We start from the raw sequence: 72,089 nt of genomic DNA, 5'->3' as shown, positions 1-72,089 counted from the left end.
TGTATTTATTTCTTCCTCTTGTAATTGGGCTTTTTGCCTAAACTCAGGTAATTTTTGAAAAATCTAAGTGGCTATTCTTGTAGTAAGGACTGCATTGCAGTTTCATTCAGACTCCAAGATAATTTCTGGCCATTGAACACAATACAGTAGCAAACAGCAGTAATATCACTTTCTTTCTTTTGTTCCATTTTGCCCTTTTGTTTCCATTTTTCCATTTAAATCTGAGGTTCCCATTAGATCCCTGAGCCACACAATGATATCAGACAACCATTGCACACTGTTTATTGACCACTACCTCCCATTCCCTCCCCAAGCCAATGACAGCCCCACATCCTGCCAGCTCCAGGCACAACTCCACTTCCCAGGGGCACAGTTGGCATTTGGGTGCATTAAAAGTGCTGATTCTTTAAATCATTCACATCACAGAACTCTGTATAACTGCCCTTCCCTCACCTTTATTCACCATTGTCAGCTGCTGCTCCAAACCACAAACCTTGCTAGCAATGAGCCTGTCTTTTCCTTTGTATCATTAATAAATGCATTGTATTGAGCTACACCCTGTGTGTAACTACTCACTGAGTTCTCCTGGTAAGGCAGCTCTTTAAGATATTTTGCATGGTTGAGATGATTCAGTGTGCCATTTATTGTGGGCCTTAATAGATGGTTTAATGGTCATTTAATATCACTGAGCACAATTGCTGTCATCCTCCCACCAAAGTCATTGTTCCAATTCATGCCATCCCCTGGGGGCAGCTACACCAGGATTACTTAGGTGTCCACAGGCATTTTGAGAGATGCACACCTCTCTTTTGGGAGCCCTGAGCTACCCTGCAAACATCAATACAGTTTCAATCTAACACCAAAGAGGGCAAAGGCTCAGTGTGTGTTCCATACACCCCTCCACACTCATCCATAACCGCGTGGGACGTGTGCCTTTGCAGATGTGTGGGTTTGCAATATCCAGCCCTGTCTCTGGGCAGATGTATTGCACCAACACATCACGGGCAGAGCAGCACTCTGATTAGGGCTTGGGGTGATGGATGACCAAATCCTGCCACTGAGACTGTGAACAGCTCACAGTGCTGCAGCAGACCTGTGCAAGACACCCTGTGTTACAAGAGGGATGCTCAGCAGTGGGGCAGGAGGAGCTGAGGAGTCTTCAGCAATCTGCACTTCAGATATGCAGTTAAATCTCCAGCCCTGTCTGCTAGGATTACACTGACAATTTGTCAATATTTGTTAAAATATCCCATATTTGCAGGGTGCATCAGGATCACAATCCATGTGAAGGGTGTGTTTAGTTTCTAAAAGGTCACTCAATGTTATAGATGTGGCTGTTCAGAGCTATGACCTCCAATAACTCTTATTTGGCTTTTCTGTTTCTTTCTGATGCTTGAAAGCCCTTGGTAAGATACAACTCCATTGGCTGCATTGTGGTGCTCTCACCTCAGCTCCCCACCTGAGATTCTGATTTATATTCTGTGGTAACACCCTTCTTGGCAGGGCCAGGTGAAAATTTCAAAAGCCCATTGACGGCTCCACCGCAGGAGGCTCCATGAGTTACAACTTGAAATTTTGTGGACTTTAACAGAGGGTCTCCTCCTAAATAATTTTGATGCTTTGGAAAAGCTGTTATTTCCAGCTGCCTCTGTTTAACAGCAGGATCCCCAGTTTCTGCAGAGGTTCTGCTTTGGTTGCTGCTGTTACAGTGCTGGTGAATATGGTGGGAAGGAATAAACAGTTGATCTGTTGATTTTGATGACTCCACTTGATGCATCTGGGTGGAAAGATACAGAGAATTATTGTCTGATTATGTATTCTTTGGCATTAATCTCAGTAGCTGAAATGAAATATTGGGCTATTATGAACTGTGAATGAGCTTCTAATGTGATTGGGGAGGTTAAGATTTGAGGAGTGGCTTGGTTTTCTCATTCATCTTCAGCAACCCAGATGGTGTGTCACTGGGCTTTTATTGGTTCTTTATCAATTTTATTAGCCATATGATTTGATTGATCTTATTTTGCCCGAGCAAAAAGATCAATTCAAAAGGTATAACTTACAAGAGCAGCTCCCTACCTTAAAGAAATAGGAGAGCCCAACAAGCATTAAAAAACTGTTGAGATCAGTGTGCTTAGAGGGATTCCAAACACAACCACACATGAACAAGAGCAGTTGTCATCAGGAGATGAGGCCACCAGGAGACAGAGGAAGATGGATGTACTTCATCAGATTGCAGCAGACTGATGGCTCCTGGAGAAGAGGCATCAAGGAACAATAATCCTGCAGAAAGAGCAGCACAGAACCTTCACTGCTGTGTGTGACCGTGTTCACAGGGGTCCCAAGATGAGGGAAGAGACGAGGATGTGACTCCATGTTTCAGAAGGCTGATTTATTATTTTATGATATATACTATATTAAAACTATACTAAAAGAATAGAAGAAAGGATTTCATCAGAAGGCTAGCTAAGAATAGCAAAAGGAATGAATAACAAAGGTTTATGTCTCAGACAGAGAGTCCGAGCCAGCTGACTGTGATTGGCCATTAATTAGAAACAACCACATGAGACCAATCACAGATGCACCTGTTGCATTCCACAGCAGCAGATAACCATTGTTTACATTTTGTTCCTGAGGCTTCTCAGCTTCTCAGGAGAAAAAATCCTAAGGAAAGGATTTTTCATAGAAGACATCTGTGACAGCTGTGTGCACTTCATTGCTCAGGTGGGAGGCAGCTGTGGCCATTGGAAGCATCAAGAAGGAAGAAAGAAGCATTTCCAAGCTTGGGATCAGTTCAACAGCATTTCTAGAAGAGGTCTCTTGAGATGAGGAGCCTGGAGAAGGCAATTTTCAAGGTCCCTGCCATCCCTGGGGACAGACATCACAGTAGCTTTGACATCCAGCACTGTCACCTCCAGGCACATCTTGCCAGTGTCTACATGGAGACACCTGCAGATGACCTCACATTATACTCAAAGAGATCCAACCTGTCCAGTTAGTGAAATCTAAGAAGTATTAACCTCATCCTACTTTTATATGGAGCTGAAAAACTGTCTGCTATCTGGTCTCTCCATCAATATCTTCTTCATGGAATAAAATGTGAGCATGTGGCTCACACACAGCCATCTCAATCTGAGAGTCTACTAATCCCTAAATTTAAATCTGCGTCTCACCAGCAGTTTCTGAAATCACAACTAGAATCTTTTTCCAAAGATAAACTATTTACTGGGTAAATCATGGAGACATCCTAAATTAGGGGATACAAACACCATTCACACTGATGGCCATGGCTTTCCTACAGTAGAAAATGGGCCCCAATAGATACAAACACCACTGTGCTGCAACAGCAACGCCAAACATAAAGGCAGCAAGGGGATTTGTAAACCTCATGCAGTGCCAGGAGCAAGGCAGTGCTCAGCAGTGGGGTTTTACACCTCCCACCCTGCCAGAGCACCACTGAGCTGGAGGTTTAGGATGGAGCAGCTTCTTCCACAGCCAAAGAGGCAGAGGAGCTGACAGCACCTGTGAGAACACACATCCTATTCACAGCCATGTGCTCCTCCAGTACCCCGGCCTTTGTGAAACCCCATCTAACAGCTTCCTAAGATAAGAAAATGTTTCACAGTCAAGGTTAAAGCAGAAAATCAAATAAGAGCACTGCCCCTCTCCCCACAGTCCAAATGGAACAGGGAGAGACACAAATAAAACGCCCAGTCAAGAGGAGGGAGGGAGGAAATGCTGATGAAGAGAGTGAGAGTGAACATTATGAATCCCATTACACTTCTATCTCACAGAGCAGATTGCTGCTGGCAGAAATTCCTGACGTACAGCCTAACTCGCTGTACAGTCTTATCACATATAAAACTGCAGTAATCATAATGCCAAGGAATGAGACAATGACAAATGAAAAAGCTTTCAGAAGTTAATGTTCACAACACACTGCCAGCAAAACACACAATCTATTTAATTAGTAAAATGCCATGAGATACTGCTCAATTCTCCATTCAGAGAGAGTGTGAGTAAATATGCAAGAGTGTTATAATCCAAAGAGATGGCTGCATTAAAGATTGAAATGTATGTGGCTGGTGAGATGCAGACACTGCACATTAAAATAAACACACTGCCTCGTAAATTTTACACACTTGACATCATAATGGGCAATGAAAACTATGTCACCTATGAAAACAGCTGCAGAGCCTTTACAACCACTGGCACAGAATGCTGCACATTCACATCAGCTTGCCCAGTCCTGGCTACTCAGGGGTTGTGCCACAAGAACAGCCATGGGTGCAGGAAGAACCAATGGCTCTTTGTTGGGATGGAGGGAATCAATGCTCCCCCCATGCCATGGTGTCAGTTCTCTGCACACAGCTCCTTTCTCCATTTTCCTGGCTCTTCACTTGGCTCTTTGGCTCAGTTTAAGCAGCAAATTCCACACTCTAAATCAGATGCAATCTCACCAGCCTCAGCCTTTTGTAACTGCTTCTTCCTCCTTCCTCCCCTCATGCCTGGGGACTGAAATGTCCCTTGGTCTGTTCACAGTGTACTGGAACTGGTTTCCATCTCCACCATCTGTAGCAGGTCCATAACACTCCAAGCCAGGAATGGGCAGGTATTCTGAGCTCCTATTTGGCCACTGACTCCTTCTATCATTCCCAAAGCCACCCCCATTGACAAAAATATTCTTAAAATGGCATTCACGCTTCCCAGGAAGCTCTGGAAAGCAGCCCCAGCCATCACGAGGTTCTCCAACCACACAGTGTCAAAGGATAACTTATTCTGGGCAAACTCAACATGGAGATCCCAACTCCCTTGGTTGTGCTGGGCCCAACTGGGTGTGGAGGGCTGATATTCCCTGGAAATGGATGCATTAGGATGAGGGAATGAGGAAAAGGACATGATGGCGCTGTCACCAATTCAGGACCCTGTGCATATTTTAGACCATTGTGCTGCACTTTTCACATGCAGCATGGAATATTTAATATTCATGGGACTCCACGTGATCCTCAGGATGTCTGCCCAGCAAAGCATAAATTCTGTTCTCTGAGCAGTAACTTTGATTTAACATTGCTGGTGTCTATTCCTAAATCAGCTTTGATGTCTCCAAGTCCCTGCCACTGTATGTCTTCTTCAGCAAGTGATGCAATGATTCACAGTGAGCAATCTGGTTCATCAAATAATCTATTCCCTCACCTCAGTCATTATTTTTAATTGGTGATTTATGGTTTTATGAGCAAAGCAGATTAAAAACCTAGCACAGCATATTTCAGAGTGTGGTGCATAGTTACAACTTCTAGGATGTGGCTTTGAGTTCATATGTCTCTTTCAAGCCCAGGATTGACTGACACATCACAAAATGTCACTTCATTAGGAGACAAACAGAAATAATCCAAGCAGAACAATTTTTATTGATAAAGTGGAGCAGAGAAATATCAGGGTCACTTATCATTTTGTATGTGAGGAGGAGGCAATGAAATCTTTATCAGGAAATTCTCTCTGACAGGAATGCACTTAATCTTGTCAGAGATAACACAGCCACAGTAATGTAGTGCTTGATATTTATAATAGCTACAGCAGATAACCCTACCCAAACATGCTGCTTCAGCAGTCCACAAGGCTTAAACTACTTTGTGTCAAATGCCTTTGAAGATTTCATTTCTCCCTATTTTTTTGCCAAAAAAATCCAGTATCCAAGCACTTATAATATGTCTATTGCAATTTTTCAGCCTTGATACAGAGCACAAAAGGTGCTATGTGCTCCAGAGCTCACAGGTTTTGCTACAGGACTCTTGGACCTTCAGAAGATGCTTCTGCAGGGCATGCAGAAGGGTGATTTTGATTTTGAGAGGTTCAAAATGGTGGATAGGATACCTTTAACATGCAAAATGCTTACAGAAATGTTCATACACTTGTTTTACAAGCAGCTTAAGCCTTTGAAAACAAAACTCCTTTTGAATTGCTCCAGAAAGACTCTTTTGTTCCTCCTGCCACATTAGTGACTCCTCAGGAAAATGTAAAAACAGTCAATAACCTCCAATAACATGGGGAACATCCCAGTCTGGTGACAGCCTCAATTCCAGGCCAGGAAATGTTTCTGTAAATGAAGCCATAATTTGTGTAGTGCATTATACATTGGTTTTCAATTGCACTACAATAGTCAAGAGACCTTATCTTTCATTTACTGAACTGTGAGGAATCCAAACCAACCTCCTCTGCCAGATATTTGATGACAAATACCTCAAATGCTGACAGCTGTACATCCTTCTCAGTGAATCTCTCTTCAGTGTTTCATTACCAAGTGTTTTGTGATGTCGATTTTAAATCCTCCTTGTTGCAACCAAAATCCATCATTTCTCACCACATTCTGCAGGAACTTGAAAAACAAGTTATTCTTGGTAGCAGTCTTTTGTGTATTTGAAGACTAGAACTATTCCTTCTCAGTCCTTTCATATTTAGGCTGAGCAAATGTTGATCTCAATGTCTTCAGGTTATATTTTCTGCTAATTTACAGTAGAATTCAGCTCCAGAGAATGAACCTCTATGTAGGTGCCTACCTATAGCTCTATACATGGAATCCAGGTGTCTAAGATCCCAATATAGCTAACAGGAATTTAGAGAATTATTTTATTCAGCTTAAAGTATGTATCTCCAATCACTATTTTGCCCTCATCTTCATCAGCTCTAAGATTTTAGATGTCTGCTTTGCCTGCAGATGCTTACACTGCAGCCACAAAATCTTTGGAATCTAAACCAGATATCACACAATCCTCACATAATTTTCATTGTTTTCCACTGAACTGGTGGACTCAAACCTCTGGGGCAGTTTCAAGCCCTCACCACTTGTCTCTCTCCATGACTGCATTCTAAGAGTTTTCCCCCAAATTAGTTATTTACACCATATATATGTATAATAAGTTATTTATAGCTCAGACAAACAATTCAGAAGTCTCCTGTCCTGACCTGAAAACACTAAATTAGCAGGAACTTTTCAGCCAGGGATTTTTTAATGGCAGATATCCCAGGCCTAGGAATTTTAGAAAAGATTAAATCTGGGGCTGGGGAGCAGTTTCACTGCTCCAGCAGCCTGAAAACAATTATAGTGATACTGGCAATCCTCCTGACCTTTCCACAGGGCCAGATGCATCATGACACAAACAGGAGAACCATAGAACTACAGAACTGTGTCCTTATCAGGGGATGTGGGGATGTGCTGCAGCACCTGGTGCTGATCCTGGTGCCTGTAAATCCTACTCCTAGACAAAGTTCTGAGGAATGTCCTAAAAAATGTCCTCTCTCTCCTGTGGAAGGGTTTTATGTGGACACTGCCACCCACACAACCTGAGCAGCCTCCGGAGCGCTGCCATCCTTTTTGTGCTGCAGAAATGCTGAGCCCTGCACAAACACACACTGAGGGCAGACCCTGGGCAGGCACTCACAGGCAAAACAGACACAGCAGCAACAAACAAACAGAAAAAAAAGAGAAAAACCTTGCCAGGTCCAGGGTGCCCAGTTTGGGCTGAGATGGATGTGTAAAAAACATTCCTGCACCTCCTCACTCTCTTGCTCTGCACACACATTACCTTGCAGGCTCCCTGGCCAGTTTGCCCTCTGGGGCTGGTCCCAGCTCCTGGCAGCTGCATCTGTGATGGAAGAGAAGCCAGTGCATGTTAACTGGCAGCACATTTCTGCAAGATGAGATTGAAGTGACTTCAGCAACAGCTGCCAACTGAAGCATCCTTGACTGTAGATAAGGAAATTTCATTTTCATCTGTGCTCCCCTACAGACCAAAGTACTTGACTGATGTTCCTAAAAAGCAGGTCCTGCTACACTCACCTGTGGAACAGGAAAGGGCAAACCACACCTGGCCTCTCCAGGTTCTTCAGAGCAAACATTTCAAACTGTGATTTAGATTCTCAGAGCTGAGGTTCAGCATCCCCTGCTTCAAGCTGAAGCTCCTCTGAAGACCAGGATGAAACCTCCATAATCCAAAGGGAAAAGGGATCTGGTACAGCACTAAAGGCACACACCGCTCTATAGGGCTGGATGGGATACACCCACAGATCCTGAGGGAGCTGCAGGAAGCTCTCACAGAGACACTTCCCATCATTTACAGCAGTCCTGGGTAAATGGGGAAGTCCCAGTTGAGTGGAAGCCAGAAAATGTAATGCTCATCCACAACGAGAATCCAGGGAACTACAGATTCAGTGCCAAGGAATGTCATGGAGATCATCTTGAGTGCTACCACATGGCACACAAGGACAAATAGGAGATGAGCTCATCCAGCAGGGGTTTAGGAAAGGTAAATCCATACCTCCCTCTGTGACAAGGTGACCCGCTCAGAGGAGAGGGACAGGCTGTGGATGTCCACCTAAAGCCCTTGGCACTGTCTCCCACAGCATTCTCCTGGAGAAACTGGCTTCCCGTGGCATGGATGGGTGTTCTCTCTGGATGGACCGGCCCAGGGAGTGGTGGTGAATGGAGTTTATTTGAAACATCCTGAAATGGAAAAATAAGGCAGTTTTCAAGGGTCCCTAAGGATTTTTTAAATAATTTATTGTGGATGCTTTTCTCCTTACTTTTCACCCTGAATGTATTTATTTTGAAATGAAATGCCTGGACATGATGTCTTGTCCTGCCCAGAACAAACTGTTCCCTGGGAAAGGAAGGTCATGGCAATGGTGAAGTTACACAGGCAGCTCTTCCTGACCCTCCAAGTACAAAACCAGACACTTGACCCAACCCTCTGCCTGTGGAACTCTTCCCAGCATCAGCAGCTTCCTGCACAGGCAGACCTGGCTGGGACATCACGTGTGGCAGCTGGAGCTGAAAGAGGAATTGATTTCATCTGTGCTGAAAAGGACTCCATGCTCCACTTGATTTTAGTGCTGCTTTTGTGCAGGAATCTTTGAGACTTGTGCTCCATTATCCCCACACATAAAAATGTATCCTGCCTTGAATTACAAATGCCAATAGTCCAGGTTTAAGAGATAATATTTTTATAGCCAGGTACTGTGATGGTGTTCACAGGGGTCCCAGGAAGAGGGAAGAGACGAGGATCTGACTCCATGTTTAGAAGGCTTGATTTATTATTTTATGATATATATTATATTAAAACTATACTAAAAGAATAGAAGAAAAGATTTCATCAGAAGGCTTGCAAGGAAAGCAGAGAGAATGGAATGATAACAAAATCCTGTGACTGACCAAGAGAGTCTGAGCCAGCTGACTGTGATTGGCCATTAATTAGAAACAACCACATGAGACCAATCACAGATGCACCTGTTGCATTCCACAGCAGCAGATAATCATTGTTTACATTTTGTTCCTGAGGCTTCTCAGCTTCTCAGGAGAAAAAGATCCTAACAAAAGGATTTTTCATAAAATGTGTCTGTGACAAGTTACCAGCTCAGTGTAAAAGTTGTACAAGTATAAATCCACCACACCCAGCTGAGACAATTCATTATTGCTCTGGCTCAACAAACTGGACACTGAGGTATGGGGCAGTCAGGGAGTTTGAGTTTTATGGAAGTACCAATATTCAGAAATAAAACAGCAAAATTCTTGACCAGAGAGGAAAAGAGTTACAAGTTTAGTCTTGACACACATTTAAATTTTTAAAAGCCTGCAATCCCTTCAATCCAAGCAGCACAGCAAAGCAGGAAGGTTTGGGGGCTCAGTGGCTTTGCCACAGAAATCCCTGCATGTTTCCATGGACACAGCTGGCTCACAGTGCACCTCAGTTCTTCCATGCAGGCTGAGCAAAGCAGCACTGCTGGGCTGGTGAGATCCTGCAGGGTTTGTTTCATGAGTATTGAAAGGTTGTCTGAGCATGGGGAAGTGATAGTTCAAGATTCATGGAGCACCAAAACCTTTTTACCAAACCCAGACGTGGGAGCAGGGAGAGGCTCTCATAAGAGAAAACCTACAGAGACTTCACAAACATTTCAAGACAACAGAATTCTTCCTGTGTGAAACCACAGCTCCAGCAAGAAATAATTGGGGTCAAACTGTTGAAGTCAATGAGTGCCATCCCACAGAGAGCAAAGAGCTTTGGGTCAGGCTGTTAAGGAGCAGACCCTGGAGCACAGGAACATCCCATGAGCAGATTTGCTTCTCACTGGAAATCACCTCTTACATACAGCTCTGCTGACTTCAGAATTAAAAATGAGATTTTTTTAAAGCAGAAATTTGCCTTTCCACTAGCAGGAAGTCATTGCAAGGGAAGCTGAAATATTCCTCTGTCAGGGTGCCCAAGTTTTTCTGGAGGTCGGACAGGTAAATGATCTCAACAAAACCCAATTTCTTACACAGAAAACCTATTCTAAGTCTTTAAGTGTTGTCATAAGTTTGGGAAACAATAGTCATGACAGGTTGGTGATATTAAAATTACTGTTTCGAAGAGAAAAAGCAAGGCTGAAATAGCACATATCTTTGTCTAAGAGCTCCCTCTAGCTCATCAAATAGTGTTCAGTACCACAGAACCATCCCTTGCACCACAGAGCAATGCTGCACATATGCAAGTTGGATTTACAGAAAAGTATTGCAGTTTGGAGTATACACAGCATGAAAATCCACTTCTCATCACTCCCACAGGAGTGAGCACAACAATAAATACAAACCAGTAAGATATTAAATTCAGTTTCCCAAGACTTTCATTTTCCTTAATGTTAAATCCAACCAGGCTTTAGAAGAGATTTTGACCCTTCTTGCAACTCTCTCAGAATCTTACAAAATAAAACAATAAAACCCAATAAACAAACAAAAAACGGAATAAATAAAGGAAAAAACCCCACAGCACTCAATATTGTTTTGCCAATCTGTGTAATGCACCTGATTTTGCTCTGCAGGTTCACCAGGAGGAAACAGGAGAACAGAAATTGCTTGATTTCCTTGAAACACTGGAGGTGAAGGGGGAGATCAAAACAATTGATTTTCCAGAGGTAAAGAAGGTCACAGCCCTGGAGATCACAGGGATGGAGCCACACTCCCCACGCCCAGCACTTGCAAAGGTTGGACCACACTGCTGCAAATGCTGGAAGCTCATGCTGGGCTTTAATTCACTGCCAGGGGCCTCAGCACAGCTTATGCAGAAAATAAAGTACAGCTGCCCTGCTCTGCTTTATTGAGCAACAGGGAAACTGGTTTCTCAGTCAGCTGCATCTGTCTGGGGTGATATCTGAACAGAGAGCTGGGTCTGGATATCTGTCAGAGCTGGACAGAGCTGATAACAACTGGGAAGGGTCCAACAAAGGCAGCAGGAAGCCTCTTCCTCCTTCTGCATCATGGAGCACAGGCAGCACCATGATGGCAGTGACTGCAGGTCCCTAATACCACAAATCCACATTTAGACAGGGCCAGGTATTCCAGTCTCTGCCAGTTTTCACCCTTTGTCGAGTTTCCCCAAACAGACACTGTTTCACAGAAATCATTATGGTTCTTCTTCTTGATTTATGAGCCTTGAATGAAGGACTGACAAAGAAAGAAAATGGAAGTAAGGCTTGGAGTAAAAGTCTTGAGACAGATCTGTTCCTGCCTCCTCCCAACCCCCCCATTAGCCTCAGTTCAGTATTCCTCTTCACTAAGCAATGCAATTAGAATCACCATAAAACTTTCATTTTTAGCTTTATACAACTTTCCCTCAGAAATAAGTCCTATCTGAACAGAAGAAAGCCAGAACAGGAAAAGCTGAATTTATTAACCATCCCAAGCTGGATCAATACACTTATTTTAGTTAATAGCTCATCCTGTGTGTGAACATGCACAGTGCTCACACTCCAGCCTTGCCTCCAAACAAAATCCTGGTTAAATACCTACTCCCAGCCAAAGAGAGTACAGAACAGCAGTCAGACTTAGAGATTAACTGCAAAGAAGTTTCCTTCATCTAAACTTAATTAATGTGCATCCTTATCAGGTTTTAGAAAATTGCTGAGAAATCATAAGCTCTGTGCAAAAAAAAAGTTTCTAGAAGTAGAAAGGTCTAGGGTTTCCTTTCTGGTAGAAAAAAGATAAAAAAATTGTGTTCCTATATCATCTGTAATTGTCCAATAAATTGCAACTATCTGATTTTCTGTTAAAGGCCAAAAGGCAAGAATTCAAATGGAAATGTCTTCTATCACTATGTTCTGTACATGAAGTAATGTATCAATGCAATGAGGAAGTTAATTGGTTTCATGTTGCTTAGAGTGCACATGGAAAAAAAATTCAAAGCACCCAATTGCTATCTCTAATTAGAATTTCTGAGGAGCCACATCGTGGAGACAGATTGTCAGCTTCCTCAGGCATTTCCTACTCATGCCAGTCAAATTTATGCACTCCATTTCCAATTAGTACCTTAATTCCCTTTCCATAGCTAACAAACTAGGGCTGGCTGATAGTTTATTTTAATTCACACAGTCACAGAGATCTACCAGTGAGCATCTGGGCAACTGAGTAAACCACTGCGTTGCAGTGATGACAAACACTGCTTCATGGAGTATTTCTATTACAAAATTAAAGCCATTACAATTGTCATCCAGGACAGTACTTTTAGAGGAGAAAAGAAGCAGGTAAAAATAGCAAAAATATTTTGAAAACAATATCGCTGGTGTAAGACATTCAAATAGATGAGAAGGCTTTCATGGTTTTACTCACAGGGTCTTCAGGAAATCTGGGCTGGTTCTGATTATTCAGTACAGTCTCCTTTGACTGCATCAAATCCACACAGGAGGCTCTCAAGTCAAGCACCCCAGAAGGGCAGTGTCATCTATGGAAGATGTTCCTACCCATTGCAGGTGGCTTGGACTAAATGACCTTTAAAAGTGCCAACCCAAACCATTCAGGGATGCTACGGTCAGGTGTCCTTCCTGAGTACCCAACTATGAAAAAGTCAAGCAAGAAATTAGAAACTATCTAACACAAATTCACACTCACTGTTGTTTTTATTTCTTCCCACTCCTTCCCTGCACAGCCCAGCAAAGCAAACAGAAAACTCCAGCCACTCAGCAGCTTTCCCAAATTAATTGTTTTTATTGGAAGCCAGAGGGGATCCCAGAAAGGGCAACACAATTCTGATGGTAATGGAGATCATTTTTGGGTCAGAAAGACTCTTGACCTGGGATCTGGATGCTGATGAGATGTTAGGTAAGCACACCACAGCAGAGAGACTGTTCAACACAGGGGACAGTGTGTTCTGTCTGTGGCAAAACTGACACACTCCAAGGCAGGTTTAATAAGAGCTGTTGGCTGGTAAATGCAGGCAGAACTAAAACATGTTGTTCTACACACGTACTGGGCTATTTCTCCCTGCTCATTTGTTGCTGCTCACTGCAAAATGTCTTGGCCTTGTGTCTTGGTTTGGAAAGACAGGTGTCTGCTAAGAAAGGTAGGAGCCTCCCCTGGAATGGAAAATGTAAACCTCCTCTCTACAAACTTTTATAAATTTGAAATTAAGGGGGGCTCTGAGGCAAAAATATGGGAGCAGGAATAACAGTTCTTTATTAGGGAAGAAAATAAAAAGATAAAATAAACAATGCGGTAAACCAAAACAATACTGACAGAGCCTGACACCCTATGATCAGGTTGTTGGTACCAGTCCCATTGGAATTGTGGCTGCAGCCCTCCTGCAGTGTCAGGGGTGGTTCTCTTGGAGCAGGGATCCTGTAGACGGGTGAAGTGTCTTCCTCTGAAGATCCAGTGAAAGAGACAGCTGCTGTTCCTCTGGGAAATCCAGTGGAGAAGCTGTGCTGGTGTTCCAGAATCTCCAGATTATATCCAGGTAGGAATGCTTGGCTCCTCCCTCTGGGCAGAGCATCTCCCAGTGGGATGCTGTAGTTCTTATCAGTCATGCAGTGACATTCAATAGCTGTTATCAGCAGATGCCTCTGCTGGAAGGAGGATTGGGTATGGAAGAGGTAACGGAAACTGCCCACTTAACAGAAGACAACTGCCATAAAGATAGCAAATAGAAAACAATTTGCTTGGCAATCCAGGACATCTTGGGATGATGAATTTTTCTAAACACAGTTTTCTGGGAAAAAAAGCACAGTACACCACCCTGCTACGTCTAACCATTTACTGAAGGGTTTTTTTCATTAGATGTGTTCTAACCAAAGACTTAAATGTTAATTATAGAAGACAACAGCTCTGCAGTCATTCCTGTGGCTGGGAAAAGATGCAGTGGGCCATGTGCTCTGTGGCATTTCTATACATAGAGCGTTAATGTATATGTGATCTAAATGGGATGTGAACTGTAGCTATGCATCAAACACTGGGTTGTGTTCCAGCTCTTCCTGATTGCACAGGCCAGAGGCTGCTAATTAACACCTGCCAGGTTCAGGATCCTACACAGGCAGAAAAGAGACCACACTGTCCAGACAACCTGCAAGATCCCCTTGGATATTGGAATCCTCCTATCCCACCACTGCTCCTAAACCAGGCTCTTCTGAAGGTGACAGAATTACAAGATGAGGACCAAGCAGCCCTCCCAGACCCAGTTTAAATCACTATTGAACATTATGTTCTGCATTTGATCTCTAATGGGACAGGGAGCACTGGACAGTGACAGGAGGAATCATTACTGAGAGCTGGAGATCCTGCTAGGACTGATGAGCAACATATTTTGACTGTATAAGGGCATTTAAAAATCTGTCCATCAGTTTCCCAATTACTGACATCTCCCGAAAGCTCTGCTCTTCTGATTTCCACTCACTTCTGTAATGGAGACAGCAAACCAAGCCCAGGACTTGGGGCTGCCTCCACACTTCCAACAAGTGTCCCAGTTAAATTTCAGCCAAGATCACTGAGGTGCACGACAGCTTTTTTTACCATCTTCAAAAATCCCTGGAAAAGTGTACCTATTAATACCTGGACATTTCACTCATCTGAGAAGTATTACTAAGGTATCCTTTCAAAATAAATTGTTACAACATATAGGGATTCCTAATTCAACTCAGGCACTGCTATAGCAGAATTAAGCACTATGATACATTTAATAGAAATGACCTTGGAAAAAAATGGTTGGCAATATACCAGAAGCACTTTACTTACACAAAAAACAGAGTAATGAAGGAAATTGCTGTTCAGTATCTATGACTTTTCATCTTGTAGGCTAACTGCAGTGGTGAAATTCCATTTGCTTATACAAATGTTAGGAGAGGAATAATAAATTTGCATCAGTTAAAACTTCATGCAATGAACTGGCCAAAAGCTTGGAATTTTTTTAAATTATTAAGTATAATTACAGGATCCTAATACTTCAAGTAGGATTTAAAGCTGACTAGAAAGCAGGAGACAACAGGTCAATGCAGACTGTTCATGATGGTAGTGGTGGATGGCTGTTGGGAAATTCTTCATACAAACTTTTTTTCATTAAGAGTAGGAAAACCAAATGCTTTCATATTCTTATCCAAGTTAAGCACAACAACAAGTAAATCAGCTTTTTAAAAGCATTTGAACTTTTAGCAACTTCCCTAGAGAAAATTACAGAGCAATAAGCAAACTTTCCCCATCGATCCCACAGAATAAATCAGTCTATCTTCTCCCACATTATGAACCTTCACAGCAGCTCCGGTTCTTGCTGAGGACCACCAGAAGTACTGCAGTGATCAGCAGGACACAAGGCAGTGCTGGGATAAACCTAGCAATCTCCAAAAGAAGGTGGGCACAGAATTGGGCACAGCAGGACCTGTGGAGCAAAGGCATGCAACCAAAACAGCATCAGGTGCCATGGGCTTTAGATTAAATGTCAGTACAACCCTCCTCCCCATGCCTCTGTGCCTTACAACCCTTTGTGCTCAAAAGTCAACTCAATCCAGACAAATGCAACCATTTGGAGTGAATTAACACTGATTTTGACTCCCTGAGAAAGCCCTATAAATAATAAGTCAAGCTGATTATTTAGAACAGCTTGACTAAGAGAATTATGCTGTGCTCCCAAGCAAGAGGATAACCTGAAACACCTTCCCCAGTACAAGTGAGGAACAGGACATCCTGTTTTCAGCCACTATTGTTGCTCTTCTGTTTCTAGGTTGAAGAAAACAAATTGCTTGATCCTGGCTGCTGCCTTCTCTACAGTGCCTGCTTTCCATAGGTGACTCCTTCCCAAACATCCCTTGCTGCCAGAACATTGTCAGGATCCTTCCCAGCCAAGGAGGTAAGAGATGTTTGCCTCTGCATGCAGGCTGGTGTCTCACAAACTTTGCTCTAAAGATGCCAACAAATAAACAAATAAATGAGCATTATTCAGGAGCATTCACCCATGAAATACTGACATGCCATAGCTACTGTGGGACACCATTCAGAAGACACCATTAGAGCATATGGGAATTCCAAGTGATGGACTTCCATTTGTAGAAAATGGTGCTGTCCTGAAAAGCGACACTACAGTCCAAAAGGACCAATAGTTGAACTGCTTATGTTGATTCAGGAAAGGTCAGCTCAGACTGAGCTGCTGCATTTTCCCTGGTGTGTTCACAGGGAAAATTTTCCTGCAAAGAACCTAAAAGCCCTAAAGTGATGCACCCAGCACTCCTAGTCAATGAAGCAGAAAGACAGTGCAGGTAGCCCAGCAAATCACCTGTCTGTAAACAATTTAATTAGAAGGTTATCCTCAGAGTAATGTCCTAGGAAAGTGGCAGCCCAGAGCAAGAGAATATTGACAGCCCTGTGTGTGAGCAGGGAAAATGCTCCAGTCTGGAATTGGAGAGGTTACTTTGATACTTTACCACCCCCACTGACCCTTTGTACTTCCTACAGCAAGTCATTTACTGTCCTCTGCTTTTGCTGCCCCACCTGAGGCCATCAAAGTTTAGTCATCTTGAACAATCCTTGACTTTAAAAATAAAACCCACATCTAAGTGGAAGGTGTCATTCCTGTGACACAGAATTTGTTCTCTGCCCTTTTTAACATTACAGTTCATGATATGGCTTGAAGAGCAGGTAGAATGGCACAAATAATTGTAGGTAACAGCACCTGCCTTTTGCTTCTTTGGAGTCAATCCTAATGGGTTAATTTACCTTTACCAGTCAAATCACATCTTTTTGATGAGGGACTCGGGGTGCACCTCAAAATGTTGAGGCACTTGACACACAGTGTCTGATGTCAAAGGCAATTGCTGCTGTTCACTGCAGAGGAGCAAACCTGGCTGAACAAACAGGACACTTGACAGTAATTTTCAGTGTGCAAGACAAATAGCTGGATACTGTGCAGCTGAATGGCTGGAATGATAGATGGGCTCTGTATAATAACAGCCATCACACAGCAGCTCAGAACAGGGAACAGAAGCACCACATTCAGTTTTAAGCACCAATGAAAACACCACCAAGCTGGACTTGTCCAAATGTCCTGAACAGCAATGCTGGACTGACCACTGAGATGCTTCAGACTGGCTTAAAGGGATTATTTGAACTTCTGGCCAATGGATTGGGAACTCTTTATATGTTTAAACTTTATATGAAGGTGATGCTTGTGACTTCAAAGTTCTTTACTTCTCCTTTTGCTACACCAACAGCAAAGAGATCACACAGGGACTTTAGCCCATACCACAGGAACCACAGCACAGCTTTTTTACCAGAACCCTTGGCACCACATCACCCTTGTGGAAGGACAAGAGAAGGACCACTGAGCTGGGTATTGTCATTCAAAGCCCTGCCAATACTTGTCAGTTCCTCATCAAAACCACAGGCAACCAGAGATGTCCAAAGGAGCAGGCCAGCTGTTCAAAACGCTCCATGCAGCAAAGCCATGGTGTGGCTGTCTTAGGTCAAGAAATTCCCATCAAGATTATCATAAAAACAAAAGATCAGGTTCAAGGTAACAGTATTCCTTTGGCTCCTCCTATCTTAACATCCATTTAGCAAACAAATAATGATGGAACAGGCTCCACTGCCTGCTCTCCTTCCTCCCAAGGAGTGGTCAGGATTCAGTCCCAATCTTCTTTCAATGTGCTCACAGTTAAACACATTGCTCTCCTCCTCCTCATCTGTCTGCTTCTTCTTAGAAGCTCTAATTCATGGTTTGGAAAAGGTTAAAGCAATCCCAACTTATATGACATGAATTCATAAAGCTATTTAGGAGTTTGTTCTTTGCTTTAAGTGGAAAGAAATGCAGACCCAGAAACAGGAATTACAGTCACTGATGAACTAACAGTTGCCTTTAGGATAAAAAGGATGAATCCCTGTGTCTGAACTCCCTATTATTGAAATCCAAAGCTATAATAAATGCCTTGTTTGATGTCCCCAGCCCTCGATAAATCACAGTATAGCAAGTCATTGCTGCCCTGTTTGTTAGAAGGAAGAGATGCTGACAGCTCAGTGAAGATAAGAAGCAAAATAACATTAAAAACAGATTCATGAAACAAAAATATGGAAGGACCCAAGAATAGCTACAGTCCAGGAGTAAAATTATTTCAAAGACATCAAAAGGAGTTCTTTAAACATAAGCAGTACTGGCACAAACAACAACAATGTGAAATGAACCTTCTCAGCTCTGACACTGCACATCAACCCCATGCCTTTGATAAGATGCAATATTCACACTCACACAAATTCCATGGGGCAGCTAAAGTACAGCATCACAAAGTACCACTGAATAATGGAGAAAGGATGCATGGAAAGAATAAACACTCACAGTTTATCTGATCGTGACGGTTACACTCAATTTAGTGCTACCACCAGCTGGTAATTGGTAAATGGATGTCTGAATCAACTCAAAATTCAGGGCAGCATGAAAACATTACCAGAAATTTCATTAGGAAATGCAGTTTCTTTCCCTGCTTCTAGAAGTAAACAGCTTTTCTCAGCCTCTCAGAGATTTTAGTCCTGATCTGACCCTCTCAGGACTCAGGAAAAGCCTGCTGTTTCTGAAGAAGGGTGAGCACATGTCTGTCCTTGTCAGAGACTGGATATACCAGCAGAAGATATACACCCAAGCTTGTGACACAGATTTGAGTTGAAGAAAACTCTTCTCACTCAGTTCCAGCTGCATGTCTTGATCTCACTGCATGGGAAGAACCAGCCAGCGCCATGGAGTCGTTGCTCTGACCTATTTCAGACCTACATGAATTGCACTCAGCAGCAAACACTTCCCTCCTTGGATCACAAAGAGAACCAAAACTGATGAGCTCAGGTTCAGATACCTGAGAATCATAAAGTGAAACAGATGAACTCTGTCCTAGAACACAGCACGTCATCTCAGGATTATAACCCTGTTTTCTCAGCACAAAACACTGAGCCACCTGAATATCCACTCAGGAATCAGGAATATCAAATGTGATGAATACCTTCCTCACAGAAGAGCTGACATCTTCAGGAGGAGGAGAAGTTGTAAATTTTTCATAATACCCCCTGCTTCCAGGAGGATTTGCTCACATCTAGCTCCACTCTGCTGCTTTTCACAGAGCTGAAAACCCCAAAAGAATGGACAACAAGGCCAAGAATCTGAGAGCTCTAGAGCAAAAGATGCTCATGTTGAGCAGCTGTGCCAGGCTGCCATATGTTTGCCTTCCTAGTCAGCACTCACCATTCCCATGATGGTATCAGAGATCATCTGGATTGAAGAAAATTAGTATCTGTTGTTAATTACCACCATGGAGGCCTGGTAGAGTGCTGAGTGCATCTCTGGAAGTACACAATATGGTCAAAACATTAGATTTACTCGAGTTCACAAAACCAAAATAGCACTTTGAGCAAACTTTTGAGAGGATCAAACAAAATGAAAACTTATTTTAAAAAATGAGAAAAAAAAAGAAAAAAAATCCAGAAAGCACTTGCCTGTAGTCCAAAAGGAAAGGAAAATCCCAACCAGAGGCAATCACAGCAGAAGTGCAGTTTAATCATCATTTGATGTGTAATACTTTTATTAGCACCATTTGGAAAAGAACGATTTCAGTTTAGGGACTGAAACGCTTTATTTTCCTCACAAAAAATAATGCCTGTCATTAAAGAGTGTTTTATCAAAACTGGGTTTTGGACTAACCTACTCTGGTTGAGCAGTTCATCATGAATCCTTCCTTTAAACAAAAAATGAAATCAAAACAAAAAACCCAAACCAAATCCAAACGACCCAACCAACCAAAAATAAACAACAAAAATATCAGTACCTAATTTTGGGTGTCTGGTTAGAGTGACAGCTACCTTCAGAAGCTACAGACCATCCCTCAGATGGGGGAGAAATCCCAAACAAGGAACACCAACCCCTCAGGTCAGAAAGATCTGAATGGTCTCAGGGAGCTGCTGCTCTGCCTGATGATTTCTGGTGGTGGCTGGAACAGGTAAAAAGTGCCTGCAAAGAGGCAGCAACTCTTCCATACAATTTATTATTCAAGTGTAAAAGTTTAATGTACCTATTTAAACAATTAAAGTGCACTCTCTGGAGCAAAATTTTCTTTTTGCCTCTGAAAACACAATGCCTCATGAATCACTAAGTGCTACAGCCAGGACCCAAACATGCATTTAATTGCAAGTTGCTTGTTGCTCTGTACGCACCCAGGAGCAAGAAATAGCTTTATTATTACAATAGACACAATTAAAGAAAGATAAAATTAGGAACCTCACACAAAACTCACTGGGCTTCTGTGACAAATCCGCTCACAGCTGGAAGCCTAATATGTTTAAGGGTGGCTGATCTTTAATACAATTTTTATAAGATTTTTAGTGCTGCTATAAAAGCCTGTGGCACAAATCATGATTGGAACAAGCAGACCTTCCCTTCAGAAGGAACTGAGTTGGCTGTGCTGCAGTTTACTTCATTTCATGTTTCAGGTGTTTATATCTTTGCAGTTTAACTGATGGTTGTACTGAGCTGTTCCCCAGTTACATTCAGCACCAGGAGAGGAAAGGGGAATTAATTTCACTCTTACCTTCAGTTATTAAGACTTTGGAGTACTCATGACCCAGGGTCTCTAACTCACTGTATGGATTTCAATTACTATTCTGTGCAAGATTTGCTTTTTTGGTTCTAACTGTGAGCATACAGCCTAACGTGTGAAAAAGAAGGCAATGCTTTGTTGTAGTAATAAGCAGACAGGACTCAGTTTCTTCATGCAGAAAAGCCAGTCTTTAATGTTACAGCCCATTTTTATACATTTTACGAGACCTCATATATAACTCTAATTGGTTCATAACTTTCTTGCCACTCAATTCATTGGTTAGAAAATGCTTGTAGTATCCATGCTAATATTCCCTCTTTCTCCAGGTGTTTACATATTTTCTCTGTGGATTCTCATAGGACAGACTCCTTGTTTTTGCAGGTGCAAACAGTTCTCTTACCAGAATAGGTTGCTGTGCTAACTGCTTCTCATTCCTCTGATTCTTTCTTATAGGAACTTACAGGCTGGCTGGTAATTCAGCAGAGCAAGGCCTGGTTTTGTAAGGCCCTTCTTTTATATTACCTGCATGCCACAATGCTTGGCTTTGAAAACAATGACACCACTAAACTTGTCATCTGCTGATATTAACTGCAGTGGTGTTCGCAGGGGTCGTAGGATGAGGGAAGAGACGAGGATCTGACTCCATGTTTCAGAAGGCTGATTTATTATTTTATGATATATATTACATTAAAACTATACTAAAAGAATAGAAGAAAGGATTTCATCAGAAGGCTAGCTAAGAATAGAAAAGGAATGATCACAAAGGTATCTGTCTGACTGACAGACAGTCTGGACAGCTGGGCTGTGATTGGCCATTAATTAGAAACAACCACATGAGACCAATCACAGATGCACCTGTTGCATTCCACAGCAGCAGATAATCAATGTTTACATTTTGTTCCTGAGGCATCTCAGGACAAAAAAACCTAAGGAAATGATTTTTCAGAAAATATTATGACTACAATTAACAGTTGATTTTTCACTGCTCTTCTGCTACTACACAAACCACAATGGCAACTGCATCTAGCAGTGTTATTTAACTCTGCTTTACTATTTCATTAGTTGGATCCATTTGAGAAGGCACAGGTTCAAAAGACTGCATCTTGCCAAATACTGAGAACTGTATTCCCTGTTTTCAAAAATTACTATTTGTAGCAGAGTTGCCCAAAAAGTCTTCTCCTTTCCACTGAAAAGTCACATTTTGTCACAGCTAATCTTTCTCATTAAATTAATCATTTAATCAAAACATCCATGCCAACTTCTTAGGACCAAGGCAGAAGAAAACTTTGGCAGAGGGAAGAGGGAAAATACCATACAGACACAAAAGGACAAAGGAGAATTTTTACTACAGTTTCAAAGCAGTTTCTGCTTGAAGAGAAAGACAGAAGAGCTTTAATGTTCATGCCATCCACACAGCAGGCTGGCTCCAGCTGCCAGGCCTTATTTGTAGCAATACTGCAGAACAAATTGCTCAATTGATAGTTCTGTAAAGCCATCCAGCGAAATGTGGAAGTCAGGGAGGATGGTTCTTCCTTTCTCGCATGTTCTCATCCGGAGGAAAAACTCTCAAAGACAAATTAAATGCTAGATACATCTCTGTAATGACAGCTTTACTGAGGTTACACGATGGTAACTCATGCAAAACAGTGAAATGAAAAGACAAAGGAAAAAATCCTGTTAACCATGAAAAACTGCAAAAACTACAAAAAGTCAGGAGCGTAAGCTGACCTGTATTCTTACATATGTACAACTTAAAACATTTACATCCTATTCTGACATTAAGAACCATCATGTCTTAAAACTGTAGTGTCTTAAAAAGTATTATTTTCTTTTAAAATAAACCAAAGAGTCTTTTTCCATCACTGTCATCTGACAGTCCAAGGTTCACATTTCTTCAGCAACTACAGTAAAAGCACTCTCCTAAACCATAAATCAGATTCATGTAAAAACCAGCATGACAAAGTTATGGGGTCTTAGGAAAATAAAACATTCTGTTTGAAATATTTAGCACCACTCTGCTACTCAAAAGACACAGGTTTGATTTATGCTGGCAAATTAAACACCGCCAAGGAACATTCCCAGGTGCTGGAGTGCCATCAACTACACCATTAAATTGCGATCATGATCCACAGCACCATTTTGGCCATGGCAAACTGTCAGCGAGCCAAGGAATGGCAGAGCACAGCTCAGGAATCACCACAGTGCAGAGAGCAGCCCCCAAAGCAGCCCAGATGTGGTCACTTCATTGGCACAGCCAGGGAGCTGAGGAAGAAGAGGCTGTGTCAGGCAAATGGGACTCAGTGCCACAGAAGGGCTCTGAGCATGCTTAGTTTACAAACATTGCTTCAACCACTCAGAACTGACATGGGAAGCAAGATGATGTACTTCAAAATTAATCTAAGGTTTGATGCAATTTTTTAGGAGAGTCATGCAAGTTCACAAAGTTAAATGGCATTTAGTTAATGTGCTGTAATTTGGCAAAAAGCAGCCTAAGCTTTCCAAACAACAGCTCAGCACTCTTCTGCTACTCCAAAGACAGTCCTTGGTTACATTCTCACCCATTTCAAACGGCACCAGCATTGATTTATCTTCATTACAACTAAACAACTGCAGTTCTTCAGAGAAGTCTTGATTGCAGAGGTTCTTGAAGCACATTATTTACAGATATACAGAATATTTCCAGATATACAGATATATCTTCATTACAACTAAACAACTGCAGTTCTTCAGAGAAGTGTTGATTGCAGAGGTTCCTGGAGTACATTATTTCCAGATATACAGAAATAAAATGTTTATATCCCACTACTTGTGAAATATGTAACAATATATCATGAAAGCTCCCTTTCCATTCCACAGCAAGGGGAATCCACAGCTTTTTCTGAGGTGTGAAGGAGGAGTGCAAAAGAGAAGTGAGTTTAACAGTGCAGGGCTGGCTACTGAAGCTTGTCTGCTTTCACTTCCTTAATACTTCAATTTCAGGGTTGTCTACTCAAGATCTGAGCTATTCTGACCAGTTCCTGCATGATAAACTCAGGGTTAGGGAAGGAAACAAGCATAACATCACACAAAATCTTCTCTTAGACTGTATCCTTTAATAACATTCCCCACGAGAGGTCAGCAGCTCCTTAAAGCTAGTGAGTTGTGAACAGTATATCCATGAACTGCATGTTACAGGAAAACAGCCTGTAATCCCCCCATTAATCCTTGGCACCAGGGCACACACAGTGTAATTACAGACTGCAGCAGAATCATTGAAAACTTTATTCCACAGGGCCATAATTAGATCCTGGCTGTAATCCTTTAATTGCCAATATCATCTAATGCATTACAGACATAGCTCACAACCACACGAGCAAATGGGCTGAGAAGTTGTGCAAGAGCAAAAGCAACAGCAGAGCCAGGGATGCAGGCTGTTAACCAAGGAACAATTCATAAACACCACAACACAGAACCTAGAAACACCAGGATTTCAGCAGAGCCCGGGATGCAGGCTGTTAAAGAACAAACAATTCATAAACACCACAATACACAGCCTAGAAACACCAGGATTTCTACTCTCACTGTGCAGATTTGTTGCATCAGTAGTTGGTGTCCAAGAGCACCTGACTAGAAACACAACTATTGAAAAAAATCTGTCATAAATTGCCACTTATGTGACTCAACCACCAAGAAAAGGGCAGAAATAGATTTCTAGCAATTCTTTGGAAGAAGTTATGAGGAGTTACACTGCAGTAGATGCTGACTCAGTCCAAAAGGGAGTGAAACCACAACGGACCACACACACCAGACAGCACACACCCACTGTCAGTTCTGTGCTCCTCTGGGGGCCAGGGAGGTGCCCACCACCTCAGCAACACATCTTTGTGTTTTAAGACAAAGCAAGACATCTTTGTGTTTTAAGACATCTTTGTGTTCTAATTCTTATGGCAACTAACCCAAGTACACCTGCACCCTGCTGCAGAGTATCAGCAGCAATAGAATTACAAGCAATACAGGTTTACATTAAAAATATATTTCTCCTTCATACCACCTGTCAAAGGCAGTGAACAACTTTCCTTTTGTAAAAGTGGCTGCAACTCCTGTCATTACCCCACAGGGTGCTGGAAAAAACAATAGCACAGCAAACTGCTGAAAAATTGCTTGAGAGGAACACAGCCTCCCAGTTAAACCATTCTGCTCCTTTATTTACTGACAGAACACACATAACAGCACCACTTCTTTAAAAGAATCACAAACTCAAGATATATGGAGGCAATAATTCTCATAAATACCCTCAATTTACTGACTTTTCATATCCACATCCACTCACTTTTTTTCCTATGCAGAGAAACACGTCCCCTGACTGGCAGCTCTGTCACTTCCCTGCCTGGATTAAAATGAAAGATAAATTGAAAATGAGGGGGGAAATTCCTTAATGATTTTCCATAAATTCATTAATAACACAAGATACCATGGTTGTTGGGAAATGTAAAGTCTTTCATTTAGAGTAGTCTAAGCAAGTGGGGAGATGTAACAGGTTCCTGGAATAAGTAGTAAAGCAGCACCCACCCTCAAACCAGGCCTAAGGGAGAAACAATTACTACTAATAAGGCTTTATTACATTCACCAGCTGAACTCAAGAGGATTTAAAGGGAAATAGCACTAGAAAAGCAGGAGAGGTGAGAGGAAGTTTGTTTATTTACAGGTAACCATATGAACTCCATGCCTCTCCACAGTATGAAAGGCTTTTATTGCAATATATTGGTAAAATATTAATCTCATTTAAACCCCTAAGAGAGTTACTGAATTCTCTGAATTCTCCTCCTTCTTCCCAATTTTACTCAATGGAAAGTTGAAAAATAATCCAAATGTCCTGATTTTGCTTGACCTGTATCTCAGCAATAGCTGAAGGCAGCAGATGGGTTCCCAGGCTCCTCCAGAGCCTTTCACGTGCCCAGCAGGAGAGAGCTGCAAGGCACAAATGCCACTTCTACAAGCACTGACTGACTAGAGGGGACAAAACCTCCTTCCTGAACAATGTGACAAGCGCTGGCACAGCTGAGACAGCTGCTGGGAGCTCTGTGCTGTGAGATCCCACCATGGCAGCTCTGTGTGTCCCCAGGCACAGGGGAACAGCTGTGCCAGCTCACCCTTACCTTGCACCAGGTTTATGCTGGCAAATTAAACACTGCTGCAGCTCACAGGAGTTCATCTTCCTAAAAATAGGCAGGAAGTGTAACAGGTTGGCACAGGGAGAGCCAAGCTGTGAACACACAAACAGGACCACACAAGTTGTTCATTTAAACAGCATTAAGGTAAAAATTCTTAGGTTGTTTGGAAGCCAAAGCAGTAGAGCAGCATCCTTCAGCATTTTTCCTGGGTGTAGTGCAGGGAAGTGCAGCAGCCCCTCCTCAGCTCACTCAGCCACACTGCCTCAGTCTGCTCCACCAACAGTGCCCAGAGACCAAAATCAGGGTGGGTTCTTTTTATTTTCCTCAAGCTTTGAGCCTTTAAGAATTAAATGCAGCATCTGTGCATCATATCATAGAATTTTATTAACTGAATGGAAGAAGCACTGCCAAAGGATGAATGAACCAACTGCTTCTGATGCATACCTGCTAGGATGAGATGATTTGTCCTCAGAATGTAATTATACTACTTTTGAAGCCCAAGTGACCATGTCAGACAGCTGCATCTAAGGATTTGTCACTAATGTCAGAGCACACACACAATGGGTGCTAAGGTATTGTCTAAGAGGCAGTCCCTAGGAAAAGGTCAGGAAAAAGCACACAGGAATGAAGCCACGTGCCTGAGGTGGTACAGCATGGGCAAGACTGACATGGCAAGTGGCTCTAATAAATGGAAAAGAATACAGAATAGTATCAATATCAATACAGGATCAATAATGCCAAAGAGAAATCTTTTCCACTGACTTTCCCAGATATTGACAGAGGAATCATCAGAGGTGAAACAGCAAGAACAGAAGTGCCCACAAAAGCAAGACATGAATACATACCCTTTTGATTCTTTCTTCCATCACATATGTTCAGCTTGCAGAAAAGAAACCTAAGAAGCTGGAAAGTTATACAAACATTCCCCTTCACTACTTTTTCTTTACCTTTTGTAAAATGCTTTTGCTGGAGACCAGTGTATCAAAGTGAGGAGAGTGGCTATTTCACAGTTTTACCTGAGCTTCCATCTTCTGTAACTATCTGAAGGTACCACACAGAACTTCTTAATATCAAGCAACACACTTTCCAATTAGGCTGGAGGCTGCATATCTCTGCCCAGTATCCCTGGTGGTTTTTAATAAGGTTTTTGCTTGTTCCATCTCCAGCACGTGTTTGACACAACAGCAATTTTTCCAGATGAGAGAGAACCCAGCAATCATAAAGAATGAATTATTTACAGAAATATCAGTACTCCAGTACATGTCAAGACTTCACTAATTGTAGTTAATTGAAAATACCACACTGAACATATGCACAGTGCTCTTCAGGTTCATAAAAGCTTCAAGTGTTTTTAAATACTACTGAAAAAAAGGGAAAGGCTCAGAAGATTGATAGCAGGAAACAACACCTTCCAGTTCTAGAGCACCGACTCAAATCAAATCCAAGTTAATCAAAGGCAGAACACATCATCTGCTAACTGGCTGTGGTGGGGGGCAGGTAATCCCTTTTTTTAATCACAAATCTTCAACAAAGCCAAAAGCCCCAATTACAGCTCTCCAGATCAGTCTGAACTTCTTGCTGCAGTTTAGCTTACCCGAACTCTGCCTCCATGCAGGCTCTCCATCCAAGCCATGCTGATCTACATCTTTGAAGAGCTTCTAAAAACACTTTCATGGCATGCTACAAACCAATTAAAAAACCCAAAAAACCAAACAAACCAGAGGACCCAACCTCACAAGACTCATTTAGAAAGCAGCAGCAAAACTCAAGACCAATTTAGATCTCAGGTTCATTGTTCTATTCATAAACTTGCAGTTTCCACAAGCATGGTGGAGCACTCTAAGAGATAATTGTGTTCAGGAAAACAGGAATGGGGTGAAGTTACCTGCAAGATTAACACTTCAAATGACCTCACAGAAGTGTCCTGTGATCACCAGGGTCAAAGCAGGATCACAAACCCTTCAACCAGCTGTAAGAGCAGCAAACCTTTACTCTCACCAAGCTCCAGAAATGGATTATGTTTACATAGGGCACTCCTTAGGAAACCATGCTGGTGTGTAAGTGCCTGGAACTGGACTAGGAACCTGCTGGCTGTTCTTGTTTATGAGTCTTGGGTTCAATTCCTTCCTCTGTCCAAAAGAATTCAAGGCCAAAAAGCTCCTTCTTAGGTTAGCACCCAAAACACAAGGTGAGGGGATCATTTTCAGTGTCACTACGGCAATTCATTAACTATTTGCAACAAATCCATAAAATGTACCTGAAAAGGCTGAGCTCAAATTATCCCAACAGCAGGAAGAGAGGGGCTAATAACTCACATTTGCGTTGGTCCCCTGACTAATCTCACCTTGGATTTTTTTCAGCCCAATGACTGTTATAGACTCACAGGGTCTGTAGTGTAGCAGGTAGTTCAGCCTTCCAAAAACTTGAAGAACAGGGAAATTCAGCTTCAGATCAAACATCCTGAACATTCTTACTATCTATATATTTTTCATGAAGAGCAAACATGTGCACATCTCCTGGTTTGTTTTCAATGCAAGTCTTGCTCACTTTCTGAAAGCTTTTTTTCCCCCAAGACAAAATGGGTGCCCATGTATTGTGTCAGAAGCTTTTATCAAAAATTACCTGCCTCCTGCAAATTTCAAGATGCCTTAATGCTTGGCTAGAGCTGTCTGCAAGCCACATGTAACTTCCCATGCTACTTACCCAGCATTACTTATTTTGTAGCACCATGTGAGTGTGCTGGTGCTTCAGCAGCCACTTTCTCAGAGCACAAAATGTGTAACTCTTCCTCTGAAGCCTGACTTCAGCCATGCTGTGCTCATGGCTCCGGATTCTGCTGTACAGGCCAAAATCCCAAGTAGGCAGCAGTACAATGACAAACTTGAAATGCAGATTTAAACACAGACAAGCTGATGTGACACTGGAACAAGCTGAAACAGCACACATTGCAATAGAATATCCATGTCTTTCTTAGTGAGAGGATGGAGCAAATTACGCTTCACTGTTCTTCCCCTGAGTGCTGGGCTTTAAGTTCAAAAGCATTCACAAGCAGCTTTGAGTCCTGCAGTCTCATTTTGCCTGATTTCTAACTTATGCTAAAGAAATAATTGCTTGGCCTCAATCCCTTCATGCATGCTCAAATCAAATTGATTTGTCTTACAAAATTCTTACTGGGCTACACAAACTGCATAAAACCTCTGCTGACAGAGGATAAATATCAGCAAGCACAGGGCAAGCAGGATTTCCTACTCTAATAGATTTAAACCACAGAAGAACAAAAGCTCTGTCCATAACACAAGAACATGTACCCATAACAGAATAGTTAAACCCAGGAACAGTTTTCCCAGGTGTTCAGGATCCTCCATTCACAGAAACTTGACTGGCCCTGGGCAAACAGAAAGGATTTTGAAGTGAGCCCTGCACTAAACAATTCTGGAGCAGAAATCTCCAGAGGTCCCTTTACATTCAGGGTATGTGATCCCACATAGATGACACACAAATGCAAAGCCAACCCCATGAGATGAAGTGGGGGAGTAAATCAGGACTACCACAAACATTCATAAAGATGTTAACAGCTTTTATTTCACTGGTGCAAGGCCCATGTGTCACCCACCACTCACCAACAGCAAAACAAAACATCATCTCCTAAAAAACAGTTTCAGAAAATTCAAAACAAAGGAACAGTGGCTATAATAAACTTCATACAATACTGTAAATCATTTTGCATCATCCAAACACGAACAGATCCATTTCTATCATACATGGCTTTTATTTTTCCCCAAAAAAATATACCAGCACTGATCCAATACATGCCTCACACCTGGAAACGCATAACACATTCCATGACATTGACAGCTGTTCATGCTTAGAACTAGTCATCAATTCACCCTACCAATATCATAAAATACAAAATGGTATGAAAACCTACATTTACAAAGTACTGTCCCAAATCCTGCAATCTATTCCATTTGGGTAGGTACCTGTATCCATTCCAGCTCCCCTAAAGGCAATGTGGTATTTAGTGCTCCATTGCTAAAGGATTGATTGCAAACTCAGGGCACAAGTGGGAAAGGTTTAGATCTTTCCACAAGCAGTAAAACACTGCCTTATTCTTCAAGATTCAGTTTCAGTAGTATTTGCACAATCTTCTAAACCAAGACTTACCTATTTTCAATTACATTTAGGAAGAAAGAAGGAAAGGCTCTGAGTAGTCAGCAGAGAAATGGCTGGTACTGAAATGACTTGGGGCTGTAAGCTGTGCTTTAGTGCACAACGGTGATCCAAATGCCTCAGAGTTAACCACATCTTGTTTCAGTATTTACAGTATCTGCTGCCTTCCTCTGCACTGCAAGAGTTTCTTCACCAGCACAGTATCAGAGATCTTATCTCCACTGGATGAGCATTATGACATGACTCCAAAAACGGGATTATGACGACAAATACTAGGGCCATACTCTTCATAGTCCTTCTTGGTGTGACATACTTGGAAAAACTCTGGCTATAAAAATATAAAAAGGATCCCCCCAAAAGCATAAGAATGTAAGCAGAAAAAAACAACAAATAAATAGCATCTTGCTATTTCTTTAGATTGCAGCTATACGACATTGTATTACATTTTGAAATATAATAAAATGAGAAATATTAGGATATGAATACAACTAATCAAGAAAAGTTTGGTCATAAGACTGCTTTCAAACACAACAGTAAGAAATCCCACTTGGCAGACAGCAATTGCTCCCATTTTCCTGTATTTGCTTCTCTCTTGCAATTCTTCTCTCAATTTAAGACCATTGATTTGGATTCTATATTCCTGAAGTCCTAACTAATCTCTAGTGCTGTTTTAAAGAATAAAGGCATTATATTGGAACTATCATATCAAAGCTACTTTAGAATTATGTCAACTCCTGATATCCTTACTTGAGCAAAGCTCCCATTTGCCCTGTACAAATTTTACTGAGATAAAACTTGGGTAAAGATTGCAGAATGTGACACAGTTTAGGCTGTCACAATGAAGTTTAGAACTTAGTACTCAGATCAAATACACCCAGAATTCAACATGCAATAAAAATTAAGAATAACTTAGATGAAGACTTACTGTTGAAGCCAGCATGGAACCTCCAAACCAAACTGCATAACGCTGCATGTGATGTGTTATCACTTGAACTTCCACTGGTTTGGGCTAAGGAAAACAGTTCATATTCAGTTGGTTTTCAAACTTAACATGGTCAGAACCAGACACCTTTAACTCTCCATTCACATCCCTTATTACCCAGATATGCTCCCCCTAGGAGACCAAGTCATAAAACTCTTCATCATAACTATCATGAAGGACACAAAGTTAAATTCCTCTTGCCTACTGCTCACACATCTCCTAGAAGGAAAACTGCTCACAGTAATTTTACAAAGAGATGTGATCACTGCAAGGCTACCAGTGCTTTTAACAACACATAAACAAATCCTACTGACTTTACAGCATATTTTCACTAGTGAGGTGAGAATTTTGAAGTTGATTTCTGTAATTAGTCATGTAATAAATGCACTTGGAACACACACTCACTTTTATCCGACCACCACTGAGCTCCTCGCTGAGCCGCAGCCTCGCATCCACCACTCTCTTCAAATCCCTCTGCAGTCGTCGTCCAAAGTCCCTGAACATCGTGGAGCCTCCTGAGAGCACCACATTCTGTGCAGAAATTAGACACATTCTGTAAATCCATCTTTGTTGAAGTGAAGGGAGACGACCATCCGATTGATGAGCACCAACTCCAGTTTATTGATCAAATTCAACACCTTTTATAACAGTGCTAATTCACTTCATGCATATTGCAAAACCTGAGCTCCCGATAGGCTGTAGAGAAAACTTCAGCTCCTTCTTTTGTTTACAATACCTGAAGTTAGTTTTATTGAAACCAAGATATGAAAAGTTCTCAAAACCTTTGTATCTGTTCCCAGAATGGCCATCTGTTCCCAGAGCAGCCAAGGACAGAATATTGCCTGTTTTTGAGGAAACGGTCTGAGAATCTTGTTGTTTATATAAAAGGTGGCTGAGAACCTTAATTATTTACAGAATCAAGCCTGGGAAAGGCTGCTTTTTCCCTTAGCTGAATACCTTCATGGCCTCTTTCTGTAAGCCATGCTTGAACCAGGCTCTCCAAACATCTTCAAGCAAGTTTCCCAACAGCCAGCACTGCAGAGGTGACTGTTTGAATTTCAGCATCATTAGGAAGCTGACAACGTAGGTAGAACACTTTCAGCACCCCCCAAATCATAGGAACTTCATGGCTCCCCTACTTTTCTCCTTTAAATACAATTATGCAGAATGGGTTATTACAAAGAAGGATTCCATTAAAAACATGAGCTAGTACTCTACATACACAAAGCAGCAGAAATAAGACACTACATCAAGAAGTTTCTCTGGGGATGTTCACAGTAAGCAGTTTTAGCCCTGACACTAAGTAAGGTTCAAGTCTCATAGTACATAGCTACGAATCTACAAAATCATCTAGAACTCTATTTTTTTTTTTTTTAATTTCCAGAGTTCTTGAAAAAGGCACCACACCTTCACAGAAAACTGCAGCACAGAGGAAGGTATGATGCCTCTTCCCTTGCTTGTCTGGTATTACTCAGTTTTCAGAGCAGAACCAAATGCCTCTCAGCCTGGACTTGTACTTGGATTCTAAAGAGACATTTTAGAATTTCCCAGACCTAATTCTGATCATGTTGCAGCATCCCAGACTAACACAGGAGTAATTTCAAAGGTGGGGGATTCAAAACATAACATTGGTGGCAGCAAAAATGCATTTTATGATCAGAAAGAAGAACTCAACATGACAAAACTGCTCATGTGCCTTTGCACAGTGCTAAAACCTTTAACACATGTCCACAAGGAACTCGGATCAGGAGTTCATTGTACATAGGTCCAAGGATTATCTCTCAGTAACATTTTTGACACTGCAGACCAAGACTGTGCACATAATGAAAGAAACCCTGACCCACTGTTTTCAGCCTGCACATGGATCTAAAAAGTCAAAGATATGCATAATAAGTGTTCAGACTTGCAGGGTGCAGAAATGCTTGGATTTTAAGCAACAAATTATCAGGGAAATCTTGTTTGTACCTTGTAAAGTGAGAAACAAGCTGTTTGTTTTTCATGAGAAAAAAAAAAAAGCCTGCACATCATAAAACCATTACAGTAGGAAAAACTCATCTCTTCACAGTTTCAAATTATCTACAATATAAAAAAATGCCTAACAAGGCAGGTGGGCTTTAAAGAAAAAAAGCACAAGTCTCAATAACATTACTGAAACATTTCCAAAAGGAAAAGAGGAGGACAGAGAAGAGGAAAGGAGCCAGAAACCACAGCTGATCCTAAAGTTAAAGCAGGAGAGAGGATTCCCCCTACTCTCCCCATACACAAGAACATCTCTTCCCCGGCATCAAAGTGGTCATGCGCTCCACTTGGGAAAAGGAAATTGCTAATGGGCAAAAAGAGACAACAACCAACCTGAGTGATGAAATAGCAATTAAAAAGATGTCATCAGAAAATATTACCTGGAGATAATGAAGTTGGCAAAGAATGTGAAAGCAATAATTCTATTCTAAGCAAATTAAACTTCAAGCATAATCCACAAAGTGGACAATGCTTTCACTAAAAATAGATTCCAGAATAAAGCAAACAATAATTTTTTTTAATACATCCAAGACCAATTTGTGTAACTACAGAGTTAGCAGCATCACTGAGAGGAACTTCCCACCTAGTTATCATTCCAGAGTTAGAGGCTAAGTTACATCTTCTTCAAATTATGATTATTCAAGTACTTCTACACACCAAAATCAGTTCAACAATAACACTGCCCAAGGAGACCAGAAGCACCAAGGTGCAAATGTTGAAAAGATGAGTCACCTCATTATCACGTATTTGGACCAGCCAGGCTAAGCAAAATTCTGGATATATGTAACTAGGCGAACCAACTGCATTTAGAAGATGTTTAATTATACAGTTACAGCTCCCCCGCTCCCTGCACTGCTGTCAGTGCCAGACCAAATCCATGCTAACTCTTTAGCAGAAGACTTTTCATGCAGCCTTCAGCAAGTTCTCAACTCAGCAAGCCAGGTCAGAAGCCAGGTACTCCCCACTAACAATGAAAGCAGAATCCATATGCATTCCAAAGCCCTCAAACACCACCTTGCAAAGGACACAATAAAGGTAAGAGAAGATAGTCAGATTAAAATAAACAAAAATAAACCCCAAAAAACACTGACCTCCACCCTGACCTCTTAAATATCTTCTCTAGAATAAATTTGTGTAATTCCAATAACTACTTAAAAGCCATAAAAATAAAGCATGCTAAATACATCTGTGGAGAAAGCTCACTAGTGATGTTTGGGTTTTCAGCCTGTCAGAGAATCCTCTGGCCTCCCAGAGAAAGACATCAAAGAAGTTAGGCTTTAAGTATCTGTTTCCAGCTGATTGCTTTAAAAAAGACTTCTTCTGATCTTACTCTGCTCAAACACACTTCAGCTGGTGTAAGAGCTCCAAGCAGCCCACGTTTCTCAGCTAACACCAATTATCATACCTGCTGATGGAAAGAACCTCCAGCTGGTCTCACTTTTATAGCTAACTGGCTGAACATTTAAATTGTTTTGAAATAACGTGTTCCCTCATCAGAGAGTGACAAAGCTCTTCCACACATCTGAAAAATTAACAAGCAAATAAATGGAAGTTGGCTATTTCTGGAAGGAGACCAGGGAGTGGATACCATTCACAGGATCATTAGTGATGGAAGAGACCTTTAAGATCATCGAGACCACTTCAGAGGGCTGACGAGAAATTTCTCCCTTCTCATCTGTACCTTTTGCTTTTCTTATAAACTCTGTGGTACTGAGTTTCTCCTTGCACCATTTCTGGTATTATGCCTATACAATGTAACACTGCAGAGATATGAAATTACCCAACAAAGCAACCCAGCTCCAGCAACAGAAATCTCTCACTAAATCAAGCTCACATAAAAATTCCAAAGAGTGAAATTAGCTCCTGAAGAACTCAGCACTACCAAACACAAGGTGCTGAACTGGTTTGTGCATCTTCCCACTGCACTGTGGTGTGAGCACACTCTCAGCTGCACACAGCAGACTTTGCAGCACCAAACTGAAAAGCATCCCCTGCTTTTCTGGCAAGTAAGAACAACACATCCCATTTTCCCTTCTTTCCAGCTGACAGCCTAAATTAAAGCGAACATGATGTGACCAGACCACCAGAGACATGTAATGAGATCAATATATGACTGTTAATAAAAATTATTATGGGTAAAACCAGGAAGGTTCACAAGCTGAAGCCAAGCACTTCATTAGCAAGTGAATCAATTAAGCTACATGTCTCTGTTAATTTGGTTAAAACAGGGCACTATTTGCCAACACAGTATGGAAAGTAAAAGTATAAGTATTATTCATTCCAAACAATAAATATAGCAAAAAAAAGTAAATTTATTGTGAGAAACACTATTTTAAAAATACATTTACTTCTAATAATAAAGAAATAATTTCTTTTTCCTTAAAATCATGAATTTAACGTTCATTTCACATTTCAAATCGCAGCAAGAGATTCCAGCATGACTTATGGTGGTTCCATTCTGCAGAAATACGCCTCAGACACAAAAGGCGTATTTCTGGAACCAGAAAATCCTGCAGATGCACTGAGCTATTGTTAAACCAACTAGCAGGAGTAATCCTACAAAATTTTTTATAGCTGTGATGGGAATAAGCAGGGCTTCTCCTCAGTACTCCTGTGCTACAATGGCAGAGTTAATCTCTTGGGGCTTTCATTTAAATACTGCAGGAATACTGTATTATTCAGCAGGAATGCTCTTCCTGTCCCATGTCCTGTCATGGTGCCAGCAGATGCCATGGCCTGGCAATCTCTCCACCCTTCCCTCACCCCAGAGCCTCCCCAGTTTGCTGCGGGTCAGTAACAGGAATTTCTGTGGTGCTGGAGCACAGACAGCAAAGCCAGTCCTACAGTGCCATCTACCCACCGTGCTGTGCAGCTGGAGCTGCTCTCACACCAAGGGTTTCTATTTACCAGCAAATGAAGACAAAAGTGATATCAGGGGGTTTTTACCACCCAGTTTGACCCTGCACCCAGGACCTGTCCTGTGTTTGAGGACGGGCTCTTGTGAGCTCAGCAGTTTAACCTGCTGAGTGAACACTGACACAACAAGGGCAGCCCAAGTCTCAAATGTAGCAACGAGCTTGACTTTATAATTTCACTAAGTTTTCATTTTGAGAGAGACTAATCAGAGTCCACAACAGCTGCACACCCAGCTAAGAAGTCACCTTCTCTAAGGAAAAGAGCCCATTTGTCAAAATCTTCTCCCCATGCACCTGTGTTTCCATGGAAAACCTGGATAATTCATCTCCAATAAAACACCACAGTCCAATATCCTACAGTCCCTCACCTCATGCAGAATTTTAAACTCAAGAAGTCGGCTTAGAAGTTTGAGGTCAAGAATGTTGTCATTTGATTCAGCATGCTTAAGCATGCTTGGCTAGGACCTTTCAGAGGTATTTCTGACAGAATTTACCTGGCTTCAGATGTCATTCATCTTATATTCTCTCTTTCAGGTATTTGTGCTAAAAACACAGCAGAGAAAAGTGGAAAATAAATCAGTTGCTGAGACAGTCAGTGACCCTACACTTCTGTTCTTTTAACTGGGAGAAGGCAAGGACCTCAGAACTGTTAATACAGTTCTCATTTAACTCAGGAAGTACCTGGGGAGAGACTCTGGATAACAAAAAACAAAGATCAAGTCGAGCGTGGAATAAAAGTGATAGTTTCTGAATCTATTACTAACAAAAAATATTGTTTATTAGGATAGCAGCCAGCTTTTAAAACTTTTCAAAGCCCTTTGTCCACCTCTGAAGTTATTATAACTCAATTCAGGAGGAGACTGTTTTTTGACATTAAGTGCCAAAATCTCATGTTTTAATCTCATTAACAAATGCTAGGACAAGTTTCAGAGCACCTTCAGGTTGAAAGAGACTTTTAAATACCAGCTAGTGCTGAAAACATTCCACACCAGCATCTGCTGTGGCTGTACCACAGGAGCAGAAGCTCATCACTGATCCAAGCTGGGTGTGCAGTAGTTACACAGAATTTACTGGTGTGCTCACAGGAACCTGACAGCTGGGGAAGGATCTCATTTTTGTGCAGACCACAGCCCTCATCATGCTACTGCACTCTCCTTGTAATTTCTCTCCATTTCTGAGATATCAGTTATACTATGTATTCATATAATTATAAGTCAAGGAAAGGTTGTGGAACAATATTTTAAGAAAAAAGGAAGCTAAGAAATCCTAAAAAAACCCCAAAATATAGAACTAGATGAACTATACACCATTCTTTCCAGACAACACTAAGGGTGATGGAATGTCTCACTGAGCACCACAAATGCAGGATGGGTCATTTTTCAGTGGAATTCAACACACAGGAATGATCAACGTAGCCAGGATGCCAAATTGTTTCATCCATATGGTAAGATCCAAAAATTATCTCCTCTGTCATTTCTCATTTCAATTGAGCACTCATTTTAAATTTCAGTTTGCTTCCTGAAGCTTTGGGTTTGCAAAAATAAAACAAAAAAATTAAATAATAAACCCACCAAAACCCAACTCATTTCTTCAAATTTCAATTCAAGTCCCCTAGTTTCAAACCCATATCTATTTTTTTCTGTTTTAGCAGAAGGCAATTCATCCCAAGCAATCCAGATCTCTCAACTCTGTGTTAGAGAATACAAATCAGTTTTTGCAAGCAATCACATTACGATGATGTAATCATGGGAATTAGAGAGTGCATTGCTGGCAATCATTATACAATTTAAAAAGGCTTCATCATGTGTGAAAGGATGTTTGTGCCTGGTATTGAACAGCTGCAGGTTATGGGATCTTGTGGAGGCACAGAGAAGCTGACTTCAGCTGAGGGATGGATTTCTGAAGGTGCATCTCCCATATTCCAGGCCCCAATGGGATCTGAGAAATGCTCATCAGGCCTCAGCCCTGACAAACTGCTCTTGGACCAAGCCCTTCTTGAGCTTAACAGAAACACTGTCTGTTCCCAGAACTAACAGGTGTTAAGTGAGAACCTGGCTTTTAACAGCCTTGGAAACTTATTTCTTGCCCAAATAACAACTCAAATGAAATAGTATTTTTGTTATTGAACTTTCAAAGAAACTTACCAACTCAAATTGTGGCCAGGAAGGGAAAGTACTATGATTAAAGCTCACTCTCTACAGGTCCTGTAAACAGCAGTTCAAAGTGGAATTCTTTTGAGCTCTCAATTCCCAGAAAATAAGGGGCTCATGTGTATGTCTCAAACACCCGTAACTAAATGGCTGTGGAGCCAACTAAGGACTGTTGGTAACAGCAGACAAGAGTTACTGGTAATAACCAGGGACTATTGGTATTAACATACTGTAAGGAAGAACAGGATTTGGCTGGAGGGGCCAGGCACACACAGGGCATTTGTCCACGAGAACAAACCACAACAGAGTACAAGGAATGAGTGGGATGAAGTTGGCATGCACTACAGGGTGGCATTACTGTCACCAGAAGTCCCCAAAGCCCTCCAACCTATTTCCAGAAAGGCCTGATAGAACATACTGCACATGGCAACTAATTTACATGGAAAGCAAGAAATCTGTATTTGGGGCAGAGAAACCTCTCCATAAAAAGGAACCCCCACCCCAAACCCAGGGGAGCCCCCAGGACAGACATGTCACTGGCCAGACTGATGCAGTTGGATCAACACTGAAACCAGGACTGGTGTTTCCTTTTTCTCTCTTTCTTTAATTCATCTCTCCCTCTTATCCATGTCTTCCCTTTCACCCTATCCCTTTACCCAAAACCTACTGCTGTGTGCTTAGACAGCAGGTCAGGGACTAACAGACCAATTTCCATACCAAGTGTGTAATTTATTAATAAAACTTTCAGACTCTCTGACTTTTGTAATTTCTTTTGACCAATGAGCATTTACAAATCTTAGATGCTTTCTTCCCTTTAGGCTGGGTTGTCACAGATCTGGCTGAAGTCTTATCAAGGTTCTGCTGGTCCAAACATCAACACAAAGTAAGATAACTGGCCTTGTGAGAGAGATGTTGATCAGATTAGGAAACAGGGATACTGGCAGTAAAACTCAGAAATACAACAGGACATCAAAAGATGGGTTGTAGAGCAATGATTCAAAGGCTACATCCCACATAAAACCTGCAATAAGGATACTTTTGTGTATTTTCTGCAAGAACACTGAGGAAGAATCCAAATTCATTTGATGGAAACTCAGCTCCAAAGCACAGGTCCTTGGCTGGCCACCACCCAGCACCATGGGCAAGTGAAACTGATAAACCTCAGAGAGAAAGTATGAGTGGAATATTTCTGCATCCATACACTGTTTTATCATTGATAACAAGGGATGCTCATCCCTTTGAAGTGACCTTGCTTCAAGAAGATAGCAGCTATTATCATTAATAACTACTGACATCTCTCAGTACAGTGCATTGGTAATTGTGAAACATTATTTTAACTCAGCAAGTATAATGAAAAACAGAAAAAAGGAAAAACAAAGCCTCAGTCAGGGGCAAGCCAAGGGAAAGTTATTTGTCTACTAATTATGATGAGGCAGAAGAAACTTAACCTCAAATTTTAAACACCACTTTCTAATCAGTACCAAACCCTACCCTACCAAGCAAAGAATCTGCTCTGAGGAAGCTTTGGTGTTTCAGATAAAAAGCAGAGACCCCTAAGCACAACCACACATTAAGGGGCTCCTAAACCCTGCTGCTACCTAAGCTAAAGTCATTGAAGACATCTACTGCAGAACTGACATATTAATCTGTTAAGAAGTTCAACTTCCCCTTTTATCCTGCCCCACAGACCTGCTCTGCAGTGCTACATCTCATTCTAGATTACAGAGAGTTTACCAGGCAAGGAGAAGAGACTGTAAAAATTTAATAGTTACAAATTATCCAGAGACATGACTTAGTCAGAACTTAGAGTTCATTCTACCAGGTGAGGAACACTACCACCTTTTACATGAGCAGACGAATCTCTGCATGCTATAATTTTATGCTGTTATTTCCAAAACTGTCCTGCACAAGCTGAAAAAAGGGAACCATGGGATGTGCTGCCAATACAGACAAAGCTTGCCATGGACTATGCATGTCAGTACCTTACTTTCCACTCCTTAAAGAAGCAGGAACTGAAAGTACTCTCTGGACTACACCCTGCGTTTAAGCTGGCCTAATTGTTCTCTCCTTACATATTTTCAGTTTCTATGTACTTTATAAGTGATACAATACTGACTAAACTGCAGACAATGGGCAGGTACAAGATAAGACTATGGAAAAAAATATTGGAAACCACTACTTAGTAAAGCAGGGGAAGGAGGGTAGTGAGAGACCACAGTATAACCCTTGAAATGGGCAAAACTAAAAGTCCTTCATGCACAAGAATTCACTTTACAAATGTCAGATACAAATAACATCCCTCTGCCACAGCTCCTCAAGGACAATACTTACCTATGCATTGAGCCTTTGCACAAACTTCTCTTTCAAAACTAAAAAGCAACAAATATCTAGTGGCATTTAGAAGTGGCACTTTGTTTAATTTCTATCCAAAGTTGACATTTCTCATTGTGGAGGAAGTGGTAGCCATGCACATGCTTCTGACCTTGATGCTGGTATTTATTCCTTATAGGAATGTGTTTTTTGTTGATGGAATGACAAATTTCTTTTTTTGTTTTTTTTTTTTTAAAAAGGAAATAAGTTTAGAAGTTGGTTTTTTTAATTAGATGTAAAGACATTTTATAGGATTTGAGGGATTTTATTTCAAACTTAAGGATAGTTAATTGGATAGGAGCTAAAAAGTTTTGTTTGAGTAATTTAGAAAAAGAAGAGAACAAAGAAACTAATTGTTTTTGTGAGGTGTTTCATCAGGGGCAAGGAACTCTTGCAGCTTGTTTGATTTTTCTTTATGAAGAGTTTTGTTATTTTGCCTTTTATTAAAACCTTTTTGTTTCCAACACTACTGTCACTGACATATTTTATGAAAAATTCTTTTGCCAGGATTTCTTTTCCTGGGAGGGTGGGAAGCTTCAGCTTCTCCATGTTTTGCTCCTCTGGAATGTGATTTGGGGAGCTGTTTACCCAGCATGTGAATTGTTTTTAATTAATGGCCAATCACAGCCAGCTGTGTCGGACTCTCTGAGTCTGTCACGAGATTTTATTATTCATTCCTTTCTAGATTTCTGATGTCTCCCTTCTCTTTCCTTAGTATAGTTTTAACATATAATTTCTTTTAATATAATATAAAATCATAAAATAATATATCAGCCTTCTGAAACATGGAGTAAAGATTCTCATCTCTCACCTCATCCTGGGGACCTTCAAACACCACCACACATAATCACAAAAGCCATCCTGGTAATTTTTATGCTGTCTAAAGTAGCTGAGCTATCTTGAGTGTGAAATATATCTCCAAAAGCTTCTGAGATCTGTCTTGAAGAGACTCCTATTTCAATTCCTCAAACAAATGACATGCATCCCACCAGGGAAGGGCCATACCTTGTACAACGGCCGCCGGACGTCAATGGGACAGTTCTGTATCACCTCATCCACTACATCCGAAATGGACTCCATGAAATCAGGGTTAGCAAACTAAAATGAAACAGAACAGGCATTAGATTTTTTCATCCAAAGAACAGAGAAATTAAAAAGGCAGAAATAAGACTGTGGAGAGACTTTATAATAGGGGATGAGTGGGAGTTTCAAGTCTTGCTCACAATTTATTCTACATTAAAACAAACACTTCTCTGCAAAGGAAATGAGAATTTCTTTTTTCTGCTAAGAAAATCAGATTCTCTTCCTTGGGCAGAAATTCACTGTTTACAATTTAGGCACTATGCACTTTTATTGTCTGCAAGATGAGTTTGAGTTTTCCTGCAATATTAAACACACTGTTACCACTCACTGTGGTCCTGCCTTTCCTTTCAAGTGAGGTTAAAAAAACAGTGTGCAAATCCGAATGCTTCCCTGCAAAAAGATTTAATGCTGCTAAAATACTTCAGGTAAATTGCCACCAAGAAGTTAGATTTTTTTTTTCCCAAGCACAGGAAGCATCTAATGCTCAAAAAAGCATAAACAGTCTAAGATTTTGAGCAAAAGCCCCTATCAATGCAAACATGAACACAGTGCTAATTTCTGCATCTATAAAACTAGAGATTAAGAGCTGCTACTGCTAGAAAACAATCTAGTGGAAATTTTCCACTTAAAACTTAACATAAGTTTTAAAGTAAAGAACTGGTAATAACCCACGTTTTTTTCCTTTCAGAGGGTAAACTTTAAAAAATTTAACTAATTACCAATACACAATAATATACTATTGAAGATCTATTATAAGCTTCAGTGTAGAAATATGTGGGATTTAAATTCAAAACAAGATGTGGTATCTACATGGATGAACAAATAACAACAGTCAAGCATAACAAGTACACACGGAACGGAGAGAAAATTAGCAAAAGAAGTTGGCTTGGAGCTCAGGAGCCCTAAGAATGATGGGGGCACTTCCCAAGAATTCAAACTAACTTCCACAGTAAGAATGAATCATGCAAGAAGCAAAAAAATGAAGCCACATAAACAAAAAAGAGAAGCTGCTGCACACCGAGTTTTCATCTGAATGAACTACAGAATATGAACTACATGAGAATAAAAACTCCTGAGCTCTCCATAAAGATATTGATAAAACAGCAGGGAAAAAGGAGTAAGTAGGAATGAGAGTTGGGGTATAACATCATCCCAGAACAGGGACAACAGAACTGAATGCAAAACTGCAGTCTGCCAGCCAATATAACATGGTTGGAGAATGGCAAGTAAAATCTCTAGTTTAAAAAGTAGAAAAATAATCTGGATAGCCAGAAACCCCAAGACCTAACTTCAGGAGTATTAAAGACTTCAAAACAAATTCTGTAAACTGAAAATAGGAAAAGATTACAAGACAGCTTTACCAAAGGCAGCTTTTACCTAGCTAAGCTGCTACCCTTTCAAGTGAGGAGTTAATGAAACACAACAAGAAATTCTCTTTGGATGCAGTATACATGATCTATTGTATTTTTCTTGTCTAGGAAGTCAGTTCAGGTTTGGTTGGTTTTTTCAATACAGCATCAAGAAACTACCAAGAAATGAAAAAAATGGAAATTGGTTCTTTATCCCATTCCCAACAGTCTTTTTAGAGACTATGGAATGAGAAACTCTTGAAATGATGTCTGACATGGGATTCAGTGCTTCTCTGTTAAATCACATTGGTAAACAGCAGGGAAGAAAAACTATTTAGCCCAGAGATTTAATACTGGCAGAAGATCAGATGGCTACAAACTGACCAAAGAAGATTACAGCTGGAATTCAAAAAAAGGTAGCAGAAAGAAGCTTTTTAATATTCTTCCAACGAGGAGGGTAGAAAAGGAGAAACTTCACCAGTATTGATGTGGATTTTAATAAAATTTTTAACAGTATTACAGACTATGGGTGCCTGAGTAAGTTCAACTAGGTGTGCAGGAATGGAGAGGACCTGTATTAAAACCTGACTCCTTCCTCTCAACAATTTCCTGACTCCTTCCTCTCACCAATATCCTGAAACTCACTCAAACTGAACTATCAAAAATCAGAGAGATGAGGTACAGTAATCTTTCCCAGAATTGCACATACTACTTACGACCACACCAAGAGAGATTTCAAGAGATTTCCTTCAAGGATAAATTTATCATCCATGCCTTACAAACTGACTCAGTATCAAAAGTCTGCATCCAATATTTAGAATATCATCAAGGCCATGCTTAGTAGTGCCCAAAGGGATTGGCAGCATACAAAGTATAAAGGCAGACTTTGTGACAGTGTTCACAGGGGTCTGAGGATGAGGGCAGAGACGAGGATCTGACTCCATTTTTCAGAGGCTTGATTTATTATTTTATGATATATATTATATTAAAACTATACTAAAATAATAAAAGAAAGTATTTCATCAGAAGGCTAGCTAAGAATAGAAAAATAAAGAATTATAAAGGCTTGTGTCTTGAACAGAGTCTGAGCCAGCTGACTGTGATTGGCCATTAATTAGAAACAACCACATGAGACCAATCACAGATCCACCTGTTGCATTCCACAGCAGCAGATAATCATTGCTTACATTTTGCTCCTGAGGCCATTCAGCTTCTCAGGAGGAAAAATCCTAAAGAAACGATTTTTATAGAAGATGTCTGCAACAAGACTTGTTTAAAGTGATGCTGAAAGAGGAAAATGCTATACAAAAACTGTGAAATGAAACAATTACTTCTCAAGTTCAGATTGAAAGAGGAACAGAACAAGATGTTTTAACCGTTAGAATGGACACTACAAAACCACTTTTCTGCTGTGCTGATGTTACCTGTGAGTGCACCCGGCTCGTGTTCAAGAGACTCACTGGCCCCTCACTGCCACGGGATGGCGCCCAGGCACCGGCAATGGCACAACTGAGCACAGATATTCATTCCCTGCTCTTACCTCGGGATGGAAGAAGATTTCTGGCCCGAGGAACCTCTCGTAACCAACATCGATAACAAACTTGGTTTTGTTGATGGCGTTGATGCCCGTGTATTGTTTGATCCACCTGCGAGAGTCCCCGTCGTACTTGGCAAATTCCTTCACGATGTCGGGGCAAATGTAACAGTATTTCTCCTGTTGAGAAACACCAGGTGTTAAAAATAGCTGAATTCATTAGTACATCAGTGAATTAAAGTGCAACACAATCAGAAACGAAAAATGTGAGTATTTTACAGATGGATCTGTTGAAGGGACTTTCCCACCCAAATCACTACTGAAGCCTCAGCCCCTCAAGGCACGAGGCCCATTTGCTTCCAAAGGGCTGCACACACTGACTCAGCTACATCTGCCTCTCCCAAAATGAAAACATCACCAACAATAAAGAATTTCAAGGGCAAGCTTGCACTGCAAGAGCAGGCCTACAATCACTCTACTTTTTTCTTTTTTTTTTTTTTAAGTTCTATTACAAAGCAAATTTTAAACAACTCCAAAGTTGAAATGCTGATTTAAGCTGTGGAACATACTCACTCCAAACAACCCAATATTTTCTTCTTCTTTCTCCTTCCCCCACACTTGATTGGATAAACCACCAGAAGCTGGTGTAATTATAATACACTGCCTACATCTGCATTTTTAAGAGAGCCACTGGCAACTTGCTAGAGCCAAAAAATCAGCTCATGGACATTTACTATGTATTTATTAAGAGATAAAGGAGGATGTACCTTTATGGCTTTTGCTGTCTCCAGAGATTGTTCAGGAGGAATTCCTACCTCCCTTTCCCTTAGAAGCTGTTGAATAAAGTAAGTAATATCTCTACCTGCAATAGGAATATGTTTGATGCAACTTCCAATTACATAGCCTTCTGCCTATGTAGGAGGAGAGGAAAAGACATATTTAAGGGGAAAACTTAGTGTGCATCAATAATTAACATTCATTTTTATAATACTCTGGTTTTCTATTAAAAGTAAAATCTTGAAACTGTAAAATCATTCTAAAAATGTGCACCCCACTGCAAAGTGAATATAATTTTTATTTAAAGACCGTGATTACCAGATATAAACAGATATTGACTATCTAACAGATACACAAGTGATAAACATGTCAGTCAGATCTGTACATATTAGTCAGATCTGATGGTTCCTTTATGGTATCATCAGAAAAGCAAATGTAATATAAATACACTACCTGAGTTCTGTTTGAGAGTGAAAAATTAATAGGAAAAAATTATAAAATTATATTTGTCAGATAAGAAAAATCACATAATAATAGAAAACTCAAACAGAAATAGGATCTTAAAATAAACACAACAAAAATAAGAAATTTACTTGCTGAATTTTTTTAGGATGCATTTACTGAAAACAGTGATATTGCTGAGCTACATTATTTCTTCCCTTGCCTTTTTTTACACTTTTCAGAGTTTCACATAGTAAATGCTGTTTGTTCTTAGCACTGCCCATATGACAGAACACTGAGAGAAGATCAAATTAACACCAAAATGCAAGATGAAGTTAAAGGGAATCAAATTTTCATTTCTAATATACCTGATCATTCAAGGACACAGTATGGTTCAAAAATACACAAAATGACATCAGCAGATGTCAGTATGCACAGATAACTCTGTATTTTTAATATCCTCACATCAACTGATGAGATTGATCATGTGTAAGAACAGATACTTATATAAATTTGTAGTTGTTTCCACATAAGCAGAGTGGAAACAATAAAGTACAATAAATCATATAAAAAGCACACATTACCAGATACATTAAACAGTCGAAATGCAGGGTATTATAAAGCTAGGACATTTCTTGTCAGACACTCTTGGCATGCAGGGGACATAAATCCATGATGACCACTGATATTTAAGAGAACTGAGGCATCACAGTAACAGAAGGTAAAATTTTACACAGAAATACCCTTTTAAAAGCTGGATTGATGGTTCCTTACTGTGACTTTCCTGTGGTGTTCAAGCTAAACTAACACAAAATGGAATACATACTTTTGCAAGGAAAGAAGTCACAGCCAACACCAAAATTTAAAAATAAATTTCCTTTGGTGCTCCTTATTTAAATGTACAGTAAACAAACCCTGCCCAAAGCAGTGCTGAATTCAGTGCATGCTGCTCCTTACCACGGGGATGACGTGGGTCACTCCGTCACCGCTGTCGATGACAATCCCAGTCAGAGTCCGCTCCCCAACCTGCCGCGACGTCCAGGAGGCAGCTAAGGCCAACACTGCCTACAGCACAGAGAGTTTGTATTTAGAAGCAGGCAGAGTGCTCTAATTTACACTCCCAAAAAGTACAGTTTCAGACATTTTACACACATGCCTACAAAAGACCAAAACGCTGCAGCTGTTTTCTACTTTAGAAGAACGCATTCACTTTGTTCACCTGCACAGCAATGTAGAGTCCTGGGATGTTAAATGATTCAAACATGATTTCTGCAAGATATTCTCTGTTTTCTGGTGTGTTCAGTGGAGGTTCTGTCTGCAAAAACAAAGAGTTTTGAAAAAACACCTTGATACGATCCTGCCTTGATTAGTTCGGTATCAAGCTAATCAAACTTTTGGTAATCAAACTTTTGGTAATCAAACTTTTTAAATCCTCAGTGCACTCAAAATAAAAAATTTCAAACAGAATTTAAACAGTGTTTGAAGCTTTTCAAAAGCAATAGCTGACCTGCAGTAGCCTGCATCCCAAAATTAACAGAGTATAGTTATAATGCAGCTTTAAAGATTAGTTTTCTCCTCCTAACCCAAACCCTATCACTGCTAGAGAATTAAGACATACTGAGAAAAATCCTCCAGCAGAGCTAATTGTGCTTGGAATGGTGTTTAGTTTTCCTATTACAAAACTATTTCCTTACCAGGCCTCATTAACTCACCATTAAAAAGTAGTGATCCTCAGGCTCAGCTCGAAGGTACTTGAAGATGACTTGTTCCATGAACCTCTCCATGAGGTCCCAGTCCTCCACAATCCCATGTCGGATAGGCCACTGCAAGAGCAGAACCTGTCAGCACTGGATCATGCAAGGACAAAGAAACCCAGCAGCAGGAACAGTCTGACACCTCATCTCACAGGAATCTCACAAACCCATCCTGATTTTAATTCAGAGGCACAATTCAAATTTACCTCCTGCTCCCAAGTACTTCCAAGCCCAATTCTACCTTGCAGGACCAGCAACCAGAATCCAGACTCTATTCCTGTTAGTCTGCAGCAGAACTGTGTTTTAACCTCTTTTTGTATAAATTTTATCACTTAAAAAGTTGAGAAGCATACTTGGCTTCAATATGCTTTTCCATATTATAAAAAGAAATAAAGACCATATAGGCTATATATTTTTCACCTAAAATTTCTGGCAGGGACGATGTTTACATTTTGTTCAACATTAAGAACACAGATGACATTTAAGTAACACAGAAGGATGTATAAAATATGATTTTTTTCCACATAGTTCATAAGCCAGTAATGTTTTGTAAGTACAAGAAGTCCTTTACTAGGGTATGGAAAATATGATTCACAGAAAAGCTGCACTGAAGACAGCCCTTCACAAAACAATTGTGACTTTCCCTGAAGCAAAAGTATCCAACACATTTCCCAGTTTGTGTGCCATGTTAAAAGGGTACACTTTTAGCAAGAATTTAAATATTCAGTGTATATGACTATTTTAATAACTCAGAATTTTGAAAACTGAACAGCTGCACTGTATCAATGAATATTTACACAAACACCAACCACACAAGACAGAACTAGGAAAACAGATATCTAAAAAAGGGTAAAGCCATGAACCAAATCATGCAGCTTTTTTAAAAGCAATAAAAATACTTTACAAAAAATGCAAATGTGTTTTGAATGGCAATCCAGAAGTCTTGGAACATTTTATCATAAAAATCTGAGACTTGGAAAAAGCTGTCAAAGTCTCCTGAATGCTCACCTTTGTAGCATAGGTAGGTTTATCTATGGCTTCATCTCCTATGAAAAAGTCCAGATCATCAACACCTTTCATTACCCTCCTCTGAGCCTGGTCCCCCACTTTGGCTGACTCTCGGATTGCAATACCTTAAAATAAACCCAAAAAACAAATCAAAACAAAATTAAAACAGTTAAATACCAAGTGATGAATGTTTATTTACTTAAGGATTCTTTTCCAGAAATAAAAATTGGGATATAAAAAGCAGAAATCATGTAAGTGATCTACTGGCAAGCCAACAGAGCCAAGTTCATTCTCATTGCATGCTGCAGTATTCTGGTCACCCATCTCTCATTATTGCACCTAATAAATCACAGAAAATACTGAAAATGCATTTTGTTACAGACTACAGCAGTCACTGAACCTGTACAAGTGCAGCATTCCAGTAAGCAACATGATTTTCTGAGTTCCAACTCTAGAATAAAGACAGAGAGCACAGGAGAAGAAGAAAATAAACTGTGTATTCAAAAATAAGTATTGGAGTCATTATCCAGGTTGGTGAGAAAGAGGAAAGAGGGAGGGGAGAAATCAATTTGCAGGGCTACAGAGAAATCTCTGGAGACATAAGCTTCCCATTAGCAGCCTTCAACTATCACTAAAATTATTAGATGATGGCTGCTGTAGGCAAGAAGATGAGACAGCAAAAATCAAATCTGGGGCAAGCTAAAAATAAAAATGGAATGAAGTACTGCTAAAATGTAACCTTGTTTATATAGTTTTCTTTTAATAGGTCATAATCAGGGTCTAAAAAACATATAGCAGAAAATGCAGAGTAGGCAGGCATCATCCACAAACACACCAAATACTACTAGCACCAAAACATGACTCATAGGCAAACAATTCTTTTGGAAAAACATCTATCCCCTAACAGGTTTATAGTTGTATAAAACAGGATTTATACCAAAATCACAGGAAATCCCTGCTATCCCATTTCTTTAACATAAGACATTTAAATCTTTACCAGTGGTTTAGGTTTCACATTTTACAATACTTAAAATAGTGAGACTGTAAGCAGTACTGCAGCTACACCTGGTGAAGAACTGGGTCCCTTTCACTTCTTTGGCCACCCATTACCTTTATAACTTCCTTATCTTTATATTTTTTCTCATGAGTAGCTACAAGGTTGTCTAGATGCATTAATAAGTAGTTAACTGGCAAAGTTTACAAAAAGTAAAAAGCAGTGTTTAAGATAAATGGAGGTAACAGATGCCATTATAGATGTAAATATATAGTTAATACTACTATTTATATATATATTATACATATATATACAGCATTTCAGAAAAACTATTAAGATGTCAATTAAAATCAAGAACACCAGAAAAGTGTAACATTTTAAACAAGTTTAACATACATAAAAAAAATAAAGAGTAAATCTGTTCAACCAAAGCATGTTAAATGTGCAAGAACATTTTAATTGGCAAACACACACCCAAAAGGAACATTTTCTAATAGGAACAACTTTTTTGAATATTAAACTGTCTACAGTCCCAGACAATGTAAATAAGGCAGACACCACCTGCACTTTAGTACTTAATTTGATTGGGAGCCTTCCCCCAGATTATCCAGGCTGTAACCATGGTGTCAGGTAGACAGGAGGTAAATTGCATTCTGTCTACTCAAGAGTCCTGGCCAAAAAATAATGGAGATAAAAAGGAAATTGGACTGGAGTTCTCTTCATCTTTGTCATAGCAACCAAGAGCTGGTTTAATGAGCAACAGTCCCAGTGAACTGCAGAGCTCTGTTTAGCTACACTCCAGCCAAGGATGCTAACAGGGTGAATATCACTTCCCAGATGGACACAGGGCTATGAGGGCTGAGTTGGGAGTTGGAAGCATGTAATTTAATCCTCAAAGCACTCAGTGACAGCAGTGGATGTTACAATTTGGAGACAAAAAAAAAATCAACTCACATGATGGGATAATGAACTGAGGTTCTGTATTTCCTGCATAGCCAAGCTTGGTATACCTAGGGGGAAAACAATATTACCAGGTTATTAGATGCACTTAGATGCAAAAACATGAGGAAAAAAATACTTTCAATTCACTCCACTTCTTAAAGTGAAGGTGAAACATGCATCACATGCCCTGTCCATATTTTCTGGGTTATGCTTTCAAGTATCATTCTGCTGAAAAGAAAACTCAAAGCAGTAAATATTTTAAGTGTTATTTTTCAGACAACTTCAGCTTATGGATTTTGCTAGTGTTATTCAGAACTATCAAGTCTGAAAACTCAACTCTTCCTTTTTCCATCCTGTTGACCAGCTATGACAAAGGACAGGCAGGTCACATTGCACCCTTTGGGAAAAATTAGGGCCACACAGATTTTACCCTTCAGTTACCATGACCAAAGAGAGCCTTACACTTTACATATTTGTTTAATATTCTCAAACACAGGAAAATGAGAAATAATACAGTATCACAAGTATAAACCACAGGAAAGAACTCTTGTTACAATCCTGATACAATTCCCTTTCAGGCCTTGAACAAACCACTCACTTTGTCACAGGTATATTATCTGTGTGTGATAAAAGACAAATACCACACCAAAGCAAGCCTGCACTGATGAAATGCTTTAGAAATAGGCAGCAGATGGTACAAAGCATTGATCATTTCTTTCAATATACATATAAGATCTATTTTAACAATTAAAGGCTTGAGAGGAAAGAAGGGGGAACAAAAAATGTAAAGAGATTTTTACATAAAACCTAAAAATTTCTACAGGTGTTAGTGGCTGCAAGCTACTCCAGGACTTTAGAAATAATTAACATCCCAGACTGTTAAAAACAGCTCTATTTCCTAGGGAAAAAAAAAAAAAAAGAAAAAACCCACAATGACAACAAAACCCACATCAGAAACTGTTAAAAGAAAAACCAACCCAACTAAATTGATTGAATGCTTGCAGAGACTGATGTCATTCTTGAGTACTGCCATTAGCTTGAAACAGAAGTACAGCAGCAGCAGGATTTGAGGGAAATCAGCACTGTTCACATCATTTTTACACAAAAACCATAAAGCCATGATATTCTTAAATGAGACCAATCCCAGTCTAGGTCCTAAAGTGAATTTCAAGTCTTTGTCTCCATCCTACTCTCAATATTTGCAAATGATATTATGCCATGGCCAAAGAAGAGGTTTGCAGCTTCATTAGCAGCTTGAAAAGTAGGTTCCTCTTTACAGAGTATTTGATTTAAAAATACTCATTAAGGATCACAGTTTTCTTAGATAAAGGAATTAATCTAAATTGAATTATCAATGACCTTGGACTTAAATATTTATATTTCAACTTCTCTTCAAAGCTATAGCTTCAATAAACTTCAAACAATAGTTAAAAAGCCATTCCCCCAAGGCTAAAAAGACAAGGACTGTGTTTTGCAGGCAAGGGTTTGTTGGGTTTTTAATCATCATTATAGACATATGCTTTCAGTCTAATCCAAATTGTTTATGCACACTTGCTGTGGCTCTCAGAAAAACATAATCAGGATGTTAAATTAGACTGACTGTAAAGGAGGACATCACTAGCAAAAGTTCTTTTTGTGATTATTATTGCATAGATTCCTCACATTTTAGAATGAGGCCTACCTAGGGAATATTGTTAAAACATAACAAGCAACAACAGGAGTTCCACTGGGATTTAAGACCAGTACAGGCCACTTCCTCTTATTTCTCTCTCTGAAATGAATCATGACTAAATGAACATAATGAAAACCAAGGAAAACATTTTTATTTGTTTAAAAGACCTAGTTTCAAGACTTAGAAATGACAATTAGGCAGAAACATAATGAAAAAAACCCTTTCAAGCCTCAGGGACAAAACCCAAGGACAATACACATACATATATCTACTTTTCATACATTTTTTATATATCTGTGTGCATGAATAAACTAAAAGGTTCCTGCAGTCTAACCAGAACTCATTTCTTAAAGTAAAGTCTGGCCAAGAGGTGAGTTCAGTTTGCCATCTTTTCCCCCTCAACACAGATGCTAAACTCACACCCACTCACAGTATTAAAAAAAGAAAACACTCTAAAAGTCAATTTGGGCTACCAGTCTGCAGGAGCTTCACCTCTCCAGAATGGATCAGATCCCCCTACCAGGGTAACTTGTAAAGTTACCAAACCCCTACAGCTCAGTATTTTACAGATTCATTTTTAACCTGGGTTAATTCTCCTACTAAAAAACTACCAAATAAGTTAATTTCTCAGTATCATGAAAAAAATTATCTTCAAAGAATTAATCTCACAGAAGGTAACATATGGGAGATTTCTATTGCATGTCATTAATCCATGAAAGACTAATACTAAAACAAAGAGCATAACTAAATTCTCAGTTCAGTGGTGAAGCAAATAAGCAGAAAAACAAAATCTGTTAAAAAAGAAAATCCACTTAGGATCAAACAAGAGACAGACTGGAACAAGCAGCCACATTTCAGGCATTTTTGACAAAACCAAATGGAAGGGAAACTCAAATTTCTCCCAAGACCACTCAGGAAGAGAAGGAAAATAGATTATGCATTTGTGCAGCTCTTTGCTCTCCAGAAGCCTCAGGACATGGCAGACTTGGTCCCAGATCTCTGCTGTGCCCAGCAGGACCCAAACTCATTCCACCTCTCAAGGGTACATTAAAATGTTTGGGTGACCCATTTCCAGCACCTCCTACAGAAAATACTCCCTTTCCCACATGATATTTAAATATTTACTGAACAGAAAGGCTCTGGACTTGAACAGCTGCAGAGGGTACCTGGTCTCCAGTCCCTTCTCCAATGAATATTTAAGCATCTAAAACACAGTTTTCTTTCTCCTGGGTTACAGCCTAGCAGACTAATGGTAATGCAACATCTTGTGATCTGTAAAATTACAGAGACAGCTGTAGTGGAATGTGTAGATAATCAGTATTCCAACTTAATTTCATTAAAAGCAGCAATTTGTTGCCAGTGAGAGAGGAACCTACTGGAAACAGGCCAAAATATAGGATATTGCACTAAAAATTAGCAGAAAACTGATCCAATAGACTAAGGCTTTTTCATGCAAGGAGATTTGGAGGACTACACATTTGGTTTTAAATCTCTGGAAATTACATGCTGTTGAAACAAGCAATTTCTAAAAATAGTGTGGTCTCTTTCATACTGCTTTGACCAGGTGAAGAGCTTGTACACAAACCAGTTTCACAAACCTTTGCATGAGGATTGGTCATCCTAACCCTGTTCCCTTCTGAGGTCCCACCAAGATGGAAAGATGGAAGAACTTACATCAAGAGTTGACTCCAAAAATACACAAATGGACTGCACTTGGAAGCAGATGCTGCACTCTCAACCACTTTAGAGAGAAGAGATATGTTTAGGAAAATTCTTCCCAAAGCATGAGAACAAATCTCAAACTCGAGCAGTTGCTTTATCCATCTGAAAACACAAGACATCCAATTTTTTCTCTGTATAAGTATGCAAAAGAGCAAAGCCCAAATGCAACCATTTTAGCATTTGATCACTCTCTATTGCTTTTTTCGTCCACATCTTTAAAATGATGTGTTACATTCACACACAAAAAAAAAAAAAACTCTGAAAAGATAAATATGAAGTGACTAAAAATAGCAGGATGCTTTGAGAAAGTCCTGTAAACAAACAAATAGCCTCTGTAAATAGAACACTTTCCCTGACAGCTAAGAGGCTGAATAACCAGGCTGCTGCTGCCAGAACACCTGTGATGCCAGGCTGCCACAGCAGACTCCATTATCATCATTACAAGCATGTCTGAGGAACTTGCAACACGAGTTCTTCATGAAGAGTTGGAAAAGCACTTTTGAAAACAAGGGATGGGAATGAAGAAGACATGAAGGAGAAAATATCAAATAGGGGAAAAAAATCTATTTTGTCTGCACAATTTACCCAAGAGCTTTTCAAAAGCAGCCACTGTAAGAATAAAGAGTACAGTAGAGCCATTGAGTTTCTTGAGAAAGTCTAACACTTTGCAGGACTGAAGCCTGTGATTATAAACAACAGTTAATTAACTCAAACTCCTTAGTCCCAGAACAGCAATTACAATAATGCCTGTTCAGAAATATAGTAAGAGAGGGGAAACATAGCATATTCTGAGGCTCTAGCAATCTTTAATGGCAACATCATGAAAAAACACCTTGAGCTTCAAGTTTTAAGACCCAGCACAGCTCACTTCTCCCAGAAATCAAGTATTTACCTCTAAACTCATGGGTAAGACTTTGCCAAAGTACTTTCTCTTTACTAAAAAGGAATGGCTTCAATAAAATACACCCAACCAGAAGCACTCCTCAACATCTACAAATACACTGAATAGGGGTATTTTAAGATACCTTTGTTTTGCTCACCCACCTACTACTGTTCTGATGTCCCACAGCTAAATGCCAATTAATAAAACTGGTTATAAAGTCTAAAGCTATTTAAAACAGCAACACAGAAAGGCCTGGTAGTCCTAAGGAACTAAAAATAGCATGCCCTTCTCCACAAAAAGAGTGACAGCAATGTGTAAACTGATCACGAGGAGAATCTCACGCAGAGAAAATCAAGATGTAGTGCATCAAAACTGCACCATGTCAAGTCATTTACAAATACTAATGGAAAAGAGTATAGCAAATTATTAACTATTTCTGCAAGATTTGTGAATAAAGACTGAGCAGTTTATGGCAAAGGAAATTCAAGTCATCTACATCCAATAGACTGAAGGAACATTATCCTGTCCTGCTATAAAAATATGTTTCTCACTGAAGGTCTGTAACTATTTTTATACACCTGTTCTTACTTTTTTTGAGGAATTCTGGCATTTGCAGGACTGAGGCACGTGGCTGGAAACTACAGTAAATTAAGCCAGCCTCCCTGTGCACAAAACAACAACAAAACCATTCTTTTAACAATTTTCTTAAAACTCCTTACATGAAAAAAAAAAAAAGGTGGATTAGTGGTTGGACAGAATACCTCATTCAGTAGCAGAGATTTAAGTAGAAAAGTGCATTTTATATACACAATGTCCCACAGTGCATATACCTTTCCCTTTCTGCTATGCTCTTCCAAATTTTTCATCTGAAAGCCCTTTCATGAATAATTTGAATGAATTGTTTGAAGCTTGTAACCCAAAGTAGACTCATTCTAACAATAAGAAGGTTTTCAGCCCACACAGAGGAAAATTCCAGAGACTGTGTATCAATGAGTCAAGCTATTTCTTCTGGCTGCTTTTGTTCAGACTCGTTTCATCCTGAATTCTGCAAGACAACTTATTTCACATTCAGTAGTCTCTTAGCTGAAAAGTCTTCCATTTTTGAGTGCCCTACAACATAGCCAAGCACAAGTCCCACCAGCAGAGATATCATGCTGTCTCCTGTGGATCAAGATCACTTGAAGGCATTGAAAAAGAAACGTGCATCACTTGGGGACTATCCAAACTCTTCCTGAAACCAAACAATATACATGTCCCTCCCCCACAAAACCCATCAGCTTAACCCATGCAAGCACTAAACAGATTTTAGAAATTCTACTTCAATTATTATTTCTTTGAAAGGGCACAGTAAGCAATATCCTATCCTTATTTATTTTGTGTAACTGTTGGCCAGCAGTAACTACTGCTAGTGCAACACTGGAATTAGTCCACAAACTGAAAGCCAAGGGGGTCTCCTGCAAAAGGCAGCTTTGGCATTTAATGTATTTTCTCAGTTTTACAGTTTCTACTGCATCCTTTTTAAAGGACCCACCCAGACCTCCTATTTCTCTCTAAACTATCAAGTAGTAATCCTGTAATATCAACAGATCTGTGGAGAACAGATATTTACAATATCTTCAGCAAATATATAGAAGAAACCTGGGGAACTACCAAGAAGTATCTAAAGAGCAAGCAGAATTAGACACAAGGTAGAATCTGGTCTCTATTCTACTTCCAAAGTCTCCAGCTGTGAACTCCAGTACTCCCCACTGAGGGAGCAGAGCTGGTTTCTGGTAAGCTAAAGTATAAGCAGAAACAGGCAAAGATTTCTAAAACTTTCATGACAGTTTAACACAGACATATTTCAAAATGTGACACACTTTTACAGAAGGCAATGTGGCACCACAGCACTGGAAAGTGCTTCCTGTGGTTACCTCGGGACTGGGGTTTCTTGATTTGGTTGGATTAGTCTGGGGTTTGGTTTTGTAAAGATTGTTCCGTTCAGGAAATTTTAAAGATAACTTTCCAAGTATTAAAGAAATTAAAATAGTGTTGCAAATTCCCTGCAGAGGAAAAGCTGAATTAATGCAATCAGAGAGACTGAGTCTGACAAGTAAAGCTACTGCATGAATAGTTACTCATAGTCCGGGGCTTCATTTCCTCTCCTCAGAGCTGTCTGTAACTGTTGGGCCAAAGGAAAGGTATTAATTAGCAAAAGCACACCAAGATTCAGAATTACAGCTGAATTACAGCTCCCTCTGACACCTCCCCCGCTAAGGCACAGCAGGACTGGATGCTCAATATCCATTCAGGTCTTCTCTAGCTCAGAGAGGTAGGACAGAGCCGCTCCTGAAACGCCTCCCAAGCACAGCCTTTGCAATTCAGAGTCACTCCTGCCCTCCAAGACTTGAGTTACAAAACTTGTGGTCTGGTTAAGTACGGAATAAATCTCACACTGATCAGAGAAAGGTGAAGGGATGACCCAATGACCGAGCGCATCACTGGAGCAAGGCAGCGCGCTCCCACCTCAGCCTCAGAAAATGCTAAAATTGAGGATGGCTGGTTTCAAACGGGGACAGGAGGCAGGAGCCCGCTCTGAGAGCGGCCCGGGGCAGGGAGTTGGGCTGGCTGGGCTCCGTGTCCAGGCACAGCACGGCACGGCACGGCCAGGATTGCCCCCGGCTCGGGCACCTCCGTGAGCCTCCCCAGGCATCGCCTTCCCAGGCATCGCCTCTGGACCGCTCAGAGCGGGCTCCTGGCTCCTTTCCCCTTCTGAAACCAGCCGTCCCCAATTTTAGCACTTGCATCATGCTTCACAGCCAGAGGACACAAACGAAAGCGGGTCCCGAGAGAGAGGCGAAGAGGGCACACAGAAACACGCACGGCAGGGACACGGCAGGGCTCCCCGCTCCGCGCTCCGGCGGGATGGAAGGGCAGAGGGAGGACGAGAGCGATGGGCACGAGCCCGCTGAAGGCCGGAGGGGAGAAAAACCCTCAGCAAGCCGAGAGGCCACCGGACACACGGCAGCAGCGCGGCCCCGTGCGAGGAGCGCTCGCCGGCAGCAGGAGGCAGAGGAGCGGAGCGGCGCAGCGCGGAGACACCCCCCCGTCCCCAGCACGGGCACCGGCAGCCGGTCTCCCCTGCCCGCACTCACCCGGTGCCGCCGTCGATCACGCAGGGCGGCAGGCAGCTCGCCATGCTGCGGGGCCGGCAGTGCGGGCCCTACGCCACCATCCGGGCGGCCGCCGGCTCCCCCGGCGCGGGCTCCATGCGGGCGGGCCCGCAGCGGCCGCCGCCAGCGCCGCCCCCCGCGCCTGCGCCGCCGCCCGCGCCCGGGCCGCCATGTCGGGTCAGGGCCCTGCCGCGGGCGCGGCGTGAGGGAGAAGCCGGTGCGGGGCTCTTTCTGTGGCGGAAAGCCGTGCTCGGGATGGGTGATGGATTCGGCACTGCTTAGTCAGTGTAGTTGGGAAGGAGCTCGAACGTCCTCGAGTCCAGCCTACCACCCTGCACTAACAGAGCACGTCCAGTCTTTTCTAAAACACCTCCAGGGGTGGTGACTCCGCCACCTGCATGGGTTGCTCGTTCCGAATTGAACTCCCATTCCCCGAAATGGACATCTCTGTATTGTGAACCCTGTGCTCACCACAGATCCCAACCAACCACTAAATACTGCGAGGAAAATAACCCCAGCTAAAGCCAACACTTTCCATTCATTATATTCCATTCATTATTCCACACTGACATCGTCTACAGCTCCCACACTTGCTCTCCTGCTTGTGAGAACACTCCTTCACCCATGTCAACCAGGGCACCTGCTGGATTTCATGAGCTTAAAATCTTCTTAAGTTAGATATTAAAAAATTTAGGTTGGATATTAGGCAAAGGTTCTTCACTCAGTGAGTGGTTGGATGCTGAACATGGTCCCCAGGAGAGTACTCACAGCACCAGCCTGACAGCTTAAGAAATGTTTGGGAAACGCTCTCAGGCATGTGGTGTGTCCCTTGGGGATGTCCTGTACAAATCCAGGAGTTTGACTTGATGATTCTTGTGAATCCCTTCCAACTCAGGATAGTCTGTGGTTCTTCCAAGCCATACATGATGGCAAAGGCTACAGCGCATGTTGCAGGGGGAATAAAAGGCTCACCACGCTCCAGCAAGTGCTGCACATGCTGCTGCCCCTCAGAGCAAGACCTGCCTCGGTTCACGTCTCAGTGAAGGTGGGGTTTGCCCCCGGAAAAAACACCAATGTGGAACCATTCACTTGTAAAAACACAAAACACTCTTTCTTGGGGTGCAGGTGGCTCCCCTTCAGCCCACAGATCCTCCAGGTCAGCCCAGAATACCATGTAGTGGTGCACTTGGGCACTTCAAACAAAAAAAAACAAAAAAATAGGCTGCAACAAACATCACCTGCAAAGTTGTTGACATCAAATTTGCATTTGGGATAATGATGTGTGACTCAGCCCTGGTCACACTGTGAGTGCGTGGTGATGCCAGAAATAACTCCTCCAGATGCCTTGGCCTGAGCATGAACCACAGAGCAAGCATGTTTCCCATGAGGGGGCAGTTTCCTATCCCCCACTCCCACCTCCACGTTACTTTACCAGCAGCTCATGCTGACTGAAGGCATGTGGAAGAAAATTAATGAGATGCACGCTCTGGTCCTCATACCCAATGTTGGTGTGATGGCTATAGACTGTGCATATGTCCTGGGGGGGTTGTTCTGCTGTTTGCCACAAACTGAGCACACTCGCTCAACATATTTGTTCGCTCTGTTCCCCTTGGAGATTTTGGAAGATACAGAGCATGATGGAAGGGAGCCCAATTTGCTTGTTGGATGGGCTCCCTTATCGGTGGGTTGTTCAGCGAATGTTCAGACTCTAATCAGTACCTCCAGAGCTGGGGATTGGAGCGTGATGGAAATTGTCTGCCCCCCCTCGTCTGGCCAGTGAAATCAAACAGCACATGGAAGGCACTGCTTTAGCATCCAACAGATAAAAGAAAGAATATGCTTTGACTTTCCTGGCCAAAATTTCCCCTCTCCCATGCTGTTGCACAATATGCTGCACTGGGCTCAGAGAATATTTGCTCGTATGCTATATGGGCACATCACCATAAACTTTCTTATAGTTCTCAACTTTCATTTTATTTTTTTTTAAGAAGCTGCTTGCTGTTACAGCTGAGGAGAGAGAGCACCTCATCTGGAAAGGGGTATTGCAATAGCTCACGTGCAGCTTACAGGCTCTCTGTAGACATTCAATTTGCAAACAGCTGCAGAGGTTTCAAACATTTGTGCCCTGCTGTTCTCTTTTCAAGCTGTTTATAGAGTCCCTTGGGCATTGATTACTACCCGGGTAGCTCTCCCAGCTGTTTGAGTGCTCCCTAACCCACTTCAAGCAGAATCAGCTGAGTTCAAACTATTTCAATTGGAGCCATACACTAACTGTGTTGATTGTGCCTGAAGTGGGTTAGGGAGCACTCAAACAAGTTGCTTTGTTAGCAGAAGTGAGGGGAGGGGTTAAGACATAGTAACATCTTAAGCTGTTTCAGGAGAGGACATCTGTCTCTAGTTTAAATAACATAGAGACAAGTCCATGGAGTACCTGGAACAGAAACTGTGCCATGAAAGTGTGATGACAAACGCCAGCTGATGGTCTTAGAGCAGTGGGAAGTGTGAAAACATTCATTCATCCTGGTGCTATATTAGAAACCCAGTATGTCATGATTATTTGAATGGCAATAACAATAAATAGTTTCTCAGGTAGAATAGGAAGAACAAGACACCTGATCTAAGATACAGAGAATGATAGATTCTTCCAAATCCATCATCATGCAGTGTTTGGAGGATACCCTGGCCTCTCCCTTGGAACATAGCCCTTGTAATTGTCATTTCATGCTTTAAGCCCACAGATACCATTATCTCCTTCTGCTCTCAACACTGAGAGCAGAAGGAGATAATGCACTGCAGTTGCTGAGTTTAAGCTGTGCTGGAAGGGAAATGGACACCCAAGGAGGTCTCAGTTTGGATCTCTGTAGTGCCCGCCACAAGTTACATAATTTAAGCTTTGTTGTCTTATGTTGGTTTGTCTACACCCCTTTTCACCACAGCATCCAAATGCCTTCCAGGAATGTGTTACGTGATGTGGCTAAATATCTGCCACTCTTTCATTTCAGGCTCAAAGGCAGAACTGTGTAGGCAGCAGAGGGTTGGGGGTTTACTTTTTATTTTAGGGGTTTTATCTTAAAGTGTTGATGTTGCTGTATGTTTACAACAAAGAAAGTAACCTAAGGGAGTAGAAGGTAGTGTAGCTTTGATAAGCCTTTACTCCCTTGAGAATTTATTCAGCACTAACAGAGCAGGTCCCAAGAAACTCAGATAACTTTGAAAATGCACATCTGCACTCAGCTGGGAGAAGGGGGTGCTTGTGGTGCTTTGTGTGAAGATGAACTGCACTTTGTGTTCTAGATTGTGCCTCTCCAAAGGTAATAGTGCCATACCCAGCTACATCATGTGGCTGTTTCAGGGAAGGGGTAATGGAAACCCAGCTTTGGTTACATCTGTAATCTGCCAGGAGGAGACAGGGGATCTTAAACAAAGCAGATGCACAAGATTAGTGGCAGCTCAGAGTCCAGGGCCATGACCAAATGAATTAGCAGGTTAACCCATAGTGTTTGCATACCCTCAAAGAAATGAGACTACAAAAAAGGTTTTCTTTGTTTACATAACCTCTCCCCTGCTTGAGATCGCTTCAGTCAGCTTTTCCTCCTTGCTGAGCTGCTCTGTGAAAGCACTCTGCTGTCTCCCTGGTACTGATAACACCTAAGATCTCCTGAAGGACTCTGCTGTTGGCACTGTTGGTCTTCACATTGCCCAAACAAAGTCCCTGCATGTTCCTGGTAAATTCTAGTTGAAAGGATTAGTTGTCAGGGTGTATATCTTCTTGTTTGGTGGCCACTTTTATAGAGGCCCTGAGAACATTCTCCTGCACTTCTACCTCCTCACAAAGAGATCACCAATATCTTGAATTGTGTAACTTGAAAATGAGGAAACATTACCACACGTCCCCTGAAGTTTCTGTGTTGTCCATGCTTCATCCAAAATTATATGTTTTGGGGTATTTTTAAAATTACTTTCAAATCTAAAATTTCAATCTTTAGATACATGTCCAGTCAGGATTCTTTCTTTAAACTTTGATTTTTGATGTGGAGAACTGCTATCATATCATATTCAGTGGATTACTTTTGAGTTAGATAAGCTGTCTCCTCTGATTTTGTTCATCGTACCAGCCAAAACCAGTGCTGACATCTCAGTCACAAATACAGGATTGAATTCCCACCTTGTTCTCTAACTAACAGAAGTGATGACAACAAAAAAGACTCACTTCAAAAGCTCAGCAAGCAGCAGCACAAAAACCAGGTCTTTAATCCCTTGATCTTCATAAACTTGAGGCTGGTTTAAGAGCAACTGTTGTGCAGTTGTCATCGTACAATCACTTAGGAAAGGTCACCAAGTAATGATGTTCACACACCAGCAATCACAGTGTTGTTCCATCACTATAAAGTAAGCGGATGGAGAAGCTAAACCTTCCCCTTGGCTGCAAAACCCCCCAAAAAGAGCAGTAACACAGTGTGAACTATTCATTCAAAGATGTATCTGTAAAGCACACGTTAGCTTATTGCATATTAATACCTGTGCACAGCTATTTCTAGGACCATTCTTCAGCAGGGTACTTCAGTCCACCTGCAATTTAAAGTACATGAGTACTCTCACTGAAAACAACAGAACCATCCATGTCCCTGAAGTTATCGTCCTTTAAATAAGTCTGCAAATCGAGGCCTTTAATTCCTGCCAACCAGACCTTAATATACTGTGGCAAAGAACTACAAGCTGCTTATGCAAACAGTCTAAAAAAGTACTTGCTCTTTTCAAATTATATCAGGGTCTTATGATACAAGAAAAGTTAAAGAGGGTTTGGTTGATGGGGGACAGAGATGCATTTTGCAGAATAAGTGTCTTATTTCTGATTGTCTTTCCTAGTTCTGTATCTCACTGTTGTGTGATCTCTTGTGTGCTTCATAGATCCATGGGGGAACATTGCCATTACTGGCACCTGTCTGTTCAAAAGACATTTTTGTCTCCCAGCTAAAAATTTTTCAGTACTTCTCAGGTTTCTAAAACATCTCCTGTGTCTGCTTTTTCTGTGCTAGGGTTGAACAGAATCAGAATGCAATACTCCTGCTGTTATTGTACTACCAGCCATGATATAATCAACTACTTCCTACCTTTCTCTTTCTATAAGCCACTCTAGATTTACTATTGGTGTGTATTTTCTTAAATTTTGCACAGTGACTTCCTACCTCCCTTTCCTGAATGGCCACTGTTAATTTAGATCTACTCAGAAACGTTTTGGATTCTATCTAATCTATTTTCTATTTATACCACATTCATCACCATGGTAGCTGAATGCCTTAGAAAGTGCCTTTGAGGTAGAGACTATGCAAAGCTTATTTTAAACCACTCTGATTCTTTGCCTTTAAAATTGAATTCTCTCAACTTCATCTTACCCCAGCTAAGAAATTGCCCCTTTGCACTTTGCAAGGAGCTGTCTGTAATTTGAAGCCAGTCCAACACTTGGGATCCAGTGTTAGCTGAGAATATAAACTGCAGCAACTCTCACCTAGGTAAATAATACACTTATATTTCTCATATTCAAAGAGAAATATTATAGCACATATAGAACATTCATAATTAATTAAAGCAGCAGTTCCTCAAATGTGAGCAAAACCAGGAGACTTGCAATAAACTCATGATCACTTTCACCTATGTTAACTTGTCCATCTACCTCAAAATCTGATTATTGCCTGTAGAGTCTAAGTCTGCATATTGAGGTGTATATGTATATATAATGACATAACTGTGTCACATGGTTTTAAAACAGAACACCCAATTTTGTTCCACATACTCAGTTCTGTGTAATTTGTGATGCTGCACCATGAAATTTGCAAAAAAATGCAGCTCTAATTTTAAAAAGAGTACACCAGAAGCCATATTTTACCTGCACTACTGAAGAATTCTGGCAAACAACAGAGGGTCTAGCCAGTACCTAGGGAAGGTCTGAACTACTCCATTCATCCTATCTTGCTTAACATTCCCAGCAATACACTTGTGAATTGTAAATTTAAGAAAAAATAAGTCTGCCCATATTGAACATGGGAATAGCACAGAGTCAGTTGTGTTTGTCAAGTTTTTATAGTAATTGTAGTGTTCACTTTCAAATTCCTCATTTGGGTTTTCAGTTTGGTTTTCTTAGGAAAACGTTTATATTATCTGATAGTTTCTTCCCTCCGTCCAACAAACTCACTGGGCAATTTCAACCAAACTTGAGTCAGGGGTAGAGGCCTGAAAGATTTTCAGGAGCTCTGTGAAGAAAATTGATGAGAATCTTAGAGGGAAAGGCCAATATCACCCTCACAGAAAGATTTTAGCATCAGCACAGCTCTATTATTAGACAACAACAAAATAACAAATTACCCTGGCAGAGGAAACTTCCCAGGTGCCACTGTCTAAAGGACAATTTGCTTATTTTGCCTGAAATAGCTACAGAAACCCAGCAGAAAGGCACAGAACGCAGCAACACAGTGACGAATTTGTCACTGTTGGAGCATGTATGGCCACTCAAATAAAAACCACCAAGACAAAGAGAGATGTAAGTTCATGCAGGGGTATTCCAGGATGCAGACAATAACCCATTGATATAGAATATACTATTATATTCTGTAACAATATAGAAGCCCCCCCACTCTGAGAAGTGTGTCACCCATATGTGTGTGCTGAACCTCCTGTCCAATGGTTCCATCCTTAAATAAAATCTCCTGCACGCTGAACTGAGCCTCTGTTACTCTAGATTGACAGCTGCACATCTTGTCTCTTGTGCACTGAACGGAATATTTTCTCCTATTACTGGCTGAGTCATTAAAATACCATTCAGATAACTTTTATGCAATGTGGTTTTTATCAATATCAAACCTGCTCAAGTTTCATGGTTTGCTAAGTTTCCCATGACATGTTCATAAAGCGTAGATGTGTTTGTCACAACGATGCCATCTGAAACCTCCTCTGAGGCCCAGAGGACCTGATGGTAATAGAGAAGTGATTTCTTCATCCAGCCCATGAAGCAAACAAGAGATCACAATAATCTGATGAGACGATATCCTCCAGCCCAGCCTACCTCTGCAGACATGTCAGTAGACTCGTTTGGACAAGCAGTTTGTTGTTTGTTTTCTTTTAAAATACATCAAATGAGTCCACACATCAACAAAGCAACAACATATTTTTCCAGTTACTAAATGCATTTGTTAATCAGCCAAACCAAAGATACAGTGAAGCCTGTTTGTGATGAAGTCTTTGGTTCTCGAAGTCACCGCAGCACTGTCACACACAACACAAACATCATTTTGATCTAATCAGGCTTTAAGAAAACATTTATTGTAGCTGAATACAGCTGTTCAAAAATCACAGACATCCAAACTGCATGTGACAGGATCAGCCCCAGAGGCACAAAACGGAGCCTGACCAAGCTTTGCTGCAGGAGTAGGGCACTAGCTGGTCTGAAGCACCATTAAAAGCAACATGCCATTCCTCATCTCCTAAACCCCTGCTATTTAGACCAACCATCTCTCTGAGTCTGTGTGTAACTTTCCTAAGCAGCAGAACTATTTTTAAAAAAGCTTTTGAGGAAAAACTTGTGAATTTTTCAGGTTGCAACAAGTCACACACCAGAAGGGCTCTGAGACTGGTACTGGCATACATGATGGGAGGTGGAAACCCAGCCTTCCACAGAGGCCAGGGGCTAATTCCCTTCAGTAACATGAAAATCCTGGGATATTCATTCTGCCAACAGTGAAATGGGCTGCTTCATTCTCCAAGGCCTTCCCACAAAAATATTCTCAAAAAATTGAGCTAGACCTTACTGCTAACTCCATACTCAATCTTTATTGAGCATTTGCATATTAAAATTCCCCAGAATCTCTAGTTGGACTTAACTCACTGACAATATTCATCCATTTAGCAGTAAAAATGCTGAGTGTGAGGTGTTGTTTTGATTCTAAGTTCACAGGTCCAACATCCAGCATCTGTCACTCCCTGCAGAGTACTCAAACCTGTGGTAATTGTCCATTGATTTACACCGTTTTTTCCTTTTCTACCTCAAGCACCATCAAGGTTTGTGCAAGCCTCAGCATTTTAAAGTTATATAAGCTCAGTCACTTTCAAAACATATTATTTCCCTATATAATATATCAAGGGAAACCCATCTTCCCAAAGCAGTATTTTCGTCTTCTCCTGTATGGAAAAAGATAATTTTCTTCAAATATTTTGCTGCTGCTTCCCCCTCAGCTGCTCTATGTCCACTCATACCTCCCTGCATCCAGCTCCACTTGTTTTGGGGCACTGAAATATCTATCAACTAGCAGATAAACTAGGCTTTTTCCACAAAGTATAGAATTTTGCTAATGCATAACAAAATGTTTTGATACTGCTGCTGTACAGAGGCAACCCCTGTGTCCCGAGTCTCCCTATCATGGCATCAGTGTTTGCGAAAACAAAGACTTTCAAGTCTGTGGACACCTGGTTTCACATACCACCTTCACGTACACCATAGTGCAACAGGTCTGTTCTGCAACTGGAAATAAAAATACAATTGCAGCACCTGTAAACATATGCAAAGCATTGCTAATCTTTGTATCTCAGCCACGGGCAGCAGTGACGGCGTGGAGGGGGCTGGGGGTGATTAACCAGGTGGGTGGTGCTTGCATTGATCTCCTCACCCTGCCTGTTGCCCAAGCAAAGTAGATCAAAGTTAAATTAAATGTTCTTACCCACACTACAAGCAGACCCCCAGCTGAGGCAGACATGCATGGCCACCATGCCATAAATCCTTGCATATCAGATTTCCTCTTGCCTGTACTCCCACTCTGAGAAAGGCTTGTAGCAACTCTTCAGAGCAGCTAAGGAAGAGGTAGTTCTTTGGGGCATGTGTGGGTGCCATGCCTTTCCTCAGCTGGTTTTGTTTTGTTGTTTGTGGGGAGGTTTTTTTGCATAAAAAACTGTCATTACAGCAGCTCAGGCTATCATACCATGAGGTTCAAAGTAAGAAAGACTATCAGCAGATGCAAGCAGTGAGGTAAAGATTCAGTACTAATAATCTCAAAGCCTGACAAGTGGAAAGTGGGAATCACTTACTGACAAAATAAGCAGATGCAATCAAGCAGCTGCACCCTTTACAATAGAGCAAGTTTTTATCTTATCTATTCATTGCAGATGCATTATTACTTTTCCACTTAGCCAGACACTGTGGCTCCCTCAGGAAAGGTATGGAATTGGCCTGAAAAAAATAGGAAAGAAAAATGGTCATGCTGTTTGAAAAATGTACCTGCTTCACAGTTTTGTAGATGAAATATGAGATTCTAATGTTATTTGGGAGCTGAGAGTTCCATGGACTGAGGCAATAAAGATTATCCAGTAGTCACAGTCTGCCAGGCACACTGCAGGGACACAGTCACTGCATCATCACTTTGTGAACCCTTACTTACTTTTTAATGACAATGTCATGGGTCATCTCTCTGTACCACACCCCAGACACCAGCATTTCTGCTGGGATTTGAAAAAAGCAAAATACAAAGGGCTTGATAGCCAGAAGGTCAGATCCTCCCCATTTACAAATCAGCCAGTTTGGAGAACTCCAAATAGTGATTCTGGCCACTTATTACAGTACCAAATAACTCCCAGAGGAACTTATTGTACACATAAACATGTGTGGTGTGTGTGTGTGTGTGTGTGTGTTTATACATCAATATCAACTTTTGTCATCACTTTGGAATAAAGCTTACCTGAGGTCTGAAAAACAAGAAACATAGTGAGCCCTTAAAGGCTGCCTCATAATTTTGCTTTCTGCAAAGCTCCCTGGAAAATAGTAAAATAAAACATGATTTTAGTATATCCAAGTGAGCCTTACACAGGAGTTCTCTGCTGAACACAGATGGAGATCACAACTCAATCTGTGCAGCACACTCCCAGGGTGTAAAAGACCTGGGTCTTTTGCTCTTCTTTCCCACAGCTCCCACTTCTCCAGCAAGATCTTCCAGCCATTGGAATAGAAACTGCTCAGCCCCACTCCTGTGCATCTCCTATGGCAGCTGGCTCACTGAGCTGCAAGGAGGACAACATTCACTGGGCCACTGAGAAGCTAAGCATCAATCTGACTCCTTAATTATGGGCATCTCCAGAAGGCAGGAATCTGGTTCCCACTCAGTGACTGCTTGTATTTTTCCATTTCAGAGTCCACCTATCATTACCTACCTTCCTAGAGCTCAGTATTCCTGATCTGCAAGGGACAGAGACACCCCCAGGCAGTCCCAAGTCAGGCATCTGGTCTCAGACACATCTTCATCTCATCATCTATCCCAGGAGCTTCTTCTTTAGCCCACAGGCTTCATCATCCCATAGATTCATTACAAACAAAAGGAGAGTTACTGCCTCCAGCACACTGACATGGCCTCTGAGCTATCTGTCTTCACTTGGAATCACTGCCTGATGGCCAGGAATTAGTTTTGAAGCATTATTTCACTTTAACCTAATGCCTGAAGGTACTGGGTATATCAAGTGTTTGGTTGTGTTTTCAAAAGCACTTGTGCAACCTCAGATCCCCAGAGTCACTTTCAAACTGACTCATTGAAAACACTGTACAGCCTCCAGTTATCTCCAGAGGACAAGAGGTGAGTAAGACTGAAAAACAAAGGAGGTAAGAAGATATATATAAATAGATATACACAATGATAATGTGTACACAACGATAACATTTAACATCACAAGAAAAATTCAAAGAAAGATATTTTACAAATTACATAACCTGTTAAGTTTTGGAGTACAGATGCAAAACTCCTTGATATAACCAAGGATATATTTCCCTTTCAGTAGCAGATTCTCTAATGGTCCAGTGTTTTCTCTTATCAGTGCTTTGAACTAAATGATACTTCCTCTGTTTGGAGGTAGGGAGATTCAAACCATGAAGAGCTTCACTAGTTAAAAACTTTTATTTTAAACTGAAATATATGTCAAAGTAGAATATAGATCTTGACTGTCACTTGACAGTTTCTTCTAAATTCCCCTTTGATGCCCAGTTTGGCACCCAGCACTTGTGAACAGGTTATTTCCTCTCCATCCTCATAAAGCAAACTGCCACAGGGCTGTCTTGTCTCCTTGCAGGTGGCAGGAAGAAGTCATCACAGAAAGGAAATCCTATCATAGCCTGATGAGCAATATTTTGAGCAGCTTTGTCTGCTAAAGGCGTCCCTGCTCCTACATTGTTTCTCCTTGTACCTCCTAAGTTGCTGCAAATAAATCAGAGCAGGGAGCTGAGCTAGATAACCCCCCACCTCTTCTTTTTCAGCCAGAGTTTTTTTAAGTCAGATTAGCTCTCCCTTTGCACTCCACCACATGCCCAAATGCTTGTGCCAGAGTAGCAGAAGGAGGAGTAAGCGAGTGGGAAGAAGTGGCTGGAAGTAGGAGGAGGTGAGGGAGCAGAAGGGACTTCTTCAGCTCTGAGGCCTGCAGCCTAAAAAAAAATAACTCCCTCACTGGGATCAAGTACTCCTGGGGTGCCCTTGGGAGGATGGATGTGCTCACTCCCTGACAGCTTCACTTGATGAATCTTCATGTACTGGCAAACACCCAATTTACTGTAATGGAGATCTGCACTGAACACATATTCCAGCAGGGACATTACCTGTGACAGACACAGGGTTTCAGGCAACCACTGCCAACATCTCCCTCAGTGTGTTGGCCTTTGGGCTTTTGTGTCTCCAGCCTTGTCTGAGGGCACAGAACAGATTCCCACCTAGAGCAACGCTGTAAGCAGGCGTTCTGTTGCCTCGGATTTCACACAGCCCACAGCGCAATCACAGAACCTGCAAGCAGCTCGATTATATTTAGAATCCCACATTGTCATTACTTTCATCCTTCAAAACGGAGGTGGGGGGAAATAAAGAGCAGAGGCAGATGAGGAATGCACAGCTGGAGAACGTCAGCAGGCATGGAGGCACTGGCAGGGCCTGGTTCACCTCCTGTTTAACTGAGAGGGAGTGGGCGAGCCTGAGAAAGGAAAATGGGCATTTATTTCTCCTGTGGTCAACACCTGGCTGCCCCTGCAAAGACAGTGCTCTGGTAATCCTCCAAGCATCGTTTTCTGTGCCAAGTCACTGAGGGATGAGTGGGTGGTAGGAAAGGACACTTTCAAGTGAAAGAGCTGCCAGTGAGGAGGGGAGCACATGGCAGCTACCTGGACTGAAATATCCACCAGGCAAAGCACAACATGCCATAAGGACAAAAGGGACTGAAAAGAAAAGGTGATAAAATGAAAAAAAAAAAGTGGTGGCACAGTTCATTTAGCCATATAGAGGTCAGTGCATGGTCATATGCAAGCAGAGATGCTTATAATTAATGATTCTTTTTTTTCCCCTTGGATGTGAAGTGGGATTTTTTTCCAAGACAGGATCCCAAGAGAAAGAGGGAGATATTGACAATATGGATAAAGTTTGAATTCTACCTCCAAAAGTACTTCCACAATCACTCAAACTTATCAACACTGCTTCCTGTTCATTCTCCAGGCCCCTGTGTTGTGTCTGTGTTAAAGCATGAGCAGAGCTGCTTCCAAGGGAAGCAAAATGACTTATTTGTGTTTCCTTTTACTGCTCCTAGGGCAGCTTTATCTAACTTCTCAGAGGCACCTCATTTCTTGATAGCATGGAGAACACTTGCTCCTGCAGCTGTAATAATGGGTAAAATCAACCAAATTATGCCTTTTTTTTTTTTATCTCCATGCTGCTCTTTACATTAATTTGTGGGGTTGGGGATTACTTTAGTGAAGGCTTTGGCCCATTGAGGCTTTGCCAATGGTAGGAGGGAGAAGAGAATAGAGAGAACAATTCTGGCTATTTTATTTTATTTTTGAAGGAACTATTAGAAGAGCAGACAAACACAATAGTCTGCTGAAGCCTCCAGATTATGGGGTAAGAAGAGTTTTTCTTGGTTCCCACAGCTCTATTACTCTGTTACTGTTATCCTTAATTTCAGAAAAAAAACCCCAGCAATATTATGGGCTGTCGTGTTCAATTTCCTAGTCCTTTGCTCTCAGCATCCTCAGTACCTGTCAGACCAGTGATTCCACTGAAGTGATGCACAAATTTTGCAGATGTTTTCATGTCCCATTCTCCTTCTACAAATGCATCCTGAGAAACAGATTTTCCAGTTACCATAGACACAGACAAGTCTCTTAGAAATCCAAGACCTTTTTTTTTTGGTGTGAGTTGTCAGAAAGCCTGCTCTTATTGCTCTTATTGTAGTAATTTTTAATATTTCAGTTAACTTCTGAAATGTCTGCTGGACATGGAGAGGTTCTCAGAAATCCATGGTCAAGGGCTGTGCAGTTCCCACAAGTCTGCTACTGCTTCCCAACTTTCCAAGTTGTCCTAGATCATCTCCTTTGTTATTGACTATGTGTTTAATCAATCCAAGCAAGTGTTTGCATGCAGGTCTTTGGGGGAAGCACTGTAACACACTTGTTGCTGCTGTAGCTATGTGTTAAATCATTCTTGTTGAAATTCTGCTGCCATCAGAGGATTTATCCAGAAGTGATTTTAGCCTATGGATCTATCACAATTCCCTCACAAATCAAAGGGTAGAAATGCCCTGTGTTGGGTCAGGCACACAAACCATTTTGGGTCACCTCCAGGTGATCCTGGCAAAAGGGTATTTTCTTCTGGACACTTCATTGCATCCTTCAGAATTTCAGACTTTGTTTTTGAGACTAAATCTCACAAAGGATAAATTAATTTCTGAGATTTAACAGTGCTTTGAGGTATGCCTACAACTGCAGTCACTTTTTGCCAACTTTTTTACAGAAGCATGGCCTGGCTTCTCTCGCTTCTGGTTTCATGATGCCATCTCTGCACCAGGGAATTGAGCACCAAAACTGGGCTACCATCCTTCCTCTCAGCTCCATCAGGTCCCAGCAGCATTGCAAGGCTGACCTGGTTCAGTGCACGATCACCAGCACAGCCCAAAGGACACAGCAAGGACCTGCAACCCTGGGAGGGTTCACATCTTCCAGGAGCAGCTTGAGTTTATGTGGTTTTAAAGCCATCAGGCAATGGCAACCTCAGCCTGCAAACTGAAAATTTCAAATTACTCAGCTAATTTAAGATTTAGTGAAGTGCTTAATGTTTCAATAGAACAGTGTTCACTGCTGCACTGATTGTCACCGGTTGTGGCAGGGAAAGAGGTGAACATGATCTACAT

At 41.2% G+C, this 72,089-nt stretch overlaps 1 protein-coding gene across 1 annotated transcript; it reads right to left on the bottom strand.

The window, feature by feature from the left end:
* Nucleotides 1-29,547: 29,547 nt before the first annotated feature.
* ACTR3B (actin related protein 3B) lies at nucleotides 29,548-58,031 on the bottom strand. The gene is made up of 12 exons (XM_064703883.1): nucleotides 57,891-58,031; nucleotides 50,492-50,547; nucleotides 48,544-48,668; nucleotides 47,494-47,604; nucleotides 47,001-47,096; nucleotides 46,739-46,846; nucleotides 45,331-45,474; nucleotides 44,570-44,743; nucleotides 41,603-41,695; nucleotides 31,549-31,674; nucleotides 31,087-31,170; nucleotides 29,548-30,489 (listed from the first exon to the last, which is right to left on the bottom strand). The coding sequence occupies exons 1-12, from the start codon at nucleotides 57,932-57,934 to the stop codon at nucleotides 30,394-30,396; spliced, it is 1,257 nt and encodes a 418-aa protein (XP_064559953.1). The 5' UTR covers nucleotides 57,935-58,031; the 3' UTR covers nucleotides 29,548-30,393.
* Between the last annotated feature and the right edge of the window lie 14,058 nt (nucleotides 58,032-72,089).

The sequence above is a fragment of the Zonotrichia leucophrys genome, chromosome 2 (assembly GCF_028769735.1).
Source record: "Zonotrichia leucophrys gambelii isolate GWCS_2022_RI chromosome 2, RI_Zleu_2.0, whole genome shotgun sequence".
Taxonomy (NCBI): Eukaryota; Metazoa; Chordata; class Aves; order Passeriformes; family Passerellidae; genus Zonotrichia; species Zonotrichia leucophrys.
The sequence above is the reverse complement of the archived record's forward strand: the minus strand, read 5'-3'. Positions and strand labels throughout refer to the sequence as shown.

What these genes read in the sequence shown, in the direction of transcription:
- ACTR3B (XM_064703883.1), bottom strand. Translation starts at nt 57,934, where the DNA reads ATGGCGAGCTGCCTGCCGCCCTGCGTGATCGACGGCGGCACCGG. An exon ending in GTGATCGACGGCGGCACCGG is followed by an intron (nt 50,548 to 57,890) that starts GTGAGTGCGGGC and finishes TTTTCCCCCTAG; the next exon opens with GTATACCAAGCTTGGCTATG. An exon ending in AGGATCACTACTTTTTAATG is followed by an intron (nt 47,097 to 47,493) that starts GTGAGTTAATGA and finishes TTGTTTTTGCAG; the next exon opens with ACAGAACCTCCACTGAACAC.